Raw genomic sequence first — 72,089 nt, 5'->3', positions numbered from 1 at the left:
ACTTCCTTCCCCACCCTTTGCCTTCTAGGGGAGTCTTGGATGTCAATGACATCTTCAATTTCTCTCTTCCCTCTTGAAGTAGAGGGCTCACTTGTTACTGGCATCAACACACTATATTTGGACTTCTTATGCATTACATAATTGCCCGGAGGGATGGCCTTAGAAAAGGCAGGCTTGGCTAGAACCAACTTAGCCTTATCAGGATTATCTCTTATTATAGCTTCCCTCTTTTCCTTCAAATCTTGCATTAAATCTTCAAAATAAAGAATTAAGAATTTGATCTTTTCCTCAAAGGGATTAAAGCTAGATAGAGGGTCATAACTACTGTCAAATTGATGAATAAAATCCAGATCCTTCTTGTAGGCTACCCACTTTTCTTTCCTCAATTCCTGCTCCTCCAAACTGAACTCATTTCTAATTAGATCCTTGGGGAAATGAAATTGATGTGGCCTACCTTTGCATATTTCTCTCCTCTTGAATATGCCATTGAAAAAATCCTCAGGGTTAGCAAACCTTGTTACTGGAGTAGGCAACCTATATGTTTGAAAGAAATCTTCAAAGTACTTCCAACCACCCTTGGTGATCACAAATTGATGGGCCACGGTAACAGTTGGGAAAATGGTCCCTTTTCCCCTATTTGTTAGCTCTACCTCTTGTACACCTCCAATTTGCCTTAGGACCTCTGCAATTCCTATCTTCAATGGGACTTGATAGGGAAATAAATATGGAGTGCCTCTGAAACTGAAAACTCTGAAAAACTATAGAGACGGGGTACAAGTATATGCCACCCCAGTTGTGCACAATCTTGATGCCTTAAACAAATTCCTTAGGCCTAAGGAATTCTAAAAGAGCTTTGGGGATCTTAGAGTTGTCTAAACATAAAAGAATCCTAATCTTGGATGCAAAGTATCTATCAAAATTTAAGTAGCTGGCATCCTCTCTGTCCCAAGACAAAATGGTACTCCACAACTGTACAAGCATCTCTTCATTATCTTTCACTTTAACTAAATCCATTTCATTTGCAAAATAATCAGCACCTTTGAACAAAAAAATGTGCATGAGAAGAGAGTACCATCCAAATGGTCTGTCTACCTTACCACTTTTTATCCCCACCAGTCCTGCATGGAATGCATCTATGAGATAAGGTGCATAGTCAAATGTAATTTCAAGAGAGGGGTTTAGAATCTGTGCTATCATCAGCATATAATGGGTTGGCATGGTGGTTTCAGCATCTTCACCAAAGATTTGACATAGTGACCAATACATGCCTTTAGCTCTTAGAGTAAATATATTCAAAGAGAAAGGTTCCATGGTACTAGGCCCTACAATAGTTAGCCCTCCTATTTTGACAAAAAACTCTTTCAAAGGGCCACTCCTGAGGTGATCCCTTTGCATGTTGTAAATTTGGGTCACGGTATCAAAATTTATGGGTTCTAAATAATTAGACACCTCACTGAGCTTAAACACCTTTCTAAACTCATCATCATTGATCTCAATTAGGGCTCCTCCCTTCACATTCCTGATACATTTGGCAACTGGGTCATAGTTGTGTGCAATCTCAGTTAGCAAATCAACATCCATGAAAACCCCAGGGACTATGAGCTTTCCTACGTCTAATTCCCAAATACTATTCATTGGGGTGAGGGCATGCCTCTAACTAGATCCTACTTTGAAAAGACCCAAACTTGATATCCCTATCTGTGGATCTATCAACCAGTTGCCTTTGTCATACAAACTGTCTCCAATCCTCTGATAGGGGGCTTTAGGTACCAATTCTTTAATTTTGGCCCCGACATTTGTGGACATAGTCAGTTGTTCCAAGAAATCATCACATATGTTTCTATCATGATAATTCACCTTCCCCGTGAAATCCCTTCTTGGTGCCATCCCAGAATCACAGCTATATTAATTAAAATTCTGACTAACCTCTAAGAAAATGAGCATGCAATGATCCAAATTCAAGTAGTAGCAATCAGGCAACATGCAGAAACTCATTGGTTGTTTGAAGAAATTCACTCTACACTTCAACTCCTCTACAGAACTCTTTGAAATGATGACAACATCCAATTGATGTGAAACTAAATATGACAACAAAGCAATGAATTGAAGCATTTAAAACTGCATGCTTCGGCAATCAACTCAGAATTGAATTCGTAGCCGAATTTGAAAAATGGCTCCAATAGATCAGAACATTTTCTTTGTGTTTCTGCTTTCAATATTTCGCAGATGTTAAAATCCGTGCATCTTTTCATTGTGAAGCAATGACGTTCATTGGATCTGGAAAAACTTGCATGTCCTTTACTTGACCAACCATTCTACATTGGTAACGGGCCCTACCCTCCTTTCGCTACTTTGCGAAAGGTAAACCTTGCAAACTTTTATCACGTGAAACAGCACTGGCCGTTCGATCAACTACCACTTGCTCGATCTTTATTACTTATGGTGACCACTAGTCTATTTCACTAACCGCGCACAACCATCACTGCTAGTGGTTTTTGCTACTTCACAAAGGCTAACCACCCCGCATCTTCGAGCTACGAAAAAGTGCCCATCGTTGGATCAATATTGAGATGTACAAACTTTAGTGCACTTAAACCTTTAAAGTGGGCCCTTGGCACAGAAACTATCTACTTTGTTTTATAAATAGTAAATGAATCTTACGTGTCAGTCAGCTATTCACTCAAGAACTCCATCGAGCTCCATTTTAGGACTGGCACGTGTTCTATTTTACCATGGGTTTCAACGCCATCCCCGGTTAAATCAAAGCAGGCCCTCAACAATCCTTTGGAGCCACGTGTATTTGACAAGCCATCCTTTACCTCAGCCAAGCAATCCACCTGTCCTGCCATGTCATCCGCCAAGTCACCTTGTCATTTCGCTATTTCGCAGATGGTAAAATTCGTTTGATTTGAGGCAGCAAATCAACACGGGCCATCTGATCAACTACAATTTGATCAGTCTTTAAAACCATGACCTACTTATCTTGTGGGTCCACCAACCTTTCGCTGCTTCATAGACTTTAAACCCTAGGCAGCTTTTGCTACAAGGTAATGTGAACCGTTAGATCTTTTCTAAGATGATCATTTGTTAACCCTTTCATGACCACCTTACCCGGACCCTCCACCTTTTCGCTACTTCATGAAAGGTAAACCTCGGACCCCTTTTGGTTGCAAATCCACAGGCACCATTGGATCAACTCTAAGTTGATCGGCCTTTAATACCGCACACTGCTTACCTGCTAGACCCACCTATCCTTTTGTTGTTTCACGAAGGATAAAATACATGCTCTTTTGCCTAGCGAAACAACGCGGGCTATAAGATCTCCTTGAAGATGAATGGTCCTTAATTGAAAGATTCACTTAACTTTCGGGGCTGTCTAGGCTTTCGCTACTTCATGAAACTTAAAGCTCATGCATATTTCCTTTGCGAGACCGCACACACCATTAGATCCACTAGAACTTACATGATCTTTACAGAGCCCAACAAGGAGAAGAAAACTTAGGAAAAGGGTGCTGAATAAAAGACTTAAAAAAAACCCGCCTAAGGCAATTCATAAAGGGGGGGACCCTTTCACAACAGACCAACCCTTCCAGTTAAGTGGTAAAAGGTAACGCAAAAACAAAACGCAAGGGCTTTCAAAACAAAGGAAGGGTGAAAATTCAAAAACCCTAAACCCCTTTTGGCACAAAACTCAGAGGCAACATGAAATGTTAAACACAACCTTGTAGATTTTTGGCAGATCATGGAGCAATACTACCCAATTTTCAAAACAGTGATAACAACGGCTCTAACTGGGGATGGTTGATCGCAAGATCAACACAAGAATTAGAGAAAAACTCTAGAAAACAAACCAAACACAAGCCCAAAAACAAACCTAAATATATACAGACTGAGACTTACTATGCATGGATTTAAGAGAAGTAATGCTTCAGGAATTGTCCATGCACTAAAAATTCTTGTACCTCACCATTCATTTTCTACAAAAAATATGAATCCTTTCCATTAAGATCATAAACCACAGAGGGGCCTATCCACAGTGACTCAATTTTTTTGTGTTTTCCTTTATCTTACCCTTTCGCATTCCATTGAAGAACCATGTTGCCAATTTGAAACTTTCTTAACAAGGTTCTTTTGTCAAACAAATATTTGGACTGCAACTGCATTTTCAAATTTCTCTTATGGGCCAAAGTCCTGATCTCCTCCACCTCCACCATTTGAATCACACTATCTTCCATAGGTTCAGATAACTCCATATCCTCAGCTTGCAAGAACTTGTATATAGGAAGAAGATTGTTGACTGGCAGCCTAGATTGCATGCCATAAACCAACTCAAAAGGTGACACACCAATTGCTTTCTTGATAGTAACCCTATCTGTCCATAGGGCCAACTTCAACTTTTGGTCCCAAGACCTTTTGTTCTCCTCAAGGATTTTCTTAATAATGTTCAGAAGGCTCTTATTGCTAGATTCAGCTTGCCCATTACCCTGAGGTGACATGGTGAAGAGTAGGATATAATTATTCCATGACTGCTGCAAAATTCAATGAACTCCTCTGATCTAAAGCTCATGGCATTATCCATTACCAGTTTCACAGGAACACTGAATCTGGTTATAACATTATTCATCAGGAAGTCAATAACAACCTTACTTGTGGCTCTTCTAGTGGGTATAGCTTCAATCCACTTAGTGAAATAATCAGTGGCCACTATGATCCACCAATGACCTCTTCCTGATTTCTCAACTATTTCTCCAATAAAATCAATGCTCCGTTAGACAAAAGGGGCTTCTACTGTGACTAGGTTGAGGGGTAAAGCTCCCTCATACTTCAATTTGGATGAAATTTTTTGGCATGGGTCACATCTTCGAACATCTTCATGGGCATCTTTAAACAAAGTGGGCCAATAATATCCAGCTCGAACTATCTTACCAACTGTTGTTTTGGCAGAGTAGTGACCTCCACATACTCCATCATGCATTTCAGTTAACATCTTTCTAGCCTAGGATTTTTCCAAACACATCAACAATGCCCCATCTCTATTTAGCCAATACATATCACCCTGAATAAGGACATACTTTTGAGATTTTAGTCTCAGTGTCCTTCTCTAGTTGTGGGTCATTCCCTCTGAATATGTTGCATCCCTTAAAAAATGCACTATCTCTGAATACCAAAGTCGTGTCTCAATATTTGTGACCAGGATGTTCTTAATTTCAACATTATTCACTTCAACATCAAGAAGGTTTGATACAGCCATCAGCTTAGCAAGACCTAAACCTCTTACCAATTTAGTGATTTTAATCTCTGAATCAAACTCTTGAATTCTGGTTATCCATCTGCATCTTTTACCAGTGACCTCAGACTGAGATAAAATGTCCTTGATAGCTTCATGTGGGACATAAGCAATTACTTGTGCATTCACAAGATATGGCCTAAATGCTTTTACAACCTTAACTAGAGCATACGCTCGTTTCTCCATAATTTCATACTTTAGCTCTGCAGCTTGTAGATATTTGTTGTAAAAGGCTATAGGGTGTTCATGTCCTTCATTATCCTTTTGTAAAAGAACTACAGCCACTGTATGATAACAAGCAAAAGAAAATAGAGAAAAGGGCTTACTGTAATCAGGGGACTTCAACATTGGTGCCTCCTGAATAGCCTTTTTTATTTGACCAAAAGCCTTTGAAGCTTCTTCATCCCAATATAACTTTGTATCTTTCTTAAGCAATCTGTAGCTAGGAATTCGGAAATCAACACAAACAAATCAAAATACTAATCTAGCTCAATCACGAAAGCTCAAATGTAATGATCTATCCTAAACACACTCAATAAAGACATAAAGACAAAACATTCAAAACTAAATACTATGCAAACCAAACGTAAATATGAATGTTCCTTCATGAGGCTCCATTGTTCTTCTTTCCTCTCCAAATAGCCTTTGATTGTGGATCTCACCTTCAAGTGCATACACCTAATGTGAAAGAAAGATTGACATTGGCACAAGAGTACTCAAAATGTGATTGTTTTGACAAAGTGATTATTTCGACAATGTAATTACCAATTCCTTTGATTGATGAAGATCATCCAATTTATAGAAAAATTGGAGAAAAGATCAAATTTAGCATGAAATGGATATTAGAAGCAATTAATTTCAAAAATGGCACAATTGAGTGGAAAGAAGAAGGTTATGACACCTTCTATGTCATGAATTATGACATATTGCCAATGCAAATCTTAGAGAACTAGAACCTTATGACATCTTGCTATGTCAAGAGTATGATGCATGAAGCACAAAACTAGGGAGAACTAGAGACAAGTTAATTAGGTGGAAATTAAAATTAGGAAATTAGAAAATAGGTGGAAATTAGGAATTAGGAAATTTAGAAAATTAGGAATTGATGCAAATTAGGTAATTAGAAAATAAGGAAATTAGGAATTTAGTGAATTAATTAATAATTTCTCATTTATTAATTAATTCACAAAGAGAGAATTTAGAAATTAGTGAATTAATTATGAATTAACTCACAAAGAGGGAATTTAGAAATTGATGAAAAATTAGGAGATTAGGTAAATCAATTAATAATTTGTCATTTATTAATTAATTCACAAAAAGAGGAATAATTAGCCAATTAAATAAACATTTAATTGCGACTCGAAGATCTAGGATAAATAAATAATTTATTTAACCTAGAGAGAGAAATGACAAACAGGATTAAATGAATAAATCATAAAACCCTTAGAAGATGAATTAGAAATGCAAGGATGACAATTAGGTCTTGATGTAAAATTGATTTGATCATGATTCTTGATTAACAAAGGACCAATGTGATAAATGATCTGATTGATAAATGCGCCAATTGACGAGGAACAATGACTAATTGATCCAAATTGACATAATTGAGATAGACAACGATCGATGATAAATTTATCACAAGATGAAAAAATTGACAAGAGGACAAGGATTGATGACAAAATAGATTGCAAGATGATAGGATTGAAAATGACCACGATCGATGACAAATCGATCACAAAATGACAAGATTTAAACATGACAACGATCGATGACAAATCGATCGCAAAATGACAAAATTGAGAACGATAAGGATTGATGACAAATCAACAAGATTGATAAGAGGACAAACCCCTAATTAGGATTGACGATGTCCAAAATGATGACAAATTAGCACGCACATTGATGCGACAGGATAAAATCGATCAAAATCATGACTGGATAGTGTTGTCGACAAGACCAAATTCGAGGGTAAGACAACTGAAGAATGTAGAAGAATGACTCGATGCTCGCAAATGATAAAAACCAAGTACGAATCATAGGAGAAATGTTAATGCGATGCATAAACCTAAAATGAGGCAATGCACAAATGTTAAAGTATGACTCTGCAAGCGTTGACCATTTTTAGGTGTCTACATTTTGCCCCTCTTTGAGACAATGCAATTTTAAGCATTGTTTCAAAGAACAATAATGAAAATGCCCCAGATAATGACAATGACATATGCATGCCCCCTCGATGAATTGGCCGGAAACATGCAGAAAAGAGGCCAATTGATCGATAAAAATGATAGGATCGAACGGACTGACAATCGGAGATCGGATGCATGAAGGACAAGCGATCAACGACACAAAAGACCACGACCAACATAAGATGGAGAGGGTGCACGTCCATCTATGCACTGACCAAGATCTATAAATGAGACCAAGAGAGGGAAAATTGCTCATTTGCACTAGCACAAGAGGAGAATTTGTTGCTCTGGAAAAGGACACTCGTAGAGAGATGGCAAACATTCCAATGCCAGATCACCTCGGAGAATGTGTACGCACATTTAGACGATCGGTCGACGCGGGAGCAGCGGTATGGATCTCAGAAACCCATGTTTTCAATTTCATAAATTTTGAATGCTTGCGGGACATTGCGGGGCCCACAGGGGATGCATAAAAGGACTCCTGCGCTTGTGTAGGGTCTTCTACACTTGTGTAGGGAGACATAGGCGCAGGTTACATGACACAGGTGCAGGTTCCTTGACACAGGCACAATTGTGCATTTGTGACTCAATTTTGGTTCGAAACTGCATGCAAATGATCTGAAAAGGGGGGATAAGGGTAGGATAAGTCAGAATAGATGAAAAACACCCTGTTTTGGACATGAAAATGAGGAAATGCAACCTGTAGGAGAAAACCCTAATACTGACAAAATGTGCCCCAATTTGTGATGCAGAGTCGATAGTATCTGTTGATCACACGGGAGAACCAACCTGACTGCTTCATGCTACGACATAGACTCAGGAGCACAGACAGATATACCTTAGCAGGACTGGGGATATACTATGTTACATTCATGCCCAAGATTAGGGCAAACACAGGACTGCTTACCGCATTGGCAGAGCGATGGCATTCGGAGACTTCCTCTTTCCATCTGGCGACTGGAGAGGCGACAGTGACACTGGAGGATGTATGGTGTATCCTTCCCATTCCGATTCATGGAGAGATGATAGAGTATGACCCAGTGACAGGGAGAGATGCATTGTGCAGATTATTTGAGTGTGACGCAGATGATCTGGATATCATGGAGAGAGAGATTGGCTGGGAGACGATGGCATCAGAGTATGATCGATGATACGTGGTGATAGCAGTGGTGATAGCATGCCTACTAGCAGGAGACAGATGAGGACATGGATTCCCTATTGGATGGGGAAGAGTGCTAGAGCAGATGGCGACAGAGGGGACGGTGTATGCATGGGGACCATGTGTGCTTGCTATGCTGTATTTTCAGTTGCATCAGATAGCATATCAGGGAGTTCAGACTTTAAGCTGTGGAGTCACATTGCTACAGGTATGGGCATTTGAGTACATAGCTATATGTCAACCGATTACAGAGAGACAGGTAGTACCACACTGACCGTATGTGTACTGCTATGGTGGAGCACTGAAACAGGGTCCTTTTGGATACATACTATATTGGCGACATGAGCTAGACTGACTGAGAGAGTTCACATGGAGGCCATATTGTGATTGTCCGGGATGGTCAGATGACAATGAGGAGCTACCGTATTGTAGATAGGAGAGGTACCTGATTGGGTGACCAGTGAATCATCAGAGAGTGATTGAGTTGTACCTGCCAGAGAGAGTCAGACGACAGTTTGGAGAGAGGCAGGATGTACCTAGGAGGACTGCACACTTTGCCTGATCTCATAGAGAGACGAGTCAATGGGGTAGTATGATTCAGCCACACATAGCATATACTGACTTCTCACAGCTACAGCAGAGACAGTGGGATTGGAGATCAGATGTAGCAGATGTCGGGATGATAGAGGAGTATGAGAGATGGTTTGCATGACGACGGCCAGTGCCATTGACAGATCTAGACATTCCAGTACCGAGGCGACAGGAGGACTTCCCACTCGCTAGAGAGGAGGATGGAGATGATGAGGATGAGGAGGATGAGGGTGGTGATGAGGATGATGGGGATGATGAGGATGGGGATGAGGATGAGGGCGGGGATGAGGAGGACGGATATGAGGATGGGGATGACGAGCAGGAGGCATTGCATGATATACCCATAGAGCCAGAGGCAGCTAGCATAGAGGAGATGGAGATGTGCAGGGCTACCATAGCGAGTCAGCAGGATCACATTGTGACTTTAGAGAGACAGCAGGATCAGTTCAGAGCGGAGATAGCCAGACTCACAGCGGCTCAAGATGCAGAAATTGCTCAGGCATAGTGAGAGGAATAGAGAGTCACTGAGTATATTGGGTCGATTCGGGATGCCAATGCACGCGAGATGGCACAGATGCTGGTAGAGACCGGAGAGGAGATACGCCATTAGAGGACATTATATGAGAGTGCAGTTCCACTAGAGTAGAGAGCACCTTCATATCAGGCACGATCTCGGAGGTCATTGAGCAACATGGGGGTGAGTGGACCTATGAGACCACCATAGCCAGGACTAGGAGGGACATCATCCGCGAGACATGGCAGGGATGAGGAGGACAGAGGGAGCACCAGTGACAGAGGCACATGCTTCTTATGACAGACAGTGGACATTATGTAGTTTGACATTTTGTAGTCAGCCTGCGGGCCATACTTAGGACAGACAGTCCAATTTTGTACTCCGATATTATTGTGACATATGATATGATATGCATCGATATGATGGGATGCAATATGTTATGACTTATGTGATTTTCTATGTATGGATGACTTATGCACTGTTTATTGTGGAACATGTATGGATGTATTTTTTGTTTATGTGTTTTTGATGTATTGATAATATGAAATGGATAAAATACTTGATATGATGGTTGATGTAATGCAAATGTACTAACCAATGAATGCAGGATGCAACATGTATGTTTGCGGGGAAATCGGAGCACTAGACTGAACTGACTATCCGAACTGACGGAAGAAATGTTAGTAAGAAGAAAATGAGATGGAGGACAGTTAGAGACGAAGAAAAAATTGCTTTCAATAATGCACTTTGTAGGTGAGAACCTTTATTTTTATGAAGCAAAACGGATGCGTAGCATCATGGCATTGAAGGCCAGAGCTGAAATGCAACCCTTTTTGCAAAAGACAGACACATCACAGACAAACAACAATCATAATCAAAAAGAAAAGGACCATGATCCATCCCGATCACTCTAAATCACTCAGTGACATCATCGAGCAACATAGGAACATGACCGAAGCCAAAGATAAATCAATAAAAAGATAAGATGCACAAATTCCAACAAATCAAGCAAACATCTTGATCTTCATTTTCAAAAGTTAAAAGTGCTGATAGGATGATCATGCTGTCTGGTTTCAGGGAATGTAGTACCCCATCTAAGACAAGACACAGTCTGGTTTCGAGTATACCACACCCTATATAAGACTCATGATAGTGTGCCAAGGACGAATGATTTGTGGTTAATTGACATGACAATTCTGATCAGTTTGGTTTGAGTGAAAAAGTTCATCTATTTAAGCATGATTGTATTAAAGCGCAGCATTGGATTGTGAGTTGTTGGATGTATACTCAGTGATTTGTCTTAAGGGGATATTTATTGCAAAATGCTTGTTTTTGGATTTGTTTTTTTTTGCTTTTTTTTACAATTTTTTTTTGTGTTCATTTTTTTCAGGACTTTATATGATTTTTAGGATTTTTTCAAGACATTTTTCAATTTTTTTGGATTATTTAAGGACATTTTACAATTTTTATGAGATTTTTTCAAGACATTTTTCAATTTTTATGATATTTTTTCAGGACATTTTTCAATTTTTATGAGATTTTTTTAAGGACATTTTTCAATTTTTATGATTTTTTTCAGGACATTTTTAGATGCAAAAGTTCTAGTGATTGATCATGACAAGGGGAATGCACCTAATATGCATCTAAAAGACATACATAGACCGGGACCAAAACATATGTACAAGAAACCGGAGTATGCAAGACAACGATGTTGAACAATAACAGGCTTGGAATAGGACATTGGGTCAAGACGAAGATAGACATGTTAAACTAGCCAAGAGAATGCATAGCTAGAGGTCATGACAGATGATGGAGCTGTTGAAATGTGGCGACTGATCAGAAAAGTACTGTACACTTAGCACGTATCCTCGCCAAGGTCCGGGGCCGAGCCGGGCCCCGGGCAGGGGTTCGAGGGCGGCAGACCCAGAGAAAAAAAATTTTGCCGTTTTTTGTTGATGAAAACCGACATTGTAATAAAACCCTAAAAAAGGCCGACTTTGTTTGTTGCCCTAAAAATGCATGTTATAAGCGGCTGGGATGCTTAAGGCATTGTAAGGTTGATGTACTATTTTTGCTGGATAATAAGAAAGATTGGACGGCTGTGTATGGTGGACGTAACCCATTCTGGGTGAACCACGTTAAATCTCTGTGTTATCTGTGTCCTGTTTTATTTCTTTATCTTTTGTATTTAAATCTGCATATAATTGTTAGTTCATATTTGCTTCGGATCTGCTTGAAACCCTAACAATTGGTATCAGAGCGAGGTTTTCTATAAATTGGCAGGACTTTCAGATTTGAGTGGGAGCAATGGAGGATTCCAAATTCAAGGTCGAAAAGTTTAACAGCCAGAATTATCAGTTATGGAAAATGCAAATGGAGGATTACCTGTATCAAAAGGATTTGTGGCGGTCATTGGAAGGAAAGGCAAAGAAACCGACCACAATATCAGGTGAAGAGTGGGACATTTTAGATAGAAAGGCACTGGGATCCATTTGATTGTGCCTTGTGACGTCTATAGCATTCAATATAACAGAAGCAAAAACGACTGTAGATTTGATGGCAACATTGGCTAAGCTGTATGAGAAACCCTTGGCTTCGAATAAGGTATTTCTTATGAAGCGTTTGTTTAATTTGAAAATGAGTGAGGGAGGATCTGTAGCAGAGCACTTAAATGAATTTAATACAATTACCAGTCAATTGTCTTCTATAAAAATTACCTTTGCAGAAGAGGTTAGGGCTCTCTTGATTTTATGTTCTTTGCTAGAAAGCTGGAATAACTTGATTATGGCTGTAAGTAACTCTGTCTCTGGTAAAAATACTTTGGTATTTGATGATATTGTTGGTGTTATCCTAAGCGAGGAAATGTGAAGGAAAAGCACAGGTGAGACTCCAACATCATCGGGTAGTGTTTTGAATGTGGAGAATAGAGGAAGATCAAAGGAAAGAGGAAAAGGCCCTGGGAATGAGAAGTCATGAGGGAAGTCAAAGAAAGGACGCTCTCAATCTAGAGGAAAGAAAGATTGTTGGTACTGCGGAAAGCCTGGTCATCTAAAGAAAGATTGTTGGTCTCGGAAAAACAAAGAAGGAGACAAAAATGAAAATGACAGTAAGGAAGCTAATATTGCAAGTAATACTTTACAAGATGCTTTAATCTTATGTTTGGATAATGTTAATGATTCCTGGGTAATAGATTCTGGGGCTTCATTTCATGCTACACCCCATAGAAAATATTTTCTAGATTATGTTCAAGGTGATTTTGGACAGGTATATTTGGGTGATGATGAGCCTTGTCAAATTGTTGGAAAAGGAAAGATAAAGATCAAGTTGCAGAATGGTAATGACTGGTTTCTGCAGGAGGTAAGACATGTTCCTAATTTAAAAAGAAATTTAATTTCTGCAGGGCAACTAGGTAGTGAAGGTTGCATAGTTACCTTCTCAGATAGTATGTGGAAGGTCACTAAAGGATCATTAGTAGTAGCTAAAGGTGCGAAGGTAGGAACATTATATCTATGTATTGGTAACACTTACTCTACCTTAGCTGCTACAGATAAAGTTACTGCAGGGACAACAACAATAAATGTTGCAAGAACAAATTCGATAATGTGGCACCATAGGCTTGGGCACATGAGTGAGAAAGGGATGAAAATCCTTCACTCCAAAAATCTATTGCCAGGACTAAAGAAGATTGATTTAGAGTTCTGTGAGAACTGTGTTTATGGTAAACAGAAAAGAGTCAGAGTTCTCAAGGTTGGGAAAGAGAAGAAGAGTGAGAAGTTAAAGCTTGTACATTCAGATGTATGGGGACCGGCTCAGGTATCATCTCTTGGTGGCTCTTGTTATTATGTTATTTTTATTGATGACTCAACCAGAAAAACATGGGTATATTTCCTAAAACAAAAATTAGATGTTTTTGAAACTTTTAAGAAATGGAAAGCTTTGGTTGAGAATGAGACAGGAAAAAGGTTGAAGTGTCTCAGATCGGATAATGGAGGTGAGTATTGCAGCAAAGCATTTGAAGATTACTGTTCCTTAAATGGGATTCGAAAGCAGAAGACAGTTCCAAGAACTCCACAGGAAAATGGTGTGTCAGAGAGAATGAATAGGACCATCATGGAACGTACGAGGAGCATGAGATTGCATGCTGGATTGTCCTTACATTTTTGGGCAGATGCTGTACATACTACTGTCTATTTGATAAATAGAGGACCTTCAACCCCTTTGGATGGTGGTATTCCAGAGGAGGCATGGACTGGTAAAAAGGTAAATTATTCTTTTCTAAAAACTTTTGGTTGCGAAGCTTTTGTCCATGTTGATAAAGAAAACAAAACCAAGCTTGATGCTAAATCTCATAAATGTACCTTCATTGGATATGGGATAGATGAATATGGCTATCGGTTATGGGATCTTGAAAATAAGAAAATAATTAGAAGTAGAGATGTTATATTCAATGAGAAGGTTATGTATAAAGAACAAATGTAGGAAAAGAAGCATGAACAGGACAAACAAGAATATGTGGTGTTGGATGAGATTCCTGAAAATGAAATGCCACAGGTATCTGATGCTCAGCAACAACAGATTGTCCCACAAACTCCTGCAAGTGTTAAACGTTTTATGAGGACAAGTAGACCCCCTGAAAGATTTTCTCCTTCTTTGTATTCTATTTTATTAACAGATTCTGGTGAACCAGAAGAATATGAAGAAGCAATGCAGGTGGATGCCAAACAACAGTGGCAACTAGGCATGAAAGAGGAGATGGACTCCTTGATGAAAAATAAGACTTGGGACTTAGTCCCTTTACCTGCAGAAAAAAGAGCCTTGCCTAACAAATGGGTTTATCGGCTGAAGGAGGAGGAAGGAGGTCAGAAAAGATATAAGGCCAGACTTGTGGTAAAAGGTTTTGCACAGAAAAAGGGTATAGATTATGATGAAATATTTTCTCTAGTTGTAAAAATGACTTCAATTAGAACTGTACTTAGTCTTGTGGCTGCAGATGATTTACATCTTGAACAATTAGATGTCAAAATAGCTTTTCTCCATGGAAATTTGGAGAAGGAAATTTACATGTTGCAACCACAGGGATATGAGGTCAAAGGTAAGGAGAACTTGGTGTGTAGGTTGAAGAAAAGTCTGTATGGCCTAAAGCAAGAACCCCGACAATGGTATTTAAAATTTGATAGTTTCATGGCTGAACACGGTTATCATAGATGTCATTCTGATCATTGTGTATATTTTAAGAGATTTGATAATGGCAGTTATATTATCCTGTTGCTTTATGTTGATGACATGCTTGTTGCTGGGTCTAACATGCAACATATAAATGATCTTAAACAGAAATTAGCCAGGTCATTTGCTATGAAGGATTTGGGTGCAGCTAAGCAAATTCTCGGTATGAGGATTACATGGGACAGGAAAAATAGAACCTTGAATTTGTCCCAAAGTGAGTATATAAAGAAGGTGTTGAAAATATTTAACATGCAGGATGCAAAAGCAGTTAGTACACCTTTGGCTAGTCATTTCAAATTGACTAAGGAGATGTGTCCAAAGGCACAAGAAGAGGTTAATAAAATGTCTAACATCCCATATTCATCAGCTGTTGGCAGTCTGATGTATGCAATGGTATGCACAAGGCCAGATATTGCACATGCAGTGGGAGTTGTGAGCAGGTTTATGAGTAATCCGGGTATGGAACATTGGAATGCTGTGAAATGGATTCTTTGGTATTTGAAAGGAACTACTACGAAGGCATTATGTTTCAAAGGATCTAATGCTGCTCTAAGTGGATTTGTTGACTCTGATCTAGCGGGTGATATTGATTCACGAAGGAGTACTACAGGGTATGTTTTTACTATAGGGGGAACTGCAGTCAGTTGGATTTCTAGGCTACAAAAGGTTGTTGCACTTTCAACCACTGAAGCTGAGTATGTTGCTGCTACAGAAGCCAGCAAAGAGATGATTTGGTTGCAATGTTTTTTGAAGGAATTGGGTCAAACACAAGAGGATAGCCCATTATATACTGATAGCCAGAGTGCCATTCATCTTGCAAAGAACTCTACTTTTCATTCAAGGACAAAGCACATTTAGCTCAGGTACCACTTCATCCGGACTATTTTGGAGGAGGGTCAGTTACGGCTTGAGAAGATTCACACAAGTGAGAATCCTGCTGATATGTTCACAAAGGCAGTTCCACAGGAGAAGCTGATTTCTTCATCAGTTTCTGTTGGTCTTCTTGATTAATAATTGTGGAATTTATACCAGTCAAGTCCTAGTGTTTTATCCAGCGGATGTTGCATGTACAGTGGTGTCATGTAGTATCAGTCTCCAAGTGGGAGATTGTTCGGTGTGGAGCCTGATCAGTCTCCAAGTGGGAGATTGTTGAAATGTGGGGATTGATTAGCAAAGTACTATACACTTAGCACGTATCCTCGCTGGGGTCCGAGGTGGGGCCGGGTCGGGCCCCGGACAGGGGTTCGGGGGCGGCAGCCCCCGATAAATTTTTTTTTGCCATTTTTTGTTGATGAAAACCGACATTGTAATAAAACCCTAAAAAAGGCCGACTTTGTTTGTTGCCCTAAAAATGCATGTTATAAGCGGCTGGGATGCCTAAGGCATTATAAGGTTGATGTACTATTTTTGCTAGATAATAAGAAAGATTGGACGGCTGTGTATGGTGGACGTAACCCATTTTGGGTGAACCACGTTAAATCTCTGTGTTATCTGTGTCCTGTTTTATTTCTTTATCTTTTGTATTTAAATCTGCATATAATTGTTAGTTCATATTTGCTTCGGATCTGCTTGAAACCCTAACAGGAGCAATAATCTCATTACTCATGGCTCCTGATTGCCAGGTTTTCACCATGGTACTTGCCCAAAGCGCCTGTTTACCAGGTTTTCACTAGAGGGCGAATCATTTTTTCTTTACTCTGTTGCTCTTTTTTTCACTTTTTTTTTTTTTTTTGTATTTTTTTTTTAGGATCATATTTGAAGAAGTACTGATAGAAAATTATGCCCAGTACTTGCGAAGATGCATGCTGTTTACAGGATCAGATAGACGTTCGCCTTCTGGTGTAGCAAGCTGATATGCCCCCGAGCCATAGGCTGCAGTCACTATGAAAGGACCAACCCAATTAGGTTCAAAATTGCCTTTGATGATGTCAGTAGATTGTGCATTCTTGGGATTTGCCTTTAAAACTAGATCTCCCACTTCGAAGTGTCGCCCTTTGACCTTCTTATTATAAGAGCGACGGAGACGGTTTTGATATGCTTGCAAATGTGTCAGGGTTGTCTGGCGTTTCTCATCTAACATCTCAAGCTGGTGTAACCGAGAGACTCTGTGTCTCATCATCAATCAGGTGTTGCAAGGAAACATGCAAGGAAGGAATCTCCACTTCCAAAGGTAAAATAGCTTCCACACCATACACCAAGGAATAAGGTGTTGCGCCAGTAGGTGTGCAGATATAAGTGTGATAAGCCCATAGTGCTGGATTCAACTGAACATGCCAATCTCGACCAGCATCATTGACAACCTTTTTCAGGATCTTGATAATGGTTTTATTGGATGCTTCGACTTGACCATTCCCCTGTGGATAGTATGGACTGGAGAAACGGTGTTGGATATGAAATTTTTCACAAAGTTCCTTGACATCTTTATTTTTGAAGGGTCGACCATTATCTGTGACTATGGCAAGGGGAACCCCATATCGGCATATGATATAATTCAGCAAGAATTTTGAAATTTGCACACCAGTGATATAGGTCATGGGGATAGCCTCGATCCATTTTGTAAAATACTCTGTGGCTGTAATGATAAACTTGTGTCCATTTGCAGATGTCGGGTGAATCTTGCCAATAAGATCCAATCCCCATTGAGAAAAGGGCCATGGAGATATGACAGAATTAAGCTCTTGGGCTGGTGCATGAATGTAATTTCCATGGATCTGGCATTTGTAACACTTCTTAACAAAATCATGAACATCTTTTTCCAGAGTATGCCAATAATACCCAGCACGAATCAACTTTTTGGCTAAGCTCAAACCATTGAAATGGCCCCCGCATATACCATCGTGAACCTCGTGTAAAGTTGTTTGTGCTTCGTCAGAATCCAAACACCTGAGGAGGGTATGGTCAAAAGAACGACAGTAAAGGGTGTCAGTGATGATGACATATTTGGCTGTGTGTCGGATAAAGGCTCGGCGTTGGTTAGAGGAAAGGTTAGGTGGTAAGGTTTGGGATTTCAAATATTGATATACACCATTGTACCATGGGGAGTTGGGACCAACAAGAATGCACATCACATCTACCGTCGGAATGTCAAAAGAAGGAACCAACAATTGTTCAACTAAAAATTCACATTTGTCCATATTGTTTGGCATATTTAACATGGAGGCGATCGTAGCCATTGCATCTGCTGACTTGTTTTGTATTCTTGGAACTTGACTGAAATAGATAGCCATGAATTTTGTCTTGAAGAAATCTACCATGTGCTTATAGGGAATAAGCTTTTCATCTTTTGTTTCATAGTCATCATTCACTTTCCGGATGACTAATTGAGAATCTCCATAGACTTGCAAATGCGTGATGTTCCAGTGGACTGCTACTCGGAGTCTTGTAACCAGTGCTTCATACTCTGCAATGTTATTGGTACAATGAAAAGTTATGTAGGACTTTGGAATAGCATCACCTTGAGGGGTGACAAACAAGATGCTGGCTCTGGACCCGAACTTGGTATGAGATCCATCAAAGTATAACTTCCATTCATTAGAGGATGTGAGAGCAAAGACTAATTCATCTGGAAAATCAGTCAACATGGGATGATCATCAAAAATAGGAGCCTCTGCAAGTTGATCTGCTATGACTTGTCCTTTTATCGCCTTTCGCTCCCTATACTCAATGTCAAATTCACTGAGAATCATGACCCACTTTGCTAGGTGGCCCGTCAAAGCTTCTTAGCTAAGCAAGTATTTTAAGGGATCAATTTTTGCAACCAACAATGTTTGGTGGCTTAACATATAATGTTGAAGCTTTTGTGTTGCAAATACCACTGCTAAGCATGCCCTTTCAATAGTTGAATAATTTAGCTCATAGCTTACCAGTGTCCGGCTGATATAGTAAATAGCTCGCTCTTTGCCGTTCTCATCCTGTTGGGCCAAGAGAACTCCTAATGCCATTTCAATTGCAGAAATATAAAATAAAAATGGCTTTCTTTCTATTGGAGGCATTAGAATAGGCGGTGACAACAAATATTCTTTGAGAGCGTGAAAGGCTAATTGACATTGCTCCGTCTAGTTGAAAGCGACACCTTTATGCAGTAGATGCTGGAATGGATGACATTTGTCAGCCAACTGAGCTATGAAGCGGCGAATTGACTAGAGCTTTCCTTGCAAACTGCGTAATTAACGGAGATTAGATGGAGGAGGCATATCCATTATTGCTTTAACCTTGGCAGGGTCGACCTCAATGCCTCTATGAGAAATAATGTACCCTAGTAACTTGCCAGCTGTGACACCAAAGACACACTTCTTTGGATTGAGTCTGAGCTTGTATGTCTCCATTCGGTGAAAAATTGGGCCCAGGATGGCTAGATGACTATCTCTTGTGATAGATTTGCATAACAAGTCATCAACATAGTCCTCCATCAAAGTATGCATGAAATCATGAAAAATTGTTGTCATTGCTCTTTGATATGTTGTGCCTGCATTTTTAAGACCAAAGGGCATCACATTCCAACAGTAGGTACCCCAAGCACAGGTGAATGCTATCTTATGTTGATCTTCAGGAGCAATGCGAATTTGGTTATAGCCGAAGAAACCATCCATTAATGAAAGCATCTCATATCCAACAGTCATGTCAACTATGATATCAATATTTGGCAATGGAAAATCATCTTTAGGGCATGCTTTATTGAGATCCCTAAAATCTGTGCAGATTCTGATGCCCCCAGTTACTTTGCTAACTGGTACTAAATTTGAAATCTAGTATGCATAACCGATGGGTCTAATGAAGCCCACATCTAGTAATTTTTTTAGTTCCACCTTGACCAAAAGAGCCACCTGGGGATGCATCTTTCTAAGTTTCTATTTGACAAGCTTGGCATCGGCTTTTAGTGGCAAATGATGAAGAACCAATTCTGGATCGAGGCCAGGCATATCTGCATAGGACCATGCAAAGCTGATCTTCTTCTCAAGAAAGAAATTGACAAAATCTATTTTTTCCTATTGTGATAGAGAAGCAGCAAAATGAATGACCTTAGGGTTGTCAGGTGTACCCAAATTGATTTCCTTGGTCATTTCCACTAGCAATGTTGATTTGTCCTAACTTGATAGAGGTATGTCCACTCTTCCACCTTTGGGCACCTCAAAGAGGTTTTCACCCACAGGTACATCTTTTATTTTTACTTTTGTATGATCAGAGAGTACCTTACGGTTTTCACTCAAAGATCTATTCTTTTGATTTTTTACTTTTTCTTTTCTTTTTTCATGTTGATGACTGGAAGAGGGAGTTGACTCCCCAAAATATGCTATGGAATCCAGGTCAATAGCAAATCTTGCCTTATGATCACCTTGTGGTATGCCTTCCCATAGTCCAAGGAATTCTACAATTGCTTTGTCATTTTGAAAACAGTCCAATGTGAGTGGTTCTTGTTGGTCATGTTGGATAAGCTGGGGATAGATGAGGGGCATGTCATCATCAGTTGTAAGGAGAGAGAGGGCTAATATGGTGAGGATGTGAACATCTATGGTGTCACTATCCAAACTGCTTGTATCTAATTCGGAGCTTGGATCCCAGAATGACTCTATCCAAGCATGAGGACATGTTTTAGGAAGAGGAGTTATTTCATGTTTGTCTTCCATAGGCAAATATTGTCCAAGGCATAGGAGCTAGAAGAAAAGGAGCTCCACTCCCATTCATTAGAATCAGTTTCAGGTCGGGTATCCTCAGGTGTTATTTCATCATCAGAGTCACGCCCTTTTCCACGCGTGGTCATTTTGGAAGATGAGGGTCCAATTCGCAACGGTACAAAACCTAACCCTAAAGTTGGAGGTCGCCTCTTGGGTATAACAGGTTCTAGCCTTCCATTGTTGTTCAGGCCTAAGCCACAACAGCCATCATATCCTTTCTTTTGCAGCATAGTGAATCCTTTGCCATACCATTCCACAGGCAATCTAACAGGTGGGGTCTCAGTTGGATCTTTGTAAAGAAAATCTATGACATTATCATCTAAATTTTCTTTGTCAAGTTCACCCCATCTTGTAAATGTAGTGGGAGGTTGATATTGAATAATGACCTTGGGTTCCTTTTGCAATAAATGCGGTTTGCCATATGATTTTGGAGATATTGGTAAATTCCCGATGAGGAATGTTTGATCCATTGAATATTCTCCGCATCCTTGGTCTTGTATCTTCAATTTTCCTTTGATAGCATCTAATAATTCATTAGGATCCACATAACTATGTGATTTGGCCTCTCTATTGACTGGGACTTGCTACTGAGGGGTACCCTTTAGAGTAGCACAAAATTGAAATGGATTAGGATCTCCTGGAATTGTTATCTCGGTTCCATTGTAAGGATATTTTAAACATTGATGATAGGTTGATGGAACTGCTTTCATTGCATGGATCCATGGACGGCCAAGAATCATATTGTAAGGGAGATCAAGGTCCAAGACCTACAAGGAAGTGTTTTCTATCACTGGACCAACTCTGATAGGCAATGTAATTATCCCTTTGGATGGGCGCTCAGCATCATCATATGCTTTTATTGTTATTCTTCTGGAAGCATCAATATCATTTTGTGTATATCCAAGGCCAATGACCACTCTCAAGGTACAAATATTAAGACCCGCTCCGCCATCTATCAAGACTTGTCAAATTTTGCAATTATGGACAAAGACTTCTAGGTGTAAAGGGTCATTATGAGGGAGCTTATCAGGTAAGATATCATTATCAGAAAATGCGACATTTTGGGAAACAGCGAGATGTCCAATCCGGGCTTGAAACTGGTCAACATCAATATCTGTCGGGACAGTGGACTCAATTAAAGCTTTATCCAAGACTGCACGATGCATGGGAGACATTTTTAATAACTCAAGGATTGATATTTGTGCAGGTGTCTTTCCTAGATGATCCAAAAGATTATATTGACTTGCAGGAGTTGGCTTGGGAGGAGCTGCAGGAGCTCCTTTCAGGACTATTTTGGATCGACAAGTGGTGACTGCGCAAGAAGGATCTTGTCCCTTTATTCTCAGGGTAGAAACATACTCATTTGATGCATGAAAACAATTAATGACATTATTATAACCAGAACTTGCATAATTTGTTGTTTGAGTAGAGTTTGAAGAAGATGCCTTCCCCTTGTCATGATCAAGCAAAGGAGTTTTGAAAATGGTATGATCAGTGTTAGAGGTCGCATGGGGTGGATCTACCTCAATTACTCCTTGCTCTAACAGGTCTTGAATCAGATGCTTCAATTGAAAACATGATGTAGTTTTATGTCCCTTGGACCGATGGTATTCACAATAGGCATTATCATTCCACCAATGCGGCTTTACCGTGGGCTCTGCCTTGATATCTGGTAGCTTGATAAACTTTTCTTGTATTAATTGTTTCATCACTGATTCAGTAGGCTCTCCCAATGGCGTAAACTGTCGAGGAGGCCCATCCCATGATTGGAAAGGTTTGCATTGTTGGTTTTGTTGTTGGCCTTGTTGTTGATTATATTGTTGAGTATGTTGTTGTTGAGTAACATTGCTCATTGGCACTTGATTTTGTTCCATAGTTGACATATTAGGAACATTCAATTTCTTGATCGTGAATGGGGGTTGATTTGCACTCATTTCTCTTGCATCAACAACTCCATCATTAGTAACATTCTTGTTCTTATACCAAAATCTATTTCTATCCCCTAAATTGTTCGTGTTGTCACTGTTTTTGTTAAGCTTAATGATTCCCTTGGCTAAAAGAGCAGTTTCAATATTCATCCCTTTCTTAATGAGTTTCTCAATAGTACTGGGACTTTTCAATTTTAGCTCATACATCATTTCTGGGACCAAATTTTGGATAAACAAATTCACTTGTTGTTCTTCAGGTATATCGAGGGAAGAACGACTATACAAGCTTCACCATCGTTGCAAAAAAGTCACTAATGGTTCACCTTGCTTTTTCTTGGTGTTGCATAGATCTGACATAGTCACATCACTGTCGATGTTAAATGCAAAGTGAGATATAAACTTTTGAGCCAATTCAGACCAAGTCTTTATATTTCCTGGCAAATGCGAATACCAATCCATGGCTTGTCCCGTGAGACTTCGTGCAAATAATCGCATTAAATAGGTGTCCTCATAGCTCACTTCAGTACATGCCGTGAAAAATGCACGAATGTGATCTTTTGGATTGCCAGTCCCTTTATATTTCTCAAAATTAGGTGCTTCAAAATGCTTAGGGAATGGAGGCATGTATAAGCTCTTGTCAAATGGATTAGGACATAAATCCTGATCTGTATACAATTTCTTTGTTCCTTTAGTTTCTAATGCATCAACTTGTCATTGCAATTTCTCAAGTTGTTGCGCAATTGTATCAGATTTTGGAGGTCCATCATTAATCCCGGTGGGTACTCTTTGTCGATACATCATATTTCCAATCGGTTGTTGATGTTCTGAAATGGCTGTTTTTGGTGTCTCCGACATATAAAGTTCTTGGTACATCTCTTGTTGTTGTGGTTGTGCTATGCCTTGATATCGACCTTGTTGTTGTGCTTCTTGGAGCCTAGGTTGATATTGCAATTGAGTAGGTTGTTGATATTGCACAGGCGCCAATTGCGGTTGTGAAGTATGATAGCTTGTTTGCCTTGGCACATATTGAGGCACATGTTGATGCTGACGACTCGAAATTTGTTGACTTTGTGCCAATTGTTGTCATGGTGTATATCCCATCATTTGTAAAAAACTTTGTTTAGATGGTTTTCGTTGCTTCTCCTTAAGATGGGGTATGGCACTTGCATTAACTTGCTATGTTGTTTTTCCAATCCACGGTGATGGTTGCAAGTTTGCATTAACTTGTAATGGTGCAGAGGGCACTGCAATGTGCTGTCAAATGCAGTATTGTTGTTGTTGTACATTGCTTGTTTGCACATTCGATGTTACCTTTTGTGTATTACTCAATTGTTGCAACAATTGTTGTTGGTGCAAAACACTATCTGTAGCTCTTTGTGTTGCCATTATCGAAGGATCTGTCACAACAGTGTTTGGTAAATATATTGAGCTTAACGGGACATAAGAACTTTGTTGCATCATGGTATTGCTTTGGACATTAGTGATATCAGGCATTCTAGTCGTGAAGCTCTCTTGCATTTTAGATTTTGATCCCATTTTATGCATATGAGGAACTACTTCTTGTTGAGGCATAGCTGTCAATATTTGCGTGGTCTTTATTTGATCTTGTGTTACTGGTGTTGCGTTGAATAATGGATTATTTATTGTCTCAAATGGTGACTTTTGAGGAATAGTCACTGTCAATGCCTTTGAAGCATGTTTACTCATCAAGGTAGGTTGAGTTGCTTGTTGTGCATTTTCTTCATTTGGATGCGGAGAGAAACTTAACAACTCACCACCTTGTTGTTCTTGCACATTGACTTGCTCACTTGAAGAGGTCACCTTACTCATCATGTTAAGATACTTTTGTGGAAACATCTTAAAGACCTTGTTCAAGAATTTATCCATATTTTTTGTTATCTTTGGATCTTGAAGGAACATGTCAACATCATCAGAAGCATCGGAATCTGATGAAGAATCTAGTTGGACATTTGGATTTGTTTCTTGGTGAATGCCTTGATCTGAACCAAATCCTTGTGAGAGGGTTTGTTCTTCATACAATGTTTGTATTCCATGTTGCAAGTTTGGTTGATTCCAATTGAAAGGTGCACTTCCTTTTGGAGTTGGTGGAATACTCCCATGTCCTGGTTTCATAGGTACAAACACTGGTTCATATAATGGTGGTGGTCCAAGTTGAACTGTTCCATATGGAGGTAGGGATGTGTTTGATGAACCTTCAATTTGTACTGTTTGACTGGTTTGAAATTGTGAATTTGATATGTTGTCAATGGGTTGATACATTGGTTCACCCATCTTTTTAGATTGTGATCTTGTTTCAACAGGCATGTCACTTATGCAAATGCAATATTTTTGGAATTTTTCAAAGACAATATATGATATGCAACTAAATGCAAACTAAATGAATGAAAAATGTAGTCTATGGCAAGAATGAAATCTATGTTCTTGGTTGTTTTTCAAGATTTTGACAAACTTTTTGGAATGCAAATCTAAAAAGAGACCCTTAGGAAATTGAAATGATGTCTAGACCTCAAAGGACAAAAAGGACCAAGTAACAAAAGGACAAATGACAAAGTCTCCCCTATATGCTTGGATACTAAGCTAGGTTTGACCAAATGACAATAATGACAAAAAGAGAAAATGTTTGATAAGGTCTAGACTTCCTAACAATGACTTAGGGTTTATCAAAGATTTGGATTACTCAAGTATGACAAAACCTAGTTTTGAGACTATGTGCAAAAGGGACAATTACTATGCAAGTGACCTTAATATGATATGATAATGACCTAAGCTTAATGAAGAGACCTGGGGTATGCAAATATGAATGTATGACAATGGTATGACTTTAATGCAAGAGGACACATGCAAATGAATGACCCTTATTGATATGCAAAGGAGTATGACTTAGGTGAAACCTAACCTTGGTACTTGACAATGAATTTTGCAAAATGCAACCTAGGATGAACCTAAATCTAAGTGACATGAATGTTGAGACAAGATTTTGAACAATGTTTGACAACCATGTTTGAAGGTGTTTTGAAATTTGTTGGATGAAATGCTCTTATGTTTAACCTTGTTTTGACTCAATTTGCCTTGTTTTTGAAATGAGATACAATTCAACTTTTGACAAGCAAAGAATACAAGATATTGCAACTTAGACTCAAGACAGTCATGCTCATTCCCACATTTCTTATGGTAGGCAAGGACATTAGGTAATTGAGAGGTAGACTTGTTATGGGATTCAAGGAGAATACATAGATGCTTGACCCCATGGGCTCCCCTCCACGGCACTCACTTCTCAAGGCAGCCAAGCATCAGTCCCCATGGAAATCTCCCCATGGCGAACTTAGTATCTCTTTCAAGTATCTGAACTTGTCCTTCTCAAGCAACTAGAAGGGTTTTTGGCCTCTAAAAACAAGGTGTTTAGTCAGGATTTCTGTTAAGCGTTACTCCTTGATGTCACGCAAGCGTGATTGAGGCATTAAGCCCATCAAGATACCAAACAAATGTAGTCATGCAAGCACGATTTAGACCAAGAGGCCCTACTTAGATGTTGATATGAGAAAGAGTTCAAGGGTCATCACTTCCCAAGTAACTGCAATTCCCACGTAACCCTTCCTTCAAAGCTTTCGCTCATCGGGTATTTTTTTATAGTGAGTTAGAATGCCAAGGTATTCTAGCCGTACTCACTTTGGGTCATTCCCTTCTCATGATTATCACTTGCTTGCAAAAGCAAATGGTCGAGAAGGCAGGCCCTCTAAAGGAGACACACAATCAAAGACATGAGCATGGTATCGAAGATCTAGATTTATGATCACCCTAAGAAGGATGAGAGCATACTCTCCTACTCCAATGTCACACTCAACAATCAAAGCAGAAACATGTTCATTCCAACCTATTTAAAAAAAAAATCACTAGGTGCCTAAAACACTAATGAAAAACACCAAGTTTAGTTGTTTCTCCAAGGCAACCTGCAAAACCCAAGTTAGAAGTTTGAGGTGTTTATTCTTTGACTATCGATTCTGCATAAAACATGTTAGTAGTTTCATTTGTTGTCTTTGCCATGCGTATGCCAAGATGCTGCACAGATAATTAGTACCAAAAACCAAAACATAGAAAACAGAATGCAAAATCAAGAAAATTTTCAAGTAAAACACTGCATTTTTACCTCTATTCTGGACTTTACACAGGCGCAGAAGTCATGACACAGGTGCAGAATGTCTTCAACATAGGCGCAAGTTGCTTGACACAGGCGCAGAAGTCCCCAGAAAACCCTGCACTGCCTTGTTTTTGGGTTTTTGGCCTGCAAATCAACTCAAAAGCACTCAAAAACATAGTTAAGGGGTTAGATGGTTAGTGTTCATGTCGGGTTCACCAATTTATGTAGCTAGGAATTCGGAAATCATCACAAACAAATCAAAATACTAATCTAGCTCAATCACGAAAGCTCAAATGTAATGATCTATCCTAAACACACTCAATAAAGACATAAAGACAAAACATTCAAAACTAAATACTATGCAAACCAAACGTAAATATGAATGCTTCCTTCATGTGGCTCCATTGTTCTTCTTTCCTCTCCAAATAGCCTTTGATTGTGGATCCCACCTTCAAGTGCATATACCTAATGTGAAAGAAAGATTGACATTGGCACAAGAGTACTCAAAATGTGATTGTTTTGACAAAGTGATTATTTCGACAATGTAATTACCAATTCCTTTGATTGATGAAGATCATCCAATTTATAGAAAAATTGGAGAAAAGATCAAATTTAGCATGAAATGGATATTAGAAGCAATTAATTTCAAAAATGGCACAATTGAGTGGAAAGAAGAAGGTTATGACACCTTCTATGTCATGAATTATGACATATTGCCAATGCAAAGCTTAGAGAACTAGAACCTTATGACATCTTGCTATGTCAAGAGTATGACACATGAAGCACAAAACTACGGAGAACTAGAGACAAGTTAATTAGGTGGAAATTAAAATTAGGAAATTAGAAAATAGGTGGAAATTAGGAATTAGGAAATTTAGAAAATTAGGAATTGATGCAAATTAGGTAATTAGAAAATAAGGAAATTAGGAATTTAGTGAATTAATTAATAATTTCTCATTTATTAATTAATTCACAAAGAGAGAATTTAGAAATTAGTGAATTAATTATGAATTAACTCACAAAGAGGGAATTTAGAAATTGATGAAAAAATAGGAGATTAGGTAAATCAATTAATAATTTGTCATTTATTAATTAATTCACAAAAAGAGGAATAATTAGCCAATTAAATAAACATTTAATTGCGACTCGAAGACCTAGGATAAATAAATAATTTATTTAACCTAGAGAGAGAAATGACAAACAGGATTAAATGAATAAATCATAAAACCCTTAGAAGATGAATTAGAAATGCAAGGATGACAATTAGGTCTTGATGTAAAATTGATTTGATCATGATTCTTGATTAACAAAGGACCAATGTGATAAATGATCTGATTGATAAATGCGCCAATTGACGAGGAACAATGACTAATTGATCCAAATTGACATAATTGAGACAGACAACGATCGATGATAAATTTATCGCAAGATGAGAAAATTGACAAGAGGACAAGGATTGATGACAAAATAGATTGCAAGACGATAGGATTGAAAATGACCACGATCGATGACAAATCGATCACAAAATGACAAGATTTAAACATGACAACGATCGATGACAAATCGATCGCAAAATGACAAAATTGAGAACGATAAGGATTGATGACAAATCAACAAGATTGATAAGAGCACAAAACCCTAATTAGGATTGACGATGTCCAAAATGATGACAAATTAGCATGCACATTGATGCGACAGGATAAAATCGATCAAAATCATGACTGGATAGTGTTGTCGACAAGACCAAATTCGAGAGTAAGACAACTGAAGAATGTAGAAGAATGACTCGATGCTCGCAAATGATAAAAACCAAGTACGAATCATAGGAGAAATAATAATGCGACACAAAAACCTAAAATGAGGCAATGCGCAAATGTTAAAGTATGACTCCGCAAGCGTTGACCATTTTTAGGTGTCTACACAATCTAACAATAAGCTTAACTATTTCTGGAAAATTGGCAATGAACCTTCTAACAAAATTTACCTTTCCCAAGAAAGATTGGATACCTTTGACAGTCCTTGGCTCAGGTACATTGTTTATAGCTTTAATTATTTTAGGGTCATTCTAACCCCTTCCTTGGAGACAATATGCCCAAGTAGCTTTCCTTCAGTGACAACAAAATGACATTTTTTTGGATTCAAAGAGACACCAAATTCCAGAGCTTTATTGAAAAATTTTCCAAGTGCCCACAGTGGTCATCTGCTCTTTTGGAGAAACACGTTAAATCATCTTGATACACTACCATGATAATGTTAATGAATTCCTTGAAAGCTACATCCATTTCTCTCTAGAAAGTAGCTCCAAAATTTTTTAAACCAAAAGGCATTCTAACATATACATATGTTCCCCAAGGGGTGGTAAAAACAGTCTTGAATTGTTCAGATTCTTATACTAACACCTGGTTATATCCTAAGAACCCATCCATCATAGAAAATAGGTCACAACCAATTACTCTCTACAACATTGCTTCCATATTAGGAGAAGAATAATTGTCTTTCAAAGAAGCAACATTTAGGTTCCTAAAATAAACACAGAGCCTTATGTCCCCATTCTTCTTCCTAACTGGGACCAAATTAGACACCCATGATGAATTCCTTATAGGCTTGGAAAGTATATCTGGGATGTCACAAATAATGGCTATACTACTCCTACTCGAGGTCAACCTAATCCACCTAACTTGGCTAAAGATGTGGAAAATGATTGCAAAGCAAGAGAAGCACTTTTGAGCGCATTATCAGATCAAAAAATCATGGGATTATCAGATAGATCTACTACTAAAGCTATTTGGGACCATTTGGAAACATTGAATGAAGGAGATTCCACAGTCAAAATGGCAAAACTTGAGAGCTTCCGGGTCAGGTATGAAAATCTAAAAATGGAAGAAGATGAAAGGATTTTTGATTTTATGGAAAGAGTAAATGAAATTGTTTTGGGTATTAAATGCCATGGAGGAACCTTAAGTGAAGATGAAATTATTTCAAAAGTTTTAAGAGGATTTCCACCGGCATACAAAATGAAAGTTAGTGCTATAAATGAGTTAAGAACAATGCCTAATACATCAGTAACTAGAGATACATTGATTGGAAAACTTTCAGCTTTTGAAATTGAGGAATTTGGTCATGTTGCTACTATAAAGATAGATTTAGCTTTTAAGGCATCAACATCATCTGCATCATCATCATTTGACAAGTCTGATTGGAAATCCTTTTATGCAAGAGAACTTGAAGAAAGTAGGAGAGAAAATGAAGAACTTGAAGCACTATTTGCAAGGAAAATGCCTAAAGGTCCAGTTGGAAGTAAGTATGAAGGTAAAGAACCCTTTAAATGTTTTAACTATAATAAGATTGGTCATATGGCTTCAAGTGGCCTTGATAGACATGCAAGATTGAAAGAAGAAGCTAGAAAAACATACAAGCCTAACCCTGAATATCAGAGATACAGATTTAAGAAGAATAAAGACAAGTTTTGTTATCTTGTTGGAGGAGGAGTCACTAATGATTCTCATGAGGATCCGGCAGACAATGGATGGGTCTTTGTTGCTATAATAGAAGATCAACCGGCACCTATTGTTCAACTAGTAGAGCAGGCCCTGGCACCTAAAATTGAAGTTAAGGATGAATGGATATCATTGCTTCAGGATGTTCACATCATATGACTGGTGATAAAAGTAAATTCTTGACTTTTCAGGAATAGAATATAATGGAGGTCTAGTAATATTTGGAGATAATAAAGTTTGTTTGATCAAAGGAAAAGGTACTATATCTCTTGATGGTAAGCATAATACTGACAATGTTTACTATGTTGAAGGCTTAAAGCATAATCTTTTGAGTGTTGGTCAATTAGTTGAAAAAGGATTTCAGTTACAATTCAAGAATGGGAAATGCAAAATTATGAATAGAACTGGTTTGGAAATTGCAACCGGTAATCAAACTAGAGGTAATATCTTTCATTTGAATAACAGTGAAAACACATGCTTGATTGCACATATTGATGAAAGTTGGCTATGGCATAAGAGACTCTGTCATGTAAATTTTGATTGCATTGTGAAAATCAGTACTACTAAGGCAGTTAGAGATTTACCTAAGATTGTTAAACCTCTCAATCAGGTATGTAAGGAATGTCAATTTGGAAAACAAGTTAGAGCATCTTTGAAAAGTTTTCCAGAAAAATTAAATAATGCTCTTGACTTAATTCATACTGATTTATGTGGTCCAGCTAGAACTAAAATCTCACAAGGTGATAGATATTTCATGCTAATCATTGATGACTATTCTAAAATGTGCTGGGTTATGTTTCTCAGAGAAAAATCATAAGCACTTGCAAAATTCAAGCTATTCAAAGCAATGGTAGAAAATCAAACCGGTAAGAAAATCAAATGTCTGAGATCAGATCAAGGAGGTGAATTCACATCTAAGGAGTTTAATACATTATGTGAAGTAAATGGAATCAGAAGACAATTATCAGCACCCTAGACACCCCAATAGAATGGAGTTGTAGAAAGAAAAAATAGAACTATCTTGGATGCAGCTAGAAGTATGTTATCAGAAGCAAATCTACCACATGTATATTGGAGAGAGGCAGTACGCACAACAGTATACACATTCAACAAAGTTCACATTAAAGGTGAAACTGGTAAGACCCCTCATGAACTATGGTTTGGTATTACTCCTACTCTTAAATATTTCAGAATATTTGGAAGTAAATGCTATATTAGAAGAGATGAGTATATTGAAAAATTTGATCCTAGAAGTGATGAAGGAATATTTCTTGGTTATTCATCTAAGAGCAAAGCATATAGATGTTTTAACAAGAGATTACAGAAAATTGTTGAGAGTACAAATGTGAAAATTGATGAACAATTTAGAGGAACTTCAAGTTATACAGACTCTGAACCAGCAATAGAGATACTGAAAAATGAACCTACATTGAACACATTGGTATAGAATGAAGATCCAGTTACATCGGTAGCATCTAAAAATTCCACTGTAACTAAAGAACAACAACAAACAAAGACACCCCGGTATGTAAGGTTGAACCACTCTGAAGATCAGATAATTGGGAACAAGTATCAAGGAGTTATGACAAGAGGAAGACTAACAAATGAAGAGGTATGTATTATTTCTCAAATTGAACTAGCATCAATTAATGAGGCATGTGAAGATAAACACTAGATTAAAGCTATGGAAGAAGAATTAGAACAAATTGAAAAGAATAACACATGGAGATTAGTTCCCTGGCCTAAAGACAAAAATGTAATTGGAACAAAATGGGTATTCAGAAACAAACTTAATGAAGATGGTAAGGTAATCAGAAATAAACCAAGACTAGTGTGTAAGGGATATTCACAGAAAGAAGGAATTGATTACAATGAAACCTTTGCATTGATAGCTAGAATTGAGGCAGTCAGATTATTCTTGGCTTTTGTAGCACACAAGAACTACAAAGTATTTCAAATGGATATTAAATGTGCATTTCTGAATGGAGATCTTGAAGAAGAAGTTTACATTGAGCAACCTGATGGATTTTCTTTGACAGATAACAATGATATGGTTTGTAGGTTAAGGAAATCTTTGTATGGGATGAAGAAAGCTCTAAGAGCTTGGTATGCTAGATTGGATAAATATCTTTTGAAGATTGGTTTTTCTAAAGGTAATGCTGACAACAACTTATACTATAAAGTGACTAATGATGCCATTTTGGTTATAGAAGTTTTTTTTGATGATATAATCTTTAGAGGAGAAGATGGATTATGTAAAGACTTTTCTATTGAAATGCAACAAGAATTTGAAATGTCTATGATTGGAGAGATAAAATTCTTCTTAGGATTGCAGATTTCATAGACTGATAAAGGTATATTCCTATGTCAATCTAGGTACTTGAAGGAGTTACTAAAGAAATTTAGGATGGAAAAATCTAAACCAGTAAGCACACCTATGACTACAAATGACAAATTATCACTAAGGGATGAATCAATGCCTGTTAATCTGACTAGGTACAAGTCTGTGATAGGAAGACTACTGTATTTGACACAAACAAGACCTGATATTATGAATGTAGTATGTATTGTTTCAATATTTCAGAGTAATCCTAAAGAAAATCATGAATCAGAAGTAAAAAGGATTTTCTGGTACTTACAAGGAACTACAAATCTTGGCTTATGGTATCCTAGAGATGAAGACTTTGAATTATGTGCATACATAGATGTAAATTGGGTAGGAGATGTAGATGACATAAAAAGCATCACTAGTGGAGCATTTTTTCTTGGAAGTAGATTAATTTCTTGGTTGAGTAAAAAACAAAGTTGCGCATCTTTATCAACATCAAAATCAGAATATGTTGCAGTAGCAACTAACTGTACATAGGTATTATGGTTTAAGCAAATGTTGAAGGACATAATTGGTAAAATACAAAGAACCTATAACTATCTATTGTGATAACACATTCGCAATTGATATATCTAAGAATCCGGTACTATTTTCTAAAACTAAACATGTCTCTATCAAACTGAATTTTCTGAATGAGAATGTTGAAGAAATAGAAGTAAAACTGGTTTATGTGAATACTAAAGAGTAGATTGCAGATATTTTCACTAAGTCTTTTCCTAAGGAGACTTTTGAATATCTCAGAGATCAACTTGGGGTCATACCCCACCGGTAGAGACTTAGACAGTTGATGTTTGTCATCAACCAGCAGAACTAAGAGAGAAATCTTTTACTCTGGCCTTGATGAGGAGAGATACTTCTTAGGTGGAGTAGATGGTATACTGAATAAGTTGGTATTTTGTATTTGAACCTGGTTTTTGTATTGCTTTGGCATTTGATGTCAAAGGGGGAGAGATTGATATGGAAAAACACATGTTACTCCTGGGGGGGAGACTTTAACCCTTGGGGAGAGATTGTTATTTTGGGAGAGATTGATTACTCTCTGTACTTGAATTTTGATTTCTGGTTATTATCTCTTTTGGGAGATTGTTGGTTTTTGGTATTTAGCATTTCTATTTTGGCACTTTGATGGTTTTTCCATCTTGTGTTGCCATCAATTCCAAAGGGGGAGATTGTTGGTATTTTGGATATGTTGATATGGTTTTGTCATTGATGTCAACACTTATCAACTTTGGTCTGCCTACTGAATTGGCAATGTTAACCAACAAGCAAGTGACTTATGCATAGTCATCTGTATCTGGTTCACCGGTAGGATATATTGTTCATCGGCACATGGAATGACATGGAAAACACTTGGTTATGTCGAAGACATCATTTGGACACTTTGTCTTGGAAATTTGTTCATTGGTATATTCGTGTTTGCATATTTGTTGTTACTGGTAAATAGGTCCAGGATAAGCACTGACAGGCTTATCTATTCCAGATCAGCACGACATGCTATTGAGACAATTTATTATTTTTGTAAATGCATTAAGTCGGCATGTTGAATCGGATATTGCATCGGTTATTGTTTTACTTGTAAATTTTTTTTATTGTAATATCTTTTGTAAAGCCGACCTTTACATTTTGATCCTAGGCTTTGGTATTTATGCAAGTTCTTATTTGATCGAAGTGGGAGTGAGGAATAGTAATGTGAAAAGGATTGTAATAAGGTATATGCAAGAATAAGTAGAGCTATACACACAGACATCATTTGAAGGTGGAAGGAAGGATTTGTGAAGGCATATCAGAATTGAACCGGTACTGAATCCAGCATATGAAGATGCTATTTTGAGCAATACATCATTATTGGATTTAACCATACAATTGTAGTCAGTGTGACTCCTATTTGTCTTTGCGCAGTGAGCTCTAGGCGCTTGGACTTTCTACATGTGCAGACCCCCTATTGTATACACATACTATCTGCAGTAGTATCATCTGATTGTGTGTAGACATTAAGTTTGGTTTATCGGTATTAAGCATTGAGTTTTGTTTAAATTCATTTGACAACTGATTCACCCCCCCCCCCCCTCTCAGTTGTCTCCAAGACCTAACATTGCAAACTACATAAGGCACTATATGGATTGAAGTAGGCATCGAGAGCATGGTTTGAAAGATTGCATGCACACCTGATAGGATAGAATTCCAATGTACCAGTGAGGACAGTAACATATATCTTAAAACTAATGGAGACAAAGTATTGATAGCTAAAGTATTCATGGACAACATAATTTTTGGTGGTAATAATGATTTATGTATGGATTTCACTATGGAAATGAAGAAGGAATTTGAGATGTCTCTTATTGATGAAATTAAATTTTTCATTGGGTTGCAGGTACAACAATTGGATGGTGGAATTTTTATCTATCAGATAAGTATGTCAAAGAGGTGTTGAAAACATTTGGCATGGTGGATTGTAAACCGGTTGGTACTCCGATGGTGACAAGCTGCAATTTGTCTAAACAAGATGATTCACCATTTATTGATGAGAAAGAATACAAGTCTATAATTGGTAAATTATATTATGTCATTCATAGCAGACCGGATATTGCACATGTTGTTGGATTGGTTTCTAGATTTCAAAAGGATCCCAAGGAGACTCACTTGGTAGCGGTAAAAAGGATATTTTGTTTGTTGGCAAATGCACACTCCAATGAGAAATTGTAGGTGATTGAAGGTATTTTCATTGATGGCAACCTTATAATTATATGATACCAGCAAGAACCAGCACTAGCAAACTCTACACCAGCATACAGTACACCGACACCAAAAGATTGATTACCGGCAGCATGGCCGACAGGAATTTTGCTTAATTATATTTTGTATTTAATTGTAAAATCCTTTTTGAAATCCAACATGGCAGATTGTAATAAGACTCATATAAGTATGAGATCTTAGAGAACATTTGTAAATAGGAGATAGGAAGTGGATATGGTTAGATTATTGCAGACCTAATGTGTGAATTGTAAGGCAGATTTTGGACAAGGGTTTATGATTATTGCAGAGCTTAAACCAGTACTGGATTTGGCATAGCAGATGCCCTTTTTTAGTAGTACATGACATTGGATTCTCATAATCCACTTTTGTAAGTTAGTGAGACTTCTCTTTTTGTATGTAAGCAGTGAGCTTTAGGCAGTTGGCCTTCCTGCATGTGCAGGCCCCTATTGTAACAGTAATATTCTCTTATTGGCCAGTAAGCGAATATTGTGGGTCACAAATCCCATTGAGGTTTTTCCCACACCGGGTTTCCTCGCTAAAATATTGTGTTATGGTGTACTTTTCATGTTGTGCTTATTATTTTTATTCGTTGCATTAATTTTGGTTTACCGGTACACGGTTTTGAAATACTTTTCATATAATAAGCTCAAAAATTCATTAACCGATCAGATACTAATTCACCCCCCCCTCTCAATATCTTTGGGAATCCTAACAATTGGTATCAGAGCCTATTTCTCTATTTTCAAAATCCTACCAGCTTGAGGAAGATTCTGACACCGGTAGAGATGGAGAACTTGAGGAAGCAACTTGAAACATCTCTTGCAGACCATGATGCAGAAAAAGTGAAGAATATCAAACTTGAAGATGATTTGAAGGTTGCACAGGAAATCATTCAAGGACTTTAGAAAAATCTCACTATTGCTAGGAACAAAAGAAGAGAACTTTTTGAGAAGATGCAGAGTGATGATGATGAGAAAGAAACTCTTAATGACCTTGTGAACAAGCTGAGACAAGAAAATAGTACAATGAAGAATGAGATGCAGGATATGGCTATGAGATTTAGTAAAGACATGGAAGATAGAAAGAAGAATGAATATGACTTGGTTAGAAGACTAAATGATGATGGAAATGAAAACACAAGACTCAGTCATGAGAATGACATGTTAAAGATAGATTTGATGCATACACAAAATGGCAAAACTAAACTCATGAGAAAGAAAGATTTCTTGGAAAATGAGTTGGCTACTGAAAATCAACACAAGGAAAAATTCAAGAAAAGTTCAGAAGAACTTGATGACATGCTGAAGAATCAGAAACCTAATGGAGATACAAATGGCCTTGGCTTTGAAATTGGTGAAAGCTCTGGTACTGCAAACAATCATGATCACAACAAACCGGTAAGACAACCTAAAGCTTACAAATTTAATGGGAAATGATTTAACTGTAACAAGTACGGTCATAGAGCAAACCAGTGTAGATCTAGAAATTATCAAAACACTAATACACCCACCGGTCAATGTTCTAAATGCAATAAAGTTGGTCATAATTCAGAAAATTGCAGAATGAATGTAAGATGTTACATTTGTGGAAGATTTGGACACTTATCTAATCAATGCAGAGAACATATCGGCATAGGATATGGGAAAGCTATTCAGAAAAACAATGTGACTTGTTATGCCTGTAACAAAATTAGACATGTTGTAAAATTTTGTAGAAGTAAGGCATCACTGGCAAATAACAAAGGACCCAGTTTGAAAGGTAAAGAAAAGGTTGAAGAGGTAAAGCAAAAATTCTCAAAACAATAGATTAAAAAGTCTAACATGAATGTTAGTGAAGCTATTCCTTCACCGGTAGAACATAGTATCACTCCATCGGTAGGAGATTCTTCATCTAACTGAGAAATAATCCTTTGGGGGTATGGAAATAAATTGAAAACGTGCTAATTAACCCTCGGTTGATGGTGAGAAGTTGGATTACTTCTTTACCAGTAGATGAGTTAAGTTTTTGACTTAACCGACGAGCATTAAATATGGCACTTGAAAGAAATAACACTATAAAGCAATTATTTGGGCTCTTTTTCATTCACCGAGCATTCAAATCTCCAGAGAGCACAAAAATCCTGAGTGAAGGCATCCACAGCGAAAAGCGAAGCAATTCATCCTAAAGGCATATTAAGGTATTTATAACTATGGCTTCTTCATCTGCACCTAAATTCATTGCAAATCCTATTGTGATTGAAGTTATCAAGCACCCTAGACCCGTATTCAAACTTATTCCAGAAATTGCAAAGAAAGATGATACCCTAGGAGCATTTTCGCAAATACCTAAGGGAGTAGTTTATGCAGAGGATCCTAGAATGTATATACATTGTCATATTGTGGAACTAGGAGCTGAAGAAATAATGAACATGTATAGGACTATAATTTGTGATGAAAATGGTAATGTTAAAGAAGAACACAAGATAGTAGAAACCCTACACTTTGTGGACATTCTTAGTATCCCTAATTTTCCTAAAGATGTAATAAGAATAGTCTTGAGCAGAGTTCATGGAGAGTTATTTTGGTTGGATTACATCCATATGATCACCAAAGAGGTCGTTAGGGAAGTAACAAGCTTACCTTCCACTGGTAGTAGGCCTGACAGAACTAAGAAAGTTTCAAATGACACTGTGATGAGCTTAACCGAAACAACATTTGACAAAAGATCCCTAAGAGTTAATGATGTGAAGGACACCGATGTTATATTTGTCAGTATGATTATTGGTTACAAGGCTACACATGCAAATAGATTAAACTTAGTATCTAGCCTATGTATTAAAAGTGCATATAACATGATAAATGATAATGCAAGAATTGATGTATGTGAATGGCTTAAAGATGAATTGATAGACAACCTGAAGAAAATCAAAGGTGATAAGAAGGGAATTTTCAGATTTGGTAACTTGCTTGTGTGCTTAATACTATACATCACCAACTAAGTACTCGATATTGGCAGGAAAGACTTTGGTTTTGATATACCGGTAGGAAAGCAACTGTTAGACATATTAAAAAACATGGGAGAAGACAGAGAGAAGAATATAAATGAACATTTTCAAACTTTGAAAGCAAGAATGAAGACAAGAATAAGGCTATCTCAAGCAATTGTTGATAAATATCAAAAAGAGATATGCTTTGTAATTAAGAAAGATGAAATCTGGATGGAGGCAGTTGTCCCTAGGACTATTTGGGTTACAGAGATGGGATATGAGGCTGATGACAACATAGTTGAAACTTATGCAAAAGCCCTCTTAGAAGCCCCTAAGGAACCAAAAGAAAAAGCTTTTGGAAATACTGAAACAATTGAAAGTGGCATTAATCCCAGAAAAGAGTCAAGAAAACTGAATAGATGGTGAGGAAGGGAGCCAGACAGGCAAAAGCAATAAAAGAAGATATATTAAAGAAAAGTGGTATTAAGGAAACTGAATTGGAAGGACTACAACTAGAGACACATCTCTCACCAGTTGCTAATTCTTCTGATAGTGAGATATCAGCTGTATTCAAAAGGGTAGAAAGAAAAACAAAACCATCACCGACACCCTCACCTACACCCTAGAAGATAAGACAAAAACAACAGGCAGTGAGACCCCCAGCTAAAAAGATGACACCAAAGAAGAGGGAACATATTATTCCTATTAATGACAAACTTTTGGAAGAGATCACTGAAGATGGAAAACTGACAAATATTAGCAATTTGTATAATACATTTTCCAATGATGAAAAGGAGAGCATAGAAAATAGTGTAATCTTACACTTAGACATTTATAAGAAATTTTTGATGGAGATTGTAGATGACATACCCAATGATTTGTACAGAAGACTAGAAGCTAGAAGGGTGGCCATTGTGGAGTTAGACAAGAAAATAAAAATAGAAAAGCTACATGTAGTTCACCCAGTGAACTCCACTCAAGAAATTGATGAGTTGATCAGTGAAGCTAACCAGACAGTATTCTCAACTGGACACCGACATGTAGCATTAATGGCAGGAAGAGTAAATGAGATATTAGAGGAAACATTAGATAAGTGGGACATATTTTTTGTAGAGAAAGAAAAACAGGAAGAACTTAAGAGACCAAAGACTATGAAAGTCTACCAGAAGGATAAGGGGAAAGGTAAGGTAGGTGGACCTCTGAGCCTAAAGATAACTGATAACTTGCTCCCACCTCTCTCTGATACTCCACCGGTACAAACTAATCACACACAACTGGCAATAGAGAGTATGGGTACACTGCATGAGGATACAAATCTTGATTTTGAGGTGTTATACAATGAACATTGACACTCAAGAAGTCGATATTGTGGTGGATAAGGAATCAACTAAGAAAATAGATGTGGCAACTGAGCCACCGGCAAGAAATGTTGAAGTTGGAAACATTGAAATTGGGGAACAACAACAAACTGAAGGATCAAATGAACCCCCAGACACTAGAAAGATAGAGACCACAGATGTGTATACTATTGCATCTACTGAGGCACCGACAACTATTGAAACTAAAAAACCAACTGAGTCACTGATAGTAGATAGCACAAAGGTAAATAAATAAAAACTGGCAGTGGATAGTACAGTGAAATCATCTGAAGCACAAACAGAGAAACCATCAGAGCAACAGGCTCCTTCTCAGGTACCTACTCAGATTGTACCACCGGCTACATCTGACAAGCCTAAGCCTTTGGTAGCTAAAATGCAAACACAAATTCACCCTCCGAAGAATAAGGAAAGAAAAGCTATCACAACCACCGGTGGATTACAAATTGTGAGAACAACTGGATAGTCATTCGGTACATCAATGATTGAATTCAGGCCTACAAATGTAACAGAGGTACTCTTGGATTCTATAAAGAAAATAACAGAGTGTAATGCACAAGCTTATAAGGCTATAGATGACACTTTACCAATTTTGAAGATGATAGCTCCAAAGTGTAACATAGATAATAAAGATTTTTTGAGCCAATTAGACACATTGTCTAAGTATATAGCCGACAACCTAATAAAACTCGATCAAATAAATGAAGGCACCTTCCAAGAGAAAATGAATAAGGAGAAGGAAAAATTCTTTGATGAGACAATGAAGAATAATAAGGAACATATGGAAACCTTAATATCGGTATTAGGTAAAACAGTTTTGGACTTCAAGAAATTGTATAGAGATGCATGTAAAATAGATATTTTGACAAAAGACATAGATAAAGAGATCGGCATAACATAGAAGGAAATAAATGATATTGCTGACAACTTGATAGGTTCATGAGCCTCAATATTAGTAATTGAATAGGAAATTGCATGATTTGAAGTGAAAATAGAAAAACTTGAGAAAGACAAGGAAAGGATAAAGTATAAGGCAAAAGAGCTTAAATGCAGACTAAGTCCTAAACTGGATATCCTCATCTCTTTGAGAAAAGATATTTCTGAGGCTCTTGTTCCAAGACTTAAGACACCAGAAGAGAAAATGCACCTTCTCATTGGTACAATTCAAAGAACTGAAGTAGCACTAAAAGACAGTGAGAGGTTCAACAACAGTCTGAATGTTGCCTTAACAGAAATTTATCAGATTATAATAAACATATTATAAGGATCTCGGCAGGAACCACACTCCATTGACAGTGAATGATAGCCTTTGTCATTGATGCCAAAGGGGGAGTAGTGGAGATGAGAAAAATAAAATGCAAATGATTAGAAGAAGGACATCATCAACTCAGGGGGAGCACACATTTTGGTAACACAGTTTTGACAGTTTTGGCAAATTCTTTTGGACAACATTTTTTGGACACCTTTTTGGATTTTTCTCATGATTGTTGCCATCAATGCCAAAGGGGGAGATTGTTAGAAAATGCACACTCCAATGAGAAATTTTAGGTGATTGAAGGCATTGTCATTGATGACAACCTTAAAATCATATGATACCGGCATGCATTGACACTGGTAGACTCTACACCAGCACCAAAAGATTGATTACCGGCATCATGGCTGACAAGAATTTTGCCTAATTATATTTTGTATTTAATTGTAAAATCCTTTATGTAAGCCAACATGGCAGATTGTAATAAGACTCATATAAGTATGATATCTTAGAGAACATTTGTAAATAGGGGATAGGAAGTGGATATGGTTAGATTATTGCAGACCTAATGTGCAAATTGTAAGGAAGATTTTGGATAAGGGTTTATGATTATTGCAGAGCTTAAACTGGTAGTGGATCTAGCATAGCAGATTCCCTTTTGTAGCAGTACATGACATTGGATTCTCATAATCCACTTTTGTAAGTCAGTGATACTTCTCTTTTTGTATGTAAGCAGTGAGTTTTCCGCAGTTGGCCTTCCTGCATGTGTAGGCCCCTATTGTAACAGTAATATTCTCTTATTGGCCAGTAAGCGAATATTATGGGTCACAAATCCCACTGAGGTTTTTCCCATACCAGGTTTCCTCGTTAAAATATTGTGTTATGGTGTACTTTTCATGTTGTGCTTATTATTCTTATTTGCTGCATTAATTTTGGTTTACCGGTACACAGTTTTGAAATGCTTTTCATATAATATGCTCAGAAATTCATTAACCAATCAGATACTGATTCACCCCCCTCCTCTCAGTATCTTTGGGAATCCTAACATTTTTACCTAAAAGGAACAATAGATTATGGTTTATGGTATCCTTATAAAGGAAATTTTTCTTTGAGTGTGTTTACTAATGCAGATTGGGCAAGCAATATTGATGACTGGTAAAGAACTACCGGTGGAGCTTTTCTTCTTGGAGGAAGATCAGTTGCTTGGAAAAGGAAGAAGCAAACTTGTGTTTATCAATCAACAGTAGAGACAGAGTATGTTGCAGCATCAATAAATTGTATGCAGGCAATCTAGATGAGACATGTGGTTGAAGGATTCAAATTTGATATGTCTGAACTAGTAACTATTTGCTATGATAATACTAGTGAAATTAATATTTCAAAAAATCCTGTGTTACATGCAAGAATAAAGAACATAGAATTGAAATGTCATTTTCTAAGGAAAAGATTATAGGAAAAACAAGTCAAAATGGAGTATGTGACAAGCAAAGAGTAGCTAGCAGACATTTTCACAAAACAATTGTCAAAGACAACCTTTGAGTATCTCAGAGGTAAATTAGGGGTCAAACCCCTACTCAAAAAGAACTAGAATGCAAGATGCATCAATCCAGTGGGCTTATTGACTATTTTTCACTTTGGATTGATGAGATGTAGGCTACTCCGTAGGGGGAGAAGCTTAGATGAGTGTGCAGACATTTTGAAGACATCAACAATAGATTTGATGATTTGTGATGCTTATGCACCTTTTGCATTGCTTTCAAAGGGGGAGAAGAAATATGATTAGGAGGAGAAGATGTGTAATTGAAGAAAAAGTGTAACCGATAGATGAGGTGCAACAAAGAAGAGAAGAGTTGTACAGAAGATCCGGAATAGAGCGGAATAGTATGAGTTGAGTATGTTGATGTTTAGTGTTGCCATCAATACCAAAGAGGGAGATTGTTTGCATGGTTGGCATAACTGATATAGATGGATACTGATGAGTGAACTAGTACAAGACTATTTGAGATGACATTGTGATGAAGAGATTGAGATTACATGATAGATGACTTTGATCAGTTATTTGTGTTGTCATTAATGAAAACTAATTTTTATTCATGTCTACTGATGTTTACTTATGTTGTATTATCTCATCTAAATATTTTGGTCTACTAGAGAGAGCTTACAGGTAAAGAATCAAGAAAATGAGAATTAGGACCTTAACCGGTAAATGAGGAAATATTTTGATTGTATCTGGTGATTGGTGATGATTGAGGCTTTGTGGTTTTAAATGTAAGTTTCTGGAATTGCAACATGTATCTGACCAAAACCACATCATGTTGTGACAACCATAAGTTATGTTTATAATTTTTGTTGAGTTTTTGCCAGGGTTTAAGATGGGTTTAAGGACCGGTAAAGAATTCTCTTCGCCAATAATGATTTTTGGTTTGGCGGTGATCTACATCAAGTTCACATGTTGAAGATAATGTGGCACAAACCACATGAATTGTTTAAAAGATGTTTTGGCATATTTGGAGAGCGAATTTCTTGGGAATGTGCAAAGTGTTTAGCAAAATAAGCTAAGGGTTTGACTTTGTACCAGATCAACTTGCTGTGACGAATTATGATCATTCAATGGTTGATATTGATTGTAATAATCCATATGATGATTTGTAATGAGTTGTAAAGATATGTGATGATCTATGTAGTAATTATTAGGGTTTTGATGCGGACCTAGTTGTAAAGGTTATTTATGTCGGTAAGGTTGATGTTTTGAAGTGTCAATGATTTTGAGAAGTGTGTGAAGCCAAACCAAGGTGTGAGAGATCTGCCAGAGTGATGCAAAATTAGAGCTTAATTGGATCTAATTAAGAAGGAAGTTGAGTGTTATATACAAATCATTCATTATTATTCTCTAACAATTACAACAGCTAAAATCCCTTAACCGGGTAGGTCCTAATAGACCTCACATTATAAAATTCCCTAACAAGGTGAATCAATATTTGAGTTATAAATCCTCTTGTGAGATTGATCCTAACATATCAAAGCTCCTAATAGGGATGAGGTGAATCCCTTAGCTGGGTGAATCCTAACATGGTCTTCTCCTAATAGGGCATCATTGTAAGCTTCTAATCGGGCTTGGCTCCTAACAGGGTGCATTTCGAAAGAGTACAAAATATTTGTGGGTACCAATTCCCACCGTGGTTTTTCCCTATTTGGGTTTCCTCATGAAAATCATGGTGTTCATATGGTGAATATTTTCATTTGATGTTATACTTTAGTTTCAATTTATGCATGGTTAATGAACACTTAAAGTGCAACATTGGTATATCAGTTTAGCAGATGTTTACCAGCAGATATCAGTATTGGTAAATGACTCTAGTGTTGGTCTATATTTCATTTGGTGAAAGTTTTATGAGTCTAAGTTTTTGATTTCAAATTATTATTAATACTGATTCACCCCCCTCTCAGTATTAACCGGATCCTCTAAGATTAACACGTGGAACTTAAAATCATTACCGGTCATAAGATTTGAATAATGATTCTTAAACCCTACTAAAACACTATAGAAAATACATCAGTCAATCAAAAACATGACTTCCGATAGCCAAAACATGATGCGGTTCCAGTCATAACCTCATTATAATATTACAAACACACATTCCAAACCGCAACACCAAATTCCTCATCAATCTCTAGATCCAATTACTTAAGCATAACACAGTTTCACATTTACCGTTTAAAGTCATATTTTCCAGTTAACTGTCAAATCCATTTCATAGCTTTTCGGTCAATCATAGATCACTTAGATAACATGATAGAACAATGTAACCATAGTTACCATCAATGACAACACAAACTGATCATCAAGTCATCAAACAACAACTCAACTATATCTGTAGACACATAAAAATTTCCATTAATTTGTCTGCATTTAATTCCAAATTTCTCTGAATATCGAGTGAGTCCTTATTATTACACTATTATTTCTCCATAATTCATTCTTCATAATTTCCATATTTTATTATATTATTATTAATATATTACCATTTATCCATTAAATCTATTAAATAAAACATTTATCATATTTATTTATACGCCTTCATGCATTCACCTTATATACATATCTCTATTTATTTAATAAAGCCCCTTTAATATCCCCTCCTACCACTTACCATTTCCCATTTACCACTCATCTTCCCTATACCACTCATCTTGCATTATCCCATATTCTTCCCACAACATGAACTTTCCCGGAGAAATTCTATTTATGCAAGCCCCTCTCTCTTGTTTTGGGATCTCATCTTTATGCGTCGAACTTATGTCAATTTGAATTCTTCACCATCTTTGCATTTTGAGCACTCATCCACAACTTTTGCATTCAAAATTCATTGCTTGCATCTCTTGAGATATTTCATGCATCCTTGCATTTCATATTTTTTGATCAATCACACATCTTTATTTTAAAATTATCCCCATTCACCATAGCCTCTTGTGCACAATGCTCTGAGAGCTAAATCTTAAAAGTACAAGATCTTGGTTGATAGGAGAGCAATGGAGGCAAATTCCATTTAATGCATGTGTGTTTCTTTGTTTAGTTTGGCTTTGCATGTGTGTGTTTTGCAGGTACTTCATTCTTGGATGTTGGAAGAAGCCACATCCATGATTTAGTTTCCTATTTCCTCCATCTACAATTGGCATGCCCGGTGGGACATACATTCTTGTCCTTTCATAGATTTACTACTCGCTTGATAGAAAACACTTGATTTCCATTGTCATTTTGTTTTTTAATATTTGACTTGCAAGTTGGCTGGAAGGATTGATTTCTTTGTTTGCAGGTTCTCTCTTGTGACATCCAATCTTGAGTGTCAAAGGCAATATCTTGAAACTACTAACATTTTTTGATGCAGGACGCATGTCGAAGAAATGGTGATTTGAAACAGATTGTCTGATTTTTTAGCTTAGATCACATTTCGAATTGGTGCTTTAAAATTGAACCGGTGTCTTTTGTGTTTTGAGCATTAGGCTCTTTTGTGTTTACCTTTTAGAGGGCCTGCCTCCCAAGAAGCCCTTAAGGCTCGGTGAGAGGGAACGACCCAAGTGGTAATGGGCTAAAGCCAAGCTCTTCTGAACCACTATAAATAAATGTGTTTGTGACAAAAGTTGCAAGCAACGAGTGTTGATTAGTTCATACCGATGACATGTCTCCCCATAAACCCTATAGAGCGCATCCTCTATAGGCTGGGAGCCTTCCTTAATAGAGCATACACTACTGCATGTATGGCCACTCGAATGGATGCCCTTACTAGACACCATTTGTGTTAGAAGACAAAAACCTTCTAGTTATTGACGCAGGAGGTCGGACCTCTGAAGCGGCTCACATTCTTACAGTTCTTAGTAGAGATACAAAGTTCACCATGGGGAGTTTTCATGGGAATTGATGCTTGGCTGCCCCAGAGAAGTGAGTGCCGAGGGTGGAGCCAGTGGGGTCAAGCATCTAAGTATCCGCTCTGAATTGCGTAGCTCAGGGTAACTCCCCAAGTGAGATTCAACAACTATTGTCCTGGCCAGCCTTAGGATTGTGCTTGAATGTGTTTTTATTGCAAAATCAAACAAACACTCTGTCTGCCATGTTTTCTGAATGTGTGCACAAACAAACAAGAACATTTCACAATCAACACCACACTTGAAATTGAAACACTTTACAAAAACCTTGGTCTAAGCTTTGAAGTATCCATCCACATTGTAAAACAACATTGTCCTTGAAACATTAAACTTGTGTTCTCAAAAAAATCATTTCAAATCTCTTGAGACATCACTTTTGGAGTTCTGATCTTTTAGGTCCTCATATAGTCACATCATTCTATCTTTCCATACCTTTTAGGTCCTTGCATAGTCTTCACCTAGTTGCACCTTTCATCCTTGCATATCTTATTTAATCATACCTAGTCTTTGCATATCCCCCTAGATCAAACCCATGCATAATCCCCTTAGATCATACCCATAATCTTTGCATAGCCTTCCATCATTACTTTAGGACATATCCTTAAATCTTGCACAAGTTTCTTAGGTCATTTCATCATTGGTCCTAGCATTTCATTAGTATTTGCATACCAAAATCCGAAAAAATAAAAAATCCAAAAACCAGAAAAAAACAAAAACACATTGCTTGCACTTAGGATTCTTAGGTCTGACATCAACTTTTGATCATCAATCCCCTTTATCACTTGAGGTGCATCTTCCTTGAGTTAGGGAATCTATTAGTATCTTTGAGTTGGTATTCTCCTTGGAGTTAATCATCTCCTATCATAGCATGCCCTCTCTTTGATAACTTATCCTTGTGTCTATCCATCATAGCACAAGTCAAACCTCACATTGGAAATATTTTCAGACGTAGAGTATCCTTAGTCCTTGCATCAAGCATCATTCATTCTCATATCCCATTTAAGTTTTAGCTGCACATCACTTTCCTATCATATAGATTGCATTTTGCATTAATCCTTTGGCACATTCCCATCTCAATCATATCACATAGTTTTCACCTTAATCTTTGCATTGATCCTTAGTTGCATCCTAATCTCACCCATATCATATAGATGAGTCTACATTTTTAGGATTTGCATTCCATCTAGAGTCTCATACATTATCCTAGGTCAAAGATCAGAACTATCATAAATATCCATGGCTACTTTGGCCCAGCAAATTCAAGATCTCAAGAGAGAAATATATGACATTCAAGTTCAACAAAATGAATCAATGACCCCTTTTGTGAAACAAATTCATGATATCAATAGTGACAAACTTCAAGGAATGCTAAAATGACTATATAAGGTGGAACAACAAATAATTGAAAATCAAAAGCCAAATCTCAAGAAAGATCACATGAGTCCTTCACCAAGAAAACAAGACATTTCTTCCAAATATCCCTTAGACAGTTTACACCTTTGGGGCAATCTATTGAGTCAGCTTTGAAAGAGCTTCTTGAGCACAATCTTATCATATTGCCTAACAAGACTACATGGGGATGTGAATTTTTGAGCAATTATTGTGAATATCATACAAATAACAAATATAAGACTTCAGATTGCATGGAATTAAAACATAAGATTCAAGACCTACTTGATAATGGTATCTTTGAAATTGAAGATCCTAATGACTCCTCTATAGAGAAACAAGGCACTACTCCTAAGCATGATCAAAATAATACACCTATGTCTAGCAAGGCTCCATATGTGGCCTCCATCTCTTCCACAATGCCTTCATATCCTAAACATTTTCAACAATAATCCATACCATCTCCTTCAAACAATGAACCTAATGGTGAAACTTCTCGTGTTGAACCTACAAGGCTGTCAACAGTACAAATCCAAGCTAACCCATTATTTTATACAAATCCTTTATATGATTCAGATATCATAGATCCTATGCCATCATGCAGTCCAATTCCAATCATACCCACTCTAGAAGGCCCCATCCAAAATGTTGTTAGGTCCTGAAGACAACTGAGAGGGGGGGTGTGCATCAGTTGTCAAATAAATTCAAACCAAAAACTTATTAACCAACTTAATGCTTAATACTGGTAAACCAGTTTAGTATGTCGGTAGATAGTGTTAACAGTAAAATGCTATACTGGTAAGGATTAATACATGAAACATAAACACAAAGTCATCCACAACACATGACACCAATATTTGTACATGGAAACCCTGTTAGGGGAAAAACCATGGTGGGAAACCTTACCCACAATTAGATGATACTACTACAGATAGTAAGTGTACATAAATGGGGTCTGCACATGCAGAAAGGCCAACAACCTAGAGCTCACTGCTCAATCACAAAATGGGAGTCACACTGACTACAGTTGGATGGTTAAATCCAATAAGAATGTACTGCACAAAATAGGATCTTCATATGCTTGATTCAGTACCAGTGTAATGCTGATATGCTTCTATTAAAACCTAACTTCACCTTCAAATGATGTCTTCGTGTATATCCCTGCTTGATCTCGCATATACCTTCACTTAATTCTTTTTTTTGCATTCCACACTTGATCTTACAAATAAGATCTTACATTTATACCATACCCTAAGACCAATTTTAGTAGGTCGGATCTACAAGATATTACAATAAAAACATTTTACATACAATACAATATCCGATGCAATAACTGATTGAACATTTCAGCTTAATGCATTTACAACAATAATAAATCATCTCCATAGCATGCCATGCTGATCTGGAAAAGATAAACCTACCGGTGTAACCCTAGATAACCTGAACCTATTTGCCGGTAAAAGCAAATATGCAAATATGAATATACCAATGATTATTTCCCCAAAATAAAGTGTTGACATGATGTCTTCGACATTACCAAGTGTCTTCCATATCATTCCAAGTACCGGTGAACAATATATCCTGCTGGTGAACCATATACCAGTAACTGTTGCACAGTTTACTGCTTGCTGGGGAATTTTGCTGGATCTCCAAAGTAGGTGTATTAGTAGGTGTTGACATCAATGACAAAACCATACCAAAATACCAACAATCTCCCCCTTTGGCATTGATGGCAACACAAGATGGAAAAACCATCAAAGTGCCAAAATAGAAATGCCAAATATAAAAAACCAACAATCTCCATTTCTCCCCCTGGGAGTGACAATACCAATCTCTCCTTAAATGTGTTTTTCAAAATCCCTCCAAAAAAAAGATAATGTGTTTTTCCATAGATATCTCTCCCCCTTTGACATCAAATGTCAAAGTCACAAAAAAAGGCCAAGTTCATACAAAATACCAACCAATTCAATATACCAACTACTCCCCCTGAGAAGTAGCTTCCTCATCAAATACCAAAATAAAAGATTTGTTCATTTAATTCTGTCGGTTGATGACAATCATCAACTATCTAAGTCTCTACCGATGGTGGTATGACTCCAAGCTGATCTCTGAGATACTCAAAAGTCTCCTTAGGAAAAGGTTTTGTGAAAATATCTGCAAGTTGTTCTTTAGTATTCACATAAACCAGTTTTATCTCCTTTTCTTCAACTTTTTCCCTTAGAAAATTCAGTTTGATAGAAACATGTTTTGTTTTAGAATGTAATACCGGATTCTTAGATATATCAATTGTTGCAATGTTATCACAATATATAGTGATAGGTTCTTTGCATTTTACCTTTATGTCTTTCAACATTTGCTTAAGCCATAATACCTGTGTACAGTTTGTTGCTGCTGCAACATATTCTGATTCTGCTGTTGATAAAGATGTACAACTCTGTTTCTTACTCAACCAAGAAACTAATCTCTTTCCAAGAAAGAATGCTCCTCCAGTGGTGTTTTTTCTGTCATCTACATCTCCTGCCCAATTTGCATCTGTGTATGCACATAGATCAAAGTTTTCATCTTTAGGATACCATAATCAAGATTTGTTGTGCCTTGTAAGTACCGAAAAATCCTTTTTACTACTGATTCATGATTTTCCCTAGGATTACTCTAAAATCTAGAAACAATACATACTGCATTCATAATATCAGGCCTGGTTTGTGTCAAATACAGTAAACCTCCTATCATAGATTTGTATCTAGTTGGATTAATAGGTGTAGATTCATCTCTTTGAGATAATTTGTCATTTGTAGTCATAGGTGTGCTTACTGGTTTAAAGTTCTCCATCCCAAATTTCTTTAGTAACTCTTTCAATTACTTGAATTGACTCAAAAATATACCTTTATCAGTCTGAGAAATCTGCAATCCTAAAAACAATTTTTTTTCTCCAATCATAGACATTTCAAATTCTTGCTGCATTTCAATAGAAAATTCCTTACATAATCCATCTTCTCCTCCAAAGATTATATCATCAACAAATACTTCTATAATCAAGATGTCATCATTAGTTATTTTGTAATATAAATTGTTATCTGCATTTCCTTTAGTAAAACCAATCTTCAAAAGATACTTATCCAACCTTGCATACCAAGCTCTTGGGGCTTGTTTTAATCCATACAGAGCTTTTCTTAACTTGCAAACCATATCATTGTCATCTGTCAAAGAAAATCCATCAGGTTGTTCAATATATACTTCTTCTTCAAGATCTCCATTCAAAAATGCACATTTAATATCCATTTGATAAACTTTGTAGTCCTTGTGAGCTGCAAAAGCCAAAAATAATCTAACTGCCTCAATTTTGGCTACCGGTGCAAAGGTTTCATTGTAATCAACTCCTTCTTTCTGAGAATATCCCTTACACACTAGTCTTGCTTTATTTCTGACAACCTTACCATCTTCATTAAGTTTGTTTCTAAACACCCATTTAGTTCCAATTACATTTTTATCTTTAGGCCAGGGAACTAATGTCCAAGTATTATTCTTCTCAATTTGTCCTAATTCTTCTTCCATAGCTTTAATCCAAAATTTATCTTCACATGCCTCATTAATAGATGATGGTTCAATTTGGCAAATAATACATACCTCTTCATTTGCCAATCTTCCTCTTGTCATAATTCCTTTGAATTTGTTTCTAATTATTTGATCTTCAGAATGATTCAATCTTACATACCGAGGTGTCTTAGTTTGTTGTTGTTCTTCAATTACTGTAGAATCTTCTGATGATACCAGGGTAACTAGATCTTCATTCTGTACTGGTGGATTCAGTATAGGTTCATTTGTCACAATTTCTATTGCCAGTTCAGAATCTATATACCTTGATGTTCCTCTGAATTGTTCATCAATCTTTACATTTGTACTCTCAACAATTTTTTGCAATCTCTTGTTAAAACATCTATATGCCTTGCTCTTAGATGAATAACCAAGAAATATTCCTTCATCACTTCTAGGATCAAATTTGTCAATATACTCACCTCTTCTAATATAACATTTACTTCCAAAAATTCTGAAATACTTAAGAGTAGGAGTATTACCGAACCATAGTTCATGAGGGGTCTTACTGGTTTCACCTTTGATGTGAACTTTGTTGTATGTATAGACAGCAGTGCTAACTGCTTCTCTCCAATACACATGTGGTAGATTTGCTTTTGATAACATACTTCTAGCTGCATCCAAGATAGTTCTATTTTTCCTTTCAACAACTCCATTCTACTGTGGTGTCTGAGGTGCTGATAACTATCTTTTAATTCCATTCACTTCATAGAATGTATTAAAGTCCTTAGATGTGAATTCTCCTCCTTGATCTGATCTTAAACATTTGATTTTCTTACCGGTTTCATTTTCAACCATTGCTTTGAATAATTTGAACTTACCAAGTGCTTCTGATTTTTCTCTGAGAAAAGTAACCGAACACATTCTAGAATAATCATCAATAATTAGCATGAAATATCTATCACCTTGTAAGCTTCTAGTTCTAGCTAGACCACATAAATCAGTGTGAATTAAGTCAAGAGCACTATTGGATTTTTTTGGAATACTTTTGAAACTAGCTCTAACTTGTTTTCCAAATTGACATTCCTTACAAATTGTATTCTGAGGTTTCACAATTTTAGGTAGATCTCTAACTGCCTTAGAAGTATTGATTTTTACCATGCAATCAAAATTTACATGACATAGTCTCTTATGCCATAACCAACTTTCATCTATGTGTGCAATTAAGCATGCCTTTTCACTGTTATTTAAATGAAAGATATTACCTCTAGCCTGATTACCGGTTGCAATTTCCAAACTAGTTCTATTCATGATTTTGCATTTTCCATTTTTAAATTGTAGATGAAATCCCTTCTCAACTAATTGATCAACACTTAAAAGATTATGCTTTAATCCTTCAACATAGTAGACATTTTTAGTGTTATGTTTACCATCAAGAGATATTGAACCCTTACCTTTGATTGAACAACCTTTGTCATCTCCAAATCTTACTAAACCTCCATTGTATTCTTGAAAGTTCAAGAATTTACCTTTGTCTCCAGTCATATGATGTGAGCATCCTGAGTCAATAATCCATTCATCCTTTTTTTCAACTTTAGCTGCTAGGGCTTGTTCTACTGGTTGAGAAGTAGGTGCTAGTTGATCTTATATTATAGCAACAAAAACCCATCCATTGTCTGTTGGATCCTCATCAGAATCATCAATCACACCTTCATCAACAATGTAACAAGATTTGTCTTTGTTCTTTTTAAATCTGTATCTCTGATATTCAAGATTAGGCTTGTATGTTCTTCTAGCTTCTTCTCTTAATCTAGCATGTCTATCAAGGCATCTTGAAGCCATATGACCAATCTTATTGCAATTAAAACATTTAAAGAGTACTTTACCTTCATACTTACTTCCAATTGGACCTTTTGGCATTTTTCTTGCAAATAGTGCTTCAAGCTCTTCAAGCTCTTCATTCTCCCTTCTGAATTCTTCAAGTTCTCTTGCATAAAAGGCTCTCTAGTCTGATTTGTCAAATGATGGAGTAGATGATGTTGATTCTTTAAAGGCCAAATCAGTCTTTATAGTAACAGGACCAAATTCCTCAATTTCAAAGGCTGAAAGTTTTCGAATCAATGTATCCCTAGTTACTGATGTATTAGGCATTGTTCTCAACTCATTTATAGCAATAAATTTCATTTTATATGCCGGTGGCAAACCTCTTAAGATTTTTGAAACAATTTCATCCTCACTCAAGGTTCCTCCACAACATTTAATACCCAAAACAATTTCATTTACTCTTTCCATAAAAGTAGAAATCCTTTCATCTTCTTCCATTTTCAGATGTTCATACCTAACTCGGAAGCTTTCAAGCTTTGCAATTTTGACTGTGGAACCTCCTTCATTCAGTGTTTCCAACTGATCCCAAATAGCTTTAATAGTAGACCTATCTGATAATCCCATGATTTGTTGATCTGATAATGCACTCAAAAGTGCTTCTCTTGCTTTGCAATCATTCTCTTCATCTTTGGCTAAAGTAGTTGGAGCAGTCTGACCAGCTATAGAAGTAGTATAACCATTCTTTGTAACTTCCCAGATGTCTTTACCGATGCAATTCAAATGTGTCTCCATTCTGATCTTCCATATCCCATAGTTGGTTCCATCAAGTTTAGGACTGTCCTTCCTAAAGTAATTAGTAGACATTGGATTTCCTCAAGTTGTTAAACTTCTGCAAAAGATGACTAAGCTCTGATACCAATTGTTAGGTCTTGGAGACAACTGAGGGGGGGGGGGTGAATTAGTTGTCAAATAAATTCAAACCAAAAACTTATTAACCAACTTAATGCTTAATACCAGTAAACCAGTTTAGTATGTCGGTAGATAGTGTTAACAGTAAATTGCTATACCAGTAAGGATTAATACATGAAACATAAACACAAAGTCATCCACAACACATGACACCAATATTTGTACATGGAAACCCTGTAAGGGGCAAAACCATGGTGGAAAACCTTACCCACAATCAGATGATACTACTGCAAATAGTAAGTGTACATAAATGGGGTCTGCACATGCAGAAAGGCCAACAACCTAGAGCTCACTGCTCAATCACAAAATGGGAGTCACACTGACTATAGTTGGATGGTTAAATCCAATAAGAATGTACTGCACAAAATAGCATCTGCATATGCTTGATTCAGTACTGATGTAATGCTGATATGCTTCTATGAAAATCTAACTTCACCTTCAAATGATGTCTTCGTGTATATCCCTACTTGATCTAGCATATACCTTCACTTAATTCTTTTTTTCGCATTCCACACTTGGTCTTACAAATAAGATCTTACATTTATACCATACCCTAAGACCAATTTTAGTAGGTCGGCTCTACAAGATATTACAATAAAAACATATTACATACAATGCAATATCCAATGCAATAACTGATTGAACATGTCGGCTTAATACATTTACAACAATAATAAATCATCTCCATAGCGTGCCATGCTGATCTAGAAAAGATAAACCTGCTAGTGTAACCCTAGATAACCTGGACCTATTTGTCGGTAAAAGCAAATATGCAAATATGAATATACCAATGGATATTTCTTCAAAATAAAGTGTCGACATGATGTCTTTGACATTACCAAGTGTCTTCCATATCATTCCAGGTACCGGTGAACCATATACCAGTAACTGTTGCACAGTTTACTACTTGTCGGTGAATGTTGTTGGATCTCAAAAGTAGGTGTATTAGTAGGTGTTGACATCAATGACAAAACCATACCAAAATACCAACAAATGCTTCACCATCATGCAAAAACATGCACACCTTCCAAGGATCCCCCATGCATATCGCAAACACTACCCCTTCCTTAGAAGTGGCTACATATCAAGAGGATAATGTAAAAAATGAAGAAATGAGTTCTATCATAAATCAAGATCAAGACACCAAAACTCTCCAATCCCATCCAATGGTTGAAAAAGATCCCACCTCCATAGAATCCCATTATGATCCCCTTGTACCTTTCTATTTCTTCCAATATGATCCCCCTCCATCTCAAGAGAGAAGCATCCTTCCAAATCCTATTCCTAATCCACTTCCTAAGAAAGATCATGATGCCTCTTCCACCTTTTCAAATGGTCCTGCTCAAAATGAAATCTCAAACACCCTTCCTACTCTATCCAATGGTCCTCTTTCATGTCAAGATCAAAGTATCCCTTTATTCCCTTGTCATAATTCTCCATGTTTCCCTCAATATTCCATCATTCCCATAAATCCCTCTCATTATCCTATAATTCCTTGCAAGACACCTCCACCTCAAAGTGGACTTGCCTCCAGCATCAAAAGTAAGAAGAAACCCTTTGTTAAAAACATCTTCCAAAGCATGCATTATCAAAGAAAGGGGTTAGACATTCATGAATAGGGTATATTAGAACCCCTTGATATAAAAGAAAATCTTGATTATAATGGCTACATTGCTCACTCTCAAGATGTTGGTATCCCTCACAAATCCTACATTTATCTAGTTAAATCCAAATACATGTCTTCCCCTTCACCGCTTCCATTTATTTTAGGTCCCTATATCCCTTCATCCCTTATGTGGGATCAAAAAAGGCACACATCTTTGAGCATCTTCCATCCATCCAAAATACCTTCATATCATTCCTATCCATCTACACATTTTTTTCCTTCTCCAAGTAATTTGGATGCCAAGCATACAAGTCACTAGTCAAACAATCCACATGCATTTAAGGATCAATGTTAGGCCCAATATGGAAAGCTAATGTACTGAGAGGGGAGGGATGAATTAGTACTCCAAAACTTTTCTTGAATAATAACTTTACTATTATGTATAAACAAAATAGTGCAGTAACATAAAATAAAGTTAAAACAAATAGATTACAATCATACATGATTCACTCCATAACACATATATTTTGATTATGCAGAAACTCTTGGTTAGAGAGAAAAACTATGGTGGGGATGGCACCCACAACTTCACTACTGCAATAATAAAGAATGCTCGGTTAGAGCTACATTTAGCTATTTCTGATAGCTTACCATGTTAGGAGTAACAAGATCAGTTAGATCTACCTTGCTAAAGGATTTTACAACATTTATTCTGAATATTGCACCTAGTTAGAGGCTTTACAATTTATAGACTTGGTTAGAGTCTTTTACCCTGTTAAAGGTTTCTCTTTCAACTTCACAATATTACAATAAAATCATTACAAATATCTGCAACTTTACATCTGAAATGTTATAGCAGATTCTATGTGCTCAGAATAGATTACCTTGCTTATAGCATACCTCGGTAACCCATATAGTAACTCGGTAAACCCTTCTGTTTACTTTGTTCTTTGACTGTTCTTTGAAAAACTTCTCAGTGACCTCTGTGTCTCTATAACAGTCTTCTTTCATACATACATACACTTCAATAATGTTGTATAAATAGATCTCTTAAAATGGTGATCCAATTCATTGCATCAATCTTACAAACAAGATTCTTCGAATGAATAACTAAACAAAATATTTCATTGGTTAGATTGTCCTTGTAATCATACACAATCTTTTGGTGTGATTTCCAATGTAATAATGGTTAGATGTGCCTCGATCTTGTAACACATTTTCATACGCATGTCTAGGTTCAATGTATCTGGTAACACGTTTCACTCGATGAATATCAGCTTGGTGTGTCACCTTTGCTGCTCGGTAGTCTCAAAAAGATACTCAGTAGATAGCTCAGTGTGTACTGCGTTCTGTGACTGCTTACCTCTATAACCGACTAGACTGTGCATATCGACTTCTCTATGTGTACCGATTGCATGATTCGGTAGTGTTAACCAACTAGAATATATAGTATGACTTTGAATATAAAAACTAATGGCAATTTGATAAGTATGTCCCATCTAATCGACATGTAAAAACAAATCAAAATGTGATCCAAAAAGACAAAGAGATATACAAAAGGCCACAAAGGCCCACAAAGAAAGAAGAAAATTCAAAATGTGTATGGCTTCCCAAGTCTTACATTGAGGAAATGCATTCTAAAGTATAACAAAAGAATGAAAATTTAAGAACCATGTGGATTCCCAAGTCACTCATACAGGACTTGCACACTAAAGAAAAATCAAAATTGGCATTCAAGTTTGCTACCCCAACTTCTCCCACATCCACTATCCTAAAACCTATTTCACCTCCTTCATCCATTTTGGCTCCTTGTGTCCTAAAATCTACATCAACCTTTCCATCAAAATCACAAACTCCGAAATCCACTATTCTTCCACCAGTCCACCACCCATCAAGGTGTGTGCTAATGTTGATCTTGCAAGCATTTTCATTGAGCTATGCACAATTCTTCCAACATCCCATCCATTATCCAACACCTATGTTCTATCCTTCCATCCCTCTTATCCAATCCTTTGCATAAATCCTTATAACCTTTTTTTCTTATCATCCATTTCATCTCCCTTTACCATCACCCTATCGACATCTTTGAGCATACCTTCAATAGCCATGGATCATTATAGAACATCTTTCAGGGATATTATCTAGGAAAAACTTGATTCCTGAGTCATATCTCCTATCAAGTATCCATCATCTTCCAATAGTTCGAAAAAAATCAAAAACATGAAAGAAAGAAGTCAAAATGAGAAAAAAAAAAAGTCGAAAAAAAAAAAGAAAAAAAGTTAAAAATCAAAAAAAGTAAAGAGAAAAAAAAAATCCCCCATTGGTGAAAACCTGGCAAATAGGCACCTTGGGCAAGTACCATGATGAAAACCTGGCAAACAGGTGTCATGTGTAATTCATTATTTTCTTGCACTATTCACTGGGGGCAAGTTCCATCTGTGTGCATCCATCTATTATCCCTCATCCTCCATTATCCCTCATTCACTCTATATCCATCCATATCCCTTTTTCCACCTTTGATCTTGTAAAGGTTAAGGATATTTACAAGCTTTTGTGTGTCCTATCTATTGCACTTGATCCACAGGCTTAAGCTCCTATCCTTTATTTTGTCCATTGCTTCCTTCCATCCATCATTACCCTCTTTTGATCTTGCTTATCATATCTGCCTCCTAGCCAAATCCATCCCTTGATCTTGATCCGAACTAAGGACATAAAATGTAACAAACCTCTTGACATGGTCATTTCTTTGGGCCATATGACATTAGTTAGACCATACCCTTGTTTTATATTGCTATATCCGGTCCTTGAGATTGGATTAACATGCTACCCTATTCTGAGATAGTCCTTGACAATCACATAAGCTTTCTCCATCATTCACTTATCCATTCATGTCCTATTCATTCATTCATCCACTCAAAATGCCTTTTACCTTGCTAGACATAAGGGGCAAACATGAAAAAAGTCATAAAAATCATAAGAAGTCTTGAAAAAATTGTAAAAATCATAAAAATCATAAAAAATTCATGAAAAAATCATAAAAATCATGAAAAGTTCTGAAAAAATCATAGAAAGCATAAAATATCCTGAAAAAAATCATAAAATGTCCTGAAAAAATCATAAAATAATCTAAAACATTTGAACAAATCATAAAAAACCTAAAACATTTAAAAAAGTCATAAAAAACCTAAAAGATTTGTAAAATTAAAAAAATCATAAAATATCTTGAAAAAACCTAAAAATCATAAAACTCCAAAAACATGCAATAAACATTCCAATGACACAAACACTTCGGACAAGCATGCAGCTTTGGAACTTCAAAGGACTCATGACAGGATGAGACTTAAATTGGGCAAACAGGACAACATCTGATTAGCTTATACACCCGAACCCATCAACTGTGAACAAAAAAATATCATTCGACATGAAACATATTGTTTTCTTATTTTCTCTTGGTTGTTTCGGATTTTCCTTTTTGGTGACATTTCTTTTAGCTTTTCTAGGATGTCTTTGACTAGAAAGGTGAGGATGGGGCATGTTCACTTGTTTGTTGCTTGCGAGATGTTTCTTAGGAATATGACGACACGTCTTAGGACATGATCACTTAAGATCATCGAGGACATATTGATCTGATACACACTAAGGCATTCATTTACTGTCTGATATGTTTTCTTTCTCGCAATTGGTGTGACTGAATCATTTGGATCTAACTGATATCCAAATATTTTTTGCCTTTTTCTATAATAAGCTCAATGATGATACAAGCACTTAAAAAGCACAAGAATTCTCATCACCTTTCATATCCTCTTTCTCATCATTCTTCATAATCATAACTTTTCTCTTGTCATCCTCCTTTTCATCTATCTTTTTCATCATTTCTTTCATCATCTTCTTCATTCTTCTTATTGCAGTGAGATCAATCAAACACTTTATCCAACTGATGCATGTCTTTGAATCTTTAATCTCTTTTTCAACCAACTTGCTTCGGGCAATCTCAATGCCCCTAGAGTCAATCAATCAATCAATCATTGGATCACCTTATCTCGCACTAGCATCAATCCCTATCAGCTTAATCAGCTCAATCAGCTTAATCAGCTTATCAACCTAGCTATACTGTTCATTTCCATCAATTATTCAGTTACGCCTCATCAACTGTGCATTTCCATCAAATGTACATCTCAATCTAATTACTTGCGCAATATCAATCATCCAATCTTTCTCTCCCATGATCTATCGAGAGACCAATCTCCATCAATTTGTTCGATCAATCTCTTGAGGGGGCATAACCAATCGATCATCACCCTTACCAAGACACCTCTGGGGCAGATATCAGTTGATCATTTTCTTTGAAACAATGTGACATGTTGCATTGTCTCAAAGAGGGGCAAAATGTAGACACATAAGAATTTCCATTAATTTGTCTACATTTAATTCCAAATTTCTCTGAATATTGGGCGAGTCCTTATTATTACACTATTATTTCTCCATAACCCATTTTTCATAATTTCCATATTTTATTATATTATTATTAATATATTACCATTTATCCATTAAATCTATTAAATAAAACATTTATCATATTTATTTATACGCCTTCATGCATTCACCTTACATACATTTCTCTATTTATTTAATAAAGCCCCTTTAATATCCCCTCCTACCACTTACCATTTCCCATTTACCACTCATCTTCCCTATACCACTCATCTTGCATTATCCCATATTCTTCCCACAACATGAACTTGCCCGAAGAAATTCTATTTAAACAAGCCCCTCTCTTATTTTGGGATCTCATCTTTATGCATTGAACTTATGTCAATTTGAATTCGTCACCATCTTTGCATTTTATGCACTCATCCACAACTTTTGCATTCAAAATTCATTGCTTGCATCTCTTGAGATCTTTCATGCATCCTTGCATTTCATATTTTTTGATCAATCACACATCTTTATTTTAAAATTATCCCCATTCACCATAGCCTCTTGTGCACAATGCTTTGAGAGCTAAATCTTAAAAGTACAAGATCTTGGTTGATAGGAGAGCAATGGAGGCAAATTCTTGTTAATGCATGTGTGTTTCTTTATTTAGTTTGGCTTTGCATGTGTGTGTTTTGCAGGTACTTCATTGTTGGATGTTGGAAGAAGCCAAATCCATGATTTAGTTTCCTATTTCCTCCATCTATAATATCATCACCAATAGTCCTTATAGCGGTTCGTCAATATCATCAATAGTTATGCCATTATGCCAATAATTTCCATGCTCATCTACAATCCTTGGGATTTTATTGATTTATCTTCTCTATTTATTGCTATTATAGAAAAACTTTGAGTTTGTATCACCCTCAGAGAGCCAAACATCCCTGAATTTTTGTCTCCAAAAGGTTTCCTCTTTTGTTAAGATTCCTTCATAATCATGGAGAAGCTCCTTCTCCTTAATAAACCTATTCTGATCCATCTCATGTTCTATAACCTATTTTTTTAAAAGCTCTATTTTTTTCCCACTCTTAACTTGACTTGAAAAATGTTTAGTAATTTCTCTTTATTCCATTAAAGGAGATTTTGTTTGATCATTTTCAATTTAGAGATGAAACAAAATAGTTTGGATCCTTCAAACTATTGGCAATTTGGAGGAATTGATTATGTGTTGTATTGATGTTTTTTATTGATGTCAACACTAGATGTTTTGTTGTCTACCAGCTTCTAGTAGAGTGGTTGGTCTTTTATGTTGATCTGGAGAATTGTCTTTGGTTTGGTATGACTGTTGGAATTGGTTTGGATTGGTTATTCATGTGTTCCTGATGCATATACAATAATATGATGAAACAATAAGAATCTGGTCAAATACTAAGGGGGGGTGAATCAATAGATAGAAAATAAACTAAACTTTCACCAAAATTACTTCCAACTCAAAAACAACTTGCTAAACCAATCGGTTTAGACACTGTACCAAAAACTGCAACTGCACTGTCAAACTTTACTGGTTGACCAAAACATCAATGATATAATGTAACAGATCTGAAACACACATGCCATTTAACCAAAACATCAAACCACTTCACTAACATCAGTAATAGCTCATTTTAGATCACTTCTAGTAATCTAAACACATCTAAGTGGATTTACTAGTCATTCAAATCAACCATATCAAAAAATATCCACAAAATCATTCACCACTTGACACAATGATTTTTCATGTGGAAACACAAATGGGAAAAACTACAGTGGGGATGAATACCCACAAGTATTTTGAACTCTTCTAAAGTTCGCCTTGTTAGGAGCCAAGCCTTGTTAGAATCTTATACAATAATATCCTGTTAAGAATAGATCTGGTTAAGGACCACCCGGTTAAGGGATTGAGTACAATACCCTGTTAAAGGCAATACCCTATTAAAGGTAACCTCGGTAGAGGATTTCAAATCCAGGCTAATGGATCACCTAGTTAGAGGATTCAAACAACACCAAGCCTATTAAAGCTTACCTGGTTAAGGGATTTAACTGTTGTAATGGTTAGAGAACAACAGGTTCTTTGTTAATCTGGTAATAGCACTACCTTGCTTAATCAGATCCTTTTTTGCTCCTATCTGCCTTCACAACATTCTACAAACACTCCTTCTAGTTCAGCAACAATCACTCTTCCACACTTAACCAAATCACCAACACAATTACAAACAACTCATCAACCTTAAATACAAATACAATAGCTTGATAACACAACACAAAACCTACAAATCTCATAGAGATTACAAACATATCGGTTAAATCTTAACCGTTGGATTACATAGAAATCAACTACACATTGTTCTAGACAACTTCAACTTCTCCTGGATAACCACACATTAGATCCTATAGCTCATCATGCATTTTTCACTTCATGCTATGCATTTGATCATTCCCAAGATAAACAATTATCATCACTCGCCCTAACCACTTTGAAACTCATCACATGCATCATGCTTATGTGGCATCTTTATCTCCAATCATCATTCGGTCATAGATCATCACAATCGATTCACCAAGCTCCATAGGTTAGGGTTTGGCATATCAACTGGTTAGGGTTACCGATTGATCACTACTTCAATAATAATATCGATTGCCTTCACTTCTTTACTACCGGTTGCATTACTGCATCACTACCAATTGCAATACAACTCCATTATCGGTTACAATTGACATCAATGACAACACTATACTTCATTAATGCAATCTTCATGCAATGCCAACAGTATCACATTGAGTTGGTTCAAGATTTGCTGATTTGGATGCTATCATTTGTTCTAGTAAGCCTTTTGGTTATTGGTAAGGGTTTTATGAGCAGAGTTTTGTTGAAGATCTTTTGATGAATCCAATAAGTGTTGTTGGTGCAGCTTTTGTAAGGTTATCGGGATGTTGATGGTTATCATGTTTGTGTTCTAGTTGATCGGTGGTGTTTCATTTGGCTTATGGTGGCCTATTTTAGGTCTAGTGGTTATTCTGCTAGCCTATGGACCGGTTTATGTAACATGTTGGTTGATGTTCCTGATGTGTCACTGGTTGGATTTATTGTTTCGTGTCAGTCTTAGGCCGACTTGGTTTATCATTGGTTTGCGGGATTATGTAATGGATTTATTGTATTATCTTTTAGGTGGCTGACCTAATTTTTTAGGTCTTAGGTAGGTATAAATATGAAGATCTTTTTGTAGATTGTGGTATGTGGGTTATGGGATTATCTATGTGTGAATAAAGTTGTAATCATATGCAGAGGTTTTGGTCGATCATAGGTGATCGAATTGGGTTTGTGTAAGAGGTTTAATACCTTGGGTATTGAGCTTAACCGAAATTGTACTCAGGCATAGGAGATGCTATTCTTGCCGTTCAATCTTCATTTTGGATTTTAATCCAATGTTTTCTATAGTCAGTGAGGCTCCTTTTGTGATGAGTAGTGTGATCTAGGTTATTAGCCTTCCTGCATGTGTAGGCGCCTTATTATAATATTTATTAATCTAATCAGTTGATAGATATTGTGGGTCTCTAATCCCACCATGGTTTTTCCTCTTTGAAGTTTTCCACATATAAATCTATGGTGTTATAATGTTCATATTTGTGGTTACATTGTTTCTTATTGTTATATACTTTTATGTTTACCAGTTACTGAGTTGTGTTAATAAGGTTAAATTTCTCCATTCTGGTAGAACACTGATTCCCCCCCCCTCTCAATGTTCTTGGATCCCAACAATTGGTATCAGAGCATGGTGCCTTGGAGTAAGTCTAACAGCTTGAGGAAGATCTTGAATTTGTAATCCATGGAGAAAAGTTTGAGGAAGGAACTTCAAGTATCTCTTGAAAACTATGATGTTGAAAGGTTGAGGAACATGAAGCTACAAGATGAGTTGAGATCTACAAAGGAATTCATTTTTACTCCGCAGGAGAGGTTGTCATATGCACAAGCTAAAAGGAAGGAACTTTGTGATCAATTACAAAAATAGGATGTTGGAGAAAAGAATCCTTTAAAGGAATTATGTGAGAAGTTGAGTCAGGAGAATGGTGTCATGATGAATAAAATACAAGCCATGACCATGAGGATGTCCAAGGAGATTGAAGATCAGAAGAAGAATGAAGAAAATCTTTATATATCTATGAAAGACAGATCTAAGGAATGCATTAGGGTGGCGCATGAGAATGATGTGTTGAGAACCGAATTGGTGCAATCACAGAACAATGAGCAAGTGTTGGAGAGAATGATGATAATCCTAAGAGGTGATCTGGATGTTGCAAATGAGTATAAAGATAAGTTCAAGGTTAGTTCTTCTAAGCTTGATGAATTATTGAAGGATCAAAGAGACACTGGAGACACTAGAGGTCTTGTACTTGAGCATGGAGAAAGATTTGGTACTAAAAATTAGGATCACACATCCGATCAGAAGGTTAATCGGAATCAAAAATCACCGGTAAGACAACCCAATGCACATTAATTTAATGGTAGATTCTTTGTTTGCAATAATTTTGGTCATAGATAAATTCAATACATAAATAGAGAAAATCATAATAATAATGCAGTTCTCGGCTAGTGTTCAAATTGTAAAAAGTATGGTCATAGGAGAGAAAATTGTAGAATGAATGTGAAATGTCATGCATGTAGAAAGTTTGGACATATGGCTAATCAATTTAGGTCAAGGAATGGTCAAGGTTATAGTAAGGCAATTCAGAAGAATAATATCACTTGTTATGCATGCAACAAAGTAGGACATATTGCTAAATTTTGTAGAAGCAAGAACCTACCGGTAGGAAGTGATAAATCTAATCAGAAGGGAAATCGAGAAGTTGATGATATTCTGAAGGAGCATGAGAAGAAGTGGGTTATGAAGTCTGAGGATCAACCAGAAGAATCAAATGTTGGCATTTTTTATGTTTATGTTGTGATTTTCATTGATGGACACACACTTGCATTGAGATCCCCTTTATATGTATGAGTTAGAGAACAACCGATATTTGTTCCAACCGGTATGTTGTATTATAGTCTTTAGACTATTGGTGTTTTGCAGAATGTGTCTCCCGGTCTGAAGCGGCATGTTGACCACAAGTGGTTCGTAGATCCCAAGTGGTACGAGGGACTAAAGCGGCATAACAAATTTTTACCAGTCTTCTTTTTTGTCAAACCGGCAACCAACATTTTGTATGAACCGGTAATATTCTGTGATGAGTTACCAACCAGCATTTTGTGATGATTTACCATCCACCGATTGTTTGACGGTGCCGACACCTAAACAGTGCCTTTTTGTGTCGTGGTACCAAGTATGTCTAGGTTCATTGAACCTAGGAAATTGTTATGTAATCCTATTGGACCGACATGAAATCAGATTCCTTTATAAGGACAACATGTCTAGGGTTTTAGGTTGTTGATGTGGAAATAGCGAAAGTTTATGTTGTTGCTAGTGTGTAAGGTGATTGAGGAGTTGGAGAGAATATGAATGTGTAGAAGACTAAAGTAATGCTGGAGTGCATTAGGAACGAGCTACCAAGGATCTAACCAAACAGTCTGTGCTACTAGCTAGATCAAACACTTGTTGATTACTCACATCTTTGACAAGTTTGTAGCCCTTAACCGAGTAGGCCCAAAAGCCTTTTGTAAATCCTCTAACAAGGTGGTTCACATCTGTGGATCTAAAATCCTCTAGCAAGGTAGTCTTTAATCGGACTTATCTCCTAACAGAGATTGAGATTCCTAATAGGATCTGTTCTAGTAAAGAAAATTGTAAGACCTTAACCGGTCTGGTTCCTATTCTGTAGATAGTTACTTGTGAGTTCCATCTCACCGTGGTTTTTCCCATTTGGGTTTCCATGTCAAAATCTCATGTGTTATGGTGTTTGTGCTTCTATGGGTGAATGCATTATTTGCTATTTGGTTTGCATGTGTGCTAACTGGTTTGTCTGCTAAACTATATTACCGGTTTACTGTCAGTCTTGTAAAGTGTTTAAGTGCAAAGATTTTTGGCATACTAATTCACCCCCCCTCTTAGTATTCATCAATTGCTATCAGAGCCAACCTTTCTATAAGTTTAACCACTTGGAAAGAGATATGGGGGAATACTCTATAAGGGAACTTACTCATCAGCTCACTCAGTCTGAGCAAGCCTATGATGATCTTATGGTCAAATACAAGGCATCTCAAGCAAAAAGGAGAGAACATGCAGAAAAGCTGATGGAGCTATCTAAAAATAGTTCTTCAGATGAAGTAGACATGGAAGCCCTAATTGTAGAAGTAAATAAATTGAATAAATCAAACTCCAACCTGAGAAAGGAATTGGAAGAACTGACTATCTGGATGTGTCAAGAGCTTGAGAACTGGAGGAAAGATGAAGATCTAGTGAGAGAAAGAGATCATGAGATCTCCAAGCTAAAACAAGAGATCAGTGCCCTAACTGCTCAACTCCATGCAAGCAAAGTGGAAAAGGAAGACATGCAAGGAGAACTGAACATTGCCATCTCTGAGAATGAAAACCTATTGGAAATAAATGCTGCTATTTCCAAAGAACTCTCTGAGTCAAAGGAAATACTTTGCTAAGTTCAACAAGAGCACTGTCAAGCTAGAGCAAAAGCTTGAATCTGTCAAACTGGTCAAGAATACCAATGGACTTGGTTATTCAGTTCATGAGGAAGGTGAGACCTCTGGTACAAATGTTGGAACATCAAAGAAACAATCGGCATCAAAGGATAAAGGTAAGCAAAAGTTTAAACATGTTTGCTTTAACTGTCTTAAAGAACGACATAATGCAAATGTGTGTAGGAGTAAGGCTTACAACAATTTTCCTTATTTCCTAAATGATAAGCCTAGATCCTATAGATTTTATGGTAACTATTATGCATGCAACAAGTATGGGCATAGAGCATCTGAATGTAGGTCTATTATGAATAACACTAGAAGATATCCTCAGAGGACGCAAGGAGTTGGTCCTGAACCTTTTGTGAACCAGAATCACAACCAGTTTAATGCCTTCAATCATCAGCAAAGAAGTGGTGCCTATCAAGCAGCAACAGGATGGAGAGAAAATTGTATGGTATGTCATGGTCATGGTCACACTGCTGCAACATACAAAAGGAAGAATGGAAACATGAACAATGGACCTTGGAGAGCACCTAGATTGGTCTGCTATCACTGCAACAAACCGGGTCACATTTCTAGATTATGTAGATCAAGAAAGGACATATCTAATGAAATATCGATCACTTCGGAAGGAAACATTGATGTTGACACTGTTCAAGCAGACATGAACAAAATCTGGAAGAAGAAACCAACAGTGTTACAAGAGGAACCAGTTTCTGCACCTAGTGTGGAAATCATGGAATCGACAAACTAAGCTTCAGAAAAGCTTAGGGGGAGCAAACGATGAAATGTTTTGAACCCCCAGTTTACATCAGTAAAAGACCTTAACTGGTATGTGATACCTATCGTCTGGCAAAAGACTAGAAATGGTAAAAAAAAAAGGCAAATTAGGGTTTATGCCCTAATTGAGGAGCATTAATTGCGGTAGGTGAGAAATATGTTTAAAAGGATTTTTCAAATCATTTCTCACTATCAGTTTTTGAGCGAAGAAAAGTTTTTCAAAGAGAAAAGCGATGAAAAGGCGATTTGAGCTGAGATTTTGAGAAATTGAGAAACATCGAAGGACATTCAAATTCAAACTGCAAACGATCAAGTGGAGAACACAAAGCGGTGATTCAGCAACCGATAGAGTGTGAAGTGAAGGAGAATCGGCAAGCCCTAAATTCACGTGTTTCAAAAGGTATTTCTCAAGTTCTTGAAATTTCTATCATGGCTTCCACATCTCATACCAGTTCTAGTGCATCTGTCGAGTCTGCAAGTTCTATTCAATGAAAGTCTAAGTATAATGCCCTATCACAAGTTTCGGCTAGTGTGATAGTAGAAGAGGGAATTTCTGACAACATAGATTGCAAGATTGAAGACCTAGGGTCTCTAGCCATCCACTCTCAGTTAGGTTTATTTTGTGGAAAGGATAAGAAGATCAAACCAAAGTATAATAATTTGGAGAAGAAGAAGCTCCACAATGTCATTTACTTCCTAGAGGATTTCACAGAGGATCATATAAGGATCATTCTGAGCAGAGTCCATGGTGATAAGATGTACCTAGAGAAAACACATGACATCATGCCATAGGCAATTCATGCAGTCACTGGATTCTACAACACAGGGGAAGTGCCAGCCCTAAGGATGGTAAGCAAAACTAAAATGTCCAAACTCACCGGTTTAGTTAGTGACTCACGAGGCATGACAGTCAATTCTATCAAGGATGATCTGGTGAAGTATGCATGTATGGTGATTGGATACCAGACATTCTTAGCCAATAGAATTAACTCTGTATCTGTTGCAGTGGTAAATGTCGCTTACCGGATGATAAAGGAGGATGCATCATTTGATCTGTGCACCAGTATGTAGAGACAACTCCTATTGAATCTGAACTCGATCAAACAGGATAATGCACTAAGGTTCAAGTTTGGGCAACTACTGGTTGGGTTGTTCTTCTATTTCCAAGGCTACTTTCCAGGAGGTAGGAGATGTCCAGTGATCTATTGACCAACCGGTGACCAAGAAAATCAAGGAAAGCACTGAAGCAATTGGAACCGGTTACCTTGATGTTCTGAACAAGTATTTTGATGAGTTCAGATGGAAAATGAGCCAAAGAATGAGAATATCTAGTGACAATGTCAAGAAATATGAGGATAATATATGTTTCACCATCAAGCTGGATCAATGCATAATGGAAGCTATTGAGCCTAGACAGGAAGAAGTGGAGCCAATGGGCTATGAGGTGATGTATGATATGTTGGAAGGGTATGCCTCTACCCTTATTGCCTCACCTCTTGATCCTAAGGCAAAGAGGACCAGAACCTATCTGGAAAGGGTTACACCGGTCAAGGAACCCTCTGCAAAGAAAGGAAAAGAACCTGCAGTGAAGAAGGCAAAGGCAGTGCCTGCAGCATCAACACCGATTACTACTGCAACTCCAAAAGTGACCAAGCGGTCACCAGCCGAGAAGAAACCGGAAGCGGCACTGGCTAAAGTGTTCGAGAGAAAGAGGAAGACAAGGAATACCTCTCCAGACTCAGAAGAAACTATGTCTGAGGAAAAGCCAAAGAAAACACGTCAAGAAAAGAGAAAGATAAAGAATGAACCGACATCATCTGCACTGGTAACTATAGATATCTCTTCCTATAAACCTTTGACACATTGTCAAAGAACAATAAAGAATATTAGGAGAAAAGTGTTACATGACTTAATTAAGTGTTTTTGTGACTTTAATGATGATGAAAAGGAAGCGGTTGAAAAGGAAATAATTCAGTATTTATGTGTTAATGATTGGTGGCCCTCAGAGATTAAATCTCAGACACCAGATTCTTTATATATGTCATTAGATAATAGATGGCGCATTGCCATAGAAAAGGAACAGGAAATTAGGGAGAAAGTGTTTGCACAATACTTTCCCGACCTGTCAAATTATGAATTATTTGATGTTATTGACCAAAATAAAGGACTCTTCTTCACTAGAAGAAGAAGACTCTAGCTGTTAGAAGGTAGAGTTGATGATGTCAAAAAAGACACTCATCACTATATGACAACTATTGTCCAATCTCACAAAGCACATCTAGCCAACTGGCAAGCTGAAAAAGAACCGGTTATATCCAAATCGGATGAAGTATTTGATGATGAAGGAAATCCAGTTGTTGAACCGATGGACACCATTGATGTTGATGCTCTAGACATAGAGGATGTTCCTCAGGAAACACAATCTGAGGCAACAGGATAGGAGCAACAGGCTAAACAGGTTGATAAGCAAGCCGAGGACAAACAGGAAGCGACAAAGGAAGAGGTCGAGCAGAGGAAAAAGGATGAAGAAGAGAAGTGGAAAAAGGAAGAAGAAGAGAAGAAGAAAAAGGATGAAGAGGAGAAGAAGAAGAAAGATGAAGAGGAGAAGAAGAAAAAGGATGAAGAAGAGAAGTGGAAAAAGGAAGAAGAAGAGAAGAAGAAAAAGGATGAAGAGGAGAAAAAGAAGAAAGATGAAGAGGAGGAGAAGAAGAAGGAAGCAGAAAAGAAAAAGGTTGAGGAGGACAAGGAAGTGGAGAAGAGGAGAGAAGCAGAGAAGAAGAAAGCAAAAGAGGACAAGGCATGAGAAGTAGAGAAGAGCACCCAGATGGAAACTCCGAAGGCAACCAAGAGTCAAGCCAAACTAGCTGATCTCACCAGTCCTATCGATCTCCAGTCTGCAAGTGAAATGGAGCTAATGTAGATCATTAAGGTTGCTCAAGAGCGCCTTGAAATTATTCGAAGGAAGAAGGAGCAAGGTGTAATTGAAGTGGCTGTGGACACTCTTATCGGTTTGATACCCGGTACAAATCTTCCCAACACCAATTCATCACTAGCTAAATTCAAGCTCCTATGCACAGTAGTGGATGATCAGGTGTAGAGCCTAGAAGAGGCAGCAGAGGCAAATGTCAAAAAGGAGCATCAAAAAGCTCTTAATATAGCTCTGGTGAAGAAGTTGAATGAGCTCCAATCTGAACTGAAGAAAGAATAAAAGGATATAAGGGACGCTTTGGATGAGGGGAATCTGCTACTCAGCAAGATCTACCAACCCCATCTATTCTATGATGATGTGCTAGCTCAGAAGAAAAATCTTCAAAAGGACTTGCAGTCCTACATGAGCACATTCAAGCCACCTTATGATTCCTTTACAACTTATGGGCAAACCGTTCACCGGTTACACATCCAATCAGCAAAAATGGAGCAAGAGATCAGCACCCAGTCTAGATATTTGTAGGAGCTACAACTGGTTCTACTCCCACAATTGCAAATTCTTTAGAAGTGCTATCTGAACCTAGATGCCTTAATAGTTACACAGGAGATGAGTACAATTGATGCCATGGAAGAATAGGTCTCCCAGATGTAGACAGAAAAGGAAGTAGCCACTTGCCTACTTGAGTCCTGGTCTTTATCGATGAAACAATTCTTGTAGGATTTTAAATCTATTTTTGACAAGTATTATTCCTTATTGACATAAACTTTTATTATTTTGAAAACAGGATTGTTCAGCTGTACTTTGTCATTGTTGACAAAGGGGGAGAAGAATTCTATTTGAGAAAAGTATCTGGTTATCAAAATTTTTATATATGCTCTGACTATCTCAATGTTTATTCTCTTTATGCAAAATTGTTATACATTGTATTGCCAAAAAGGATAGTGTATATGCTTAGGGGGAGCAATTTTGCTAATGGCATGATTTTGTTGTAAAACACTTAGATGTCAAAATTTTATTTTCCTAAGTGTTGTCATCAATGCCAAAGGGGGAGATTGTTGGCATTTTTGATCTTTATGTTGTGATTGTCATTGATGGACACACACTTGCATTGAGATCCCCTTTATATGTATGAGTTAGAGCACAGCCGGTATTTGTTCCAACCGATATGTTGTATTATAGTCTTTAGACTATTGGTGTTTTGCAGAATGTGTCTCCCGGTCTGAAGTGACATGTTGACCCCAAGCGGTACGAGGGACTAAAGTGACATAACACATTTTTACCAGTCTTCATTTTTGTCAAACCAGCAACCGGCATTTTGTATGAATCGGTAATACTCTGTGATGAGTTACCATCCACCGATTATTTGACGATGCCAACACCTAAACGGTGCCTTTTTGTGTCTGGTACCAAGTATATCTAGGTTCATTGAACCTAGGAAATTGTTATGTAATCCTATTGGACTGACATGAAATCAAATTCCTTTATAAGGACATCATGTCTAGGGTTTTAGGTTGTTGATGTGGAAATAGAAAAAGTTTATGTTGTTGCTAGTGTGTAAGGTGATTGAGGAGTTGGAGAGAATATGAATGTGTAGAAGACTGAAGTAATGCTGGAGTG

Source organism: Cryptomeria japonica, chromosome 8, assembly GCF_030272615.1.
Source record: "Cryptomeria japonica chromosome 8, Sugi_1.0, whole genome shotgun sequence".
Taxonomy (NCBI): domain Eukaryota; kingdom Viridiplantae; phylum Streptophyta; class Pinopsida; order Cupressales; family Cupressaceae; genus Cryptomeria; species Cryptomeria japonica.
The sequence above is the reverse complement of the archived record's forward strand: the minus strand, read 5'-3'. Positions refer to the sequence as shown.